This window comes from Mustela putorius, unplaced genomic scaffold (genome assembly GCF_011764305.1).
Source record: "Mustela putorius furo isolate JIRA1106 unplaced genomic scaffold, ASM1176430v1.1 tig00001069_pilon_pilon_pilon, whole genome shotgun sequence".
NCBI lineage: Eukaryota > Metazoa > Chordata > Mammalia > Carnivora > Mustelidae > Mustela > Mustela putorius.
The window spans coordinates 4,817,932-4,890,020 of NW_025421558.1; the positions used below are offsets into that span (position 1 = coordinate 4,817,932).

The window sequence follows — 72,089 nt, forward strand, 5'->3', positions numbered from 1 at the left end:
TCATTTATTTGGGTCCTCCATTTCTTGATAAGCCTTACTAAAGGTTTATCAGGTTTATTATTTTGGTTCTGTGTTTCATTTATTTCCATTCTGATTTTATGATTTTCTTCTTTCTACTAACTTTGGGATTTGTTCTTTTTTTTCTGGTTCCTTTATGTGTAAAATTAGATTTTTTTCTTGTTTGTTGGGTTAGGTCTGTATTACTATAAGCTTTGTTTTTATAACTGTTTTTCTTTTTCTGTGTCCCATTAATTTTGAAGTGTTTTCATTTGCCTTAAGGTATTTTTTTTAAATTTCCTCTTTGATTTTTTTTCATTGATCCTTTGGTTATTTAGTAGTATGTTCTTTAGTCTCTACATGTTTGTGTTTTTTTTTAATTTTCTTTTCGTTTAGTGATTAGAAAAGATACTTGAAATGATGTAAACCTTTTTAAATTAACTGAGACTTATTTTATGGCCTAATGTGATCTATTCTGGAGAATGTTCCATGTGTACTTGAGAATAATGTTTAGTCTGCTGTTTTTGTATTGAATGTTTTATATATATACATATATATATATAATATTATTATATTATACACACTCACACACACGCACACACAAAGTCTATATGATGTAATATATTGTTCAAAGCCACTGTTCACTTACTAATTTTCTGTCTAGATGATCTATCCATCAATGTAAGTGAGGTGTTAAAGTCCTGTCACATTATTGCTTTGCTGTCAATTTCTCTCTGCATGTGTTAATATTTGTTTTATGTATTTAGATACTCTTATGTTTAGTTAATATATAATTATAAGTGCTTTATCTTCTTATTATATTTGTCCTTTAATCATTATATGATGCCCTTCTTTTATTTATTTATTAATTATTTTTATTAACATATAATGTATTATTTGTCCCACGGGTACAGGTCTATGAATTGTCAGGCTTACACACTTCACAGCACTCACCATAGCACATACCCTTCCCCATGTCTATAACCCAACTACCCTCTCCCTACCCCCCCAACAACCCTCAGTTTATTTGTGAGATTAAGAGTCTCTTATGGTTTGGCTCCTTCCTGATCCCATCTTGTTTCATTTTTTTCCTTCCCTAACCCCCAAACCCCCCACTCTGCCTCTCAAATTCCTCATAACAGGGATATTATATGATAATTGTGTTTCTCTGATTGACTTATTTTGCTCAGCATGATACCCTCTAGTTTCATCCATATTGTTGCAAATGGCAAGATTTCATTTCTTTTGATGGCTGCATAGTATTCCATTGTGTGTGTGTGTGTGTGTGTGTGTGTGTGTGTGTGTGATACACACACACACACACACATATATATATGTGTGTGTGTGTGTATATATATCTTATCTTCATAAAGAAGATGAAGAATCTTCTTTATCCATTCATCTGTTGATGGACATCTAGGTTCTTTCCATAGTTTGGCTATTGTGGACCTTGCTGTTATAAACATTTGGGTGCACATGCCCCTTTGGATCACTACATTTGTATCTTTAGAGTAAACCCCAGTAATGTGATTGCTGGGTCATAGGGTAGCTCTATTTTCAACTTTTTGAGGAACCTCCATGCTGTTTTCCAGAGTGAGTTCACCAGCTTGCATTCCCACCCAAGTGTAGGAGGGTTTTGCTTTCTCTTCATCCTCTCCAACAATATGATGCCCTTTGTCTCATGTCACAAACTTTGTTTTAAAGTCCATGTAGTCTGATAAAATATTGTTACTTCATCTTTACTTTCATCTCCATTTGCATGGAATCTGTTTTTCCACCCAGTCATTTTCAGTGTGTATGTGTCTTTAGAACTGAAGTGAGTTTCTTAAAGGCAGCATATATGTGTGTCTTTATTTTTTTTAATCTATTCTGTTACCTTGTGTCTTTTGATAGAGCATTTAGTCCATTTACATTTGAAGTAATTATTGATAGGTATGTATTTATTGCCATTTTTTAATTGTTTCTGATTGTTTTGCAGTTGTATTTATTTTTCTCTTGCTCTCTTCCTCTTCAATTTTTAGTGTTCTGTCTGAATTATTTTCTTTATGTTTGCATATATATAGGTTTTTGGTTGCTGTGAGGTTAATATAAAACCTATTTTTTTAAGGTTTATTTATTTTAAAGAGAGATTGTGTGTGAGTAGGGGGAGAAGAGACTTTCAAGCAGACACCTGCTGAGCATAGAGCCCAGAGTGGGGCTCTGTCCCAGGACCCATGAGATCATGGCCTGAGCCAAAATCACAAGACAGACAGTCAACCAACTGAGCCACTCAGGTACCCCATAATAATCTATTTTTAATTGATGATCATTTAGGTATAAGAACAATCTAAAAGTGCTACATTTTTACCAACATACACAAATATTTTGTTTTTAATGTATTTTGGATCTTTTTATTTAGTGTATCATTTAATTATTCTAGATTTAATTGGTTTTACTACTTTGGTCTTTTAACCTTAATACTAGCTTTATAAGTGATTAATCCACTGGTGCAGTTTCTTTTACTTACAATTTTAAGACTCACCTATGTTACTTATTTTACCAGTGGTTTTCAAAAAGCCTAAATCAATACTTCATTTATTTTTTTATTGCTAAATAGTATTTAATTTTATGAATATACTGCAGTTTACACTTTAACCTGTTGATGGACATTTGGTTTGTTTCTAGTTTTTAGCTATTGAAAATAAAACTGCTATGAATATTAATATGTTTTTGTAGGAATAAAGCTTTTATTTCTCTTTAAATACCTAGAAACAGAATGGCCTATTCATATGCTGTTTATGTTTAAATTTCTTTTAATCTTCCAAACTGTTTTTCAAAGAGGCTGTACCATTTTATATTTAACCAGATGTGCAAAGAGTGTCAGTTCTTCCACATTATTGTCAGTACTTGGTGTTATGACCAATGCTTTTAGACATTCCCATAAATAATGGGTTTTTATTTATTTTATTTATTTTATTTTTGTGGTTTTAATTTAGTTTTCTTTGTCCAACAAATATATAGCATTTGGTGAGGTATCAATTTAAATTGTCCATTTTAGAAATTAGTTTATTATAGAATTTTGAAAAAGTTTTATATATTCGGAGTATCCATTTTCAGACATAAGACTTTCAAATTTATAAGATTTCTGTTACTCTGTCCACATCAGATGGTCCCTGCTAAAATAATACTGCAACTAAAGAATGAACTCATGAAGAAAACCATATATATATATATATATACACACACAATATATATATATATATATATATGTATGTTTATATAGAGAGAGATTTTTTCTTTTAAAGACACAAGAAAATGTAAATATAAATGACTATTATGAAATAGTGGCTTGGGGGAAATTGAAAGTATTATACTAAAACACAAAATGGTAGAAATATAGAATGATGAAACTCTGAGTATTTAAAACAAATATTTGAATGACAGATTCAGGAGCTCTAAGAGCAAATATATTTCCTAGATTTAATATACTGTTCTGTGAAACTATCTTTTCCTGCTGCCTTCTTTTATAGTAATTTTTTAAGGCAAAAACATTACCTTACATACCTTCTAAAGTGATTTGTATATTCCAGCTTTTCTTCTTGGATCAATTTTGGTTATTTATATTTTGCTAGGAAATCAACTGTTGCATGATATCTTTTTTAAAAATCTCTAAACATTTAGAATCATAATAGATTTTTAAAATACGTGATGAAATAGTATAGAACTTATTCTCACAAAAGTTATTTTACTTTGGTTTGCAGTGGTTGTCAACCATGAATAACTCATAAATACAATACTATTTTTAAAGGCATTTCAGAAATCTTGAAAGTGATTTGTGCAAGCATAATCCACTTAATTGAAAAATCGATCATTGATCAGCAATCTTTTATTTTCTGAAATTATAATCCCCTGGAACAGCAGACAATTAGAGTATCTGACTGAAAATATAACTTTCTTTAGAACAAGTATAGAATTGATTTTGACACTTTTGTTTGGAAGAGAGAAGTAAGAACTATCCAGGAAACAAAACAAAACAAAAAAAAAAGGGTTTTATACACAAACAATTTTTAACCCAGATTTAACTTATGGGTTAAAGTAATACTCTAAATCAAAATGGTGTTTAAAAACATCACCATTTTTTCTTATCTGTGGTCAAAATCAGTGGGAGTCCTAGTTTGAGATCATGGTTTTGTTTTGTTTTTAATAAAGTGTGACATGCAAGTTTCAGGAGATCATTAAAATCGGTCCAGGCATTTTACTCTTGCTTATTTTTTTTATATAAAGTAAGATTTTGAAACATTCAAATATCATCCATGAAAGTTTTAGGGTTTTTTAAAATCCCAAGTACACTAATAGTACTTGACCAACTCCTATTGGGTAAGTAGCAGCATAGGGAAGGGACTTTGTGAAGGTCTGTTACTAGAGGCAGGGGAGGCTATCTTGAGGTAACTGTTTGAAGGGAAGAGTTTGGAGAGGGCTGCTTTGCATTTTAAAAACAGAGCTGCCCTATGACCCTGCAATTGCACTACCCCAAAGATTTACCCCAAAGATACAGATGTAATGAAAAGAAGGGCAATCTGTACCCCATTGTTCATAGCAGCAATGACCACAGTTGCCAAACTGTGGAAAGAACCAAAATGCCCTTCAATGGACGAATGGATAAAGAAGGTATGGTCCATATATACTGTGGAGTATTTTCCCCCCATCAGAAAGGATGAATACCCAACTTTTGTATCAACATGGATGGGACTGGAAGAGATTATGCTGAGTGAAATAAGTCAAACAAAGAGTCAAGTATCATATGGTTTCACTTAGTTGTGGAGCATAAGGAATAACACGGAGGACGTTGGGAGATGGAGAAGAGAAGTGAGTGGGGGAAATCTGAGGGGGAGATGAACCATGAGAGACTGTGGACTCTGAGAAACAAACTGAGGGTTTTGGGAGGGGGGTAGGTGTTGGGTGAACCTGGTCGTGGGTATTAAGGAGGGCACATATTCATAGAGCACTGGGTGTGGTATATAAACAATGAATTTTGGAACACTGAAAAAAAGTACATTAAAAAAATTATTTTCCCTATGGCAAAATGATGAGCAGACCTGTTAAGCTTGAGTAGTAATTGATTTGACCATTCTTCCTTTGCGTTCTGGGCAGAATGAGTCAGAGTTAGAGATCAAAATATTGTTAATAAACCTGAATCGAAGATTGAAGCTTGACATAACATCAGAGTTGAACTTCATAATATTTCTCATTAAAATAAATAAACTTACCTGAAACTTTTTTAAAGACTGAGTATTTCAGGGTAGGCAATAGAAAAGAGGGGAAAAAGAGGAGAAAATGTGTCAACACTGAGGATGAACAGTTTCCAACAATCAGATAAATCACTTCACCTTGGGGACAAAAAAGAAAAGGGGTAGAGCCCAAACTCCTTCAGTATACTCTTTTCCATGGAGTGGAAGCTAATTCTATGAAAATGTGAGGATTTGGAGTACTCCCTGCGAAGGCACATATCTAAGCATGAATCTATTACTTCCCTTGAGGGAGGGTAGATTCTCTTCCCTTTTTTGTTAGTTGAAACATTTGGTAGGGTAGCATAATTTTGGATGGAGAGATTTTTCTACAGGATGTTTGTAGGCCTTACATACTTAGAATGTTGCAATATATATGAAAATTTACATGCTTCCTAGGGTACTAGAATATCTTACCTGATGGACAATAGACAATATTCCATCTTTTTTTTTTTTTTTTTTTTTCAGTAGGAAGCAACAAACACATTAACTATATGCCAGGGAGTATTCTGTGTGTGTGTGTGTGTGTGTGTTTATAAAACAAAACATGATCAAAGGCCATTTAAAACACTCTACTCCTGTAGTTATCCCTGTGAATACATACAAACTTTTTAATAGCTGTGTTAATCATACCTCACACTTCTGTCTCACTCATGGTACCCAGAATGGAATGCCCTATTCAGTCTTCTGTCTGTGGAATCTTTTGGTATTGTCTAAGAGTCCTCCCTAGAACATTCCAGGATTTCTCTCTTGGGCTTTCTTAGCATTTTCTTTCTGCTAATATTTTTTTTAAATATTACTAATTGTTGTGTTTAAAAGACAAATTTATAGTTTTTTTTTAAGACTTAATTTATTTATTTGACAGATAGATCACAAGTAGGCGGAGAGAGAGGAAAGCAGGCTCCCTGCTGAGCAGAGAGCCCAATGTGGGGCTTGATCCCAGGACCCTGGGATCATGACTTGAGCTGAAGGCAGAGGCTTAACCCACTGAGCCCCCCAGGTGCTCCCAAATTCATAGTTGTTTCTTTTTTTTTTTAATAAAATCTATAGTAAATATAGAAGATGTAGAGGAGATATTAGCAACATCAATAAATCATTTATATTTACTGAGCCTCAGGTGTATGCCAGACACGTGCTAAAGGAAAACGATGAATATGACCAAAAAGGTCAATACATTCACCAAGTTACCATTCCTGTATTTTATTTGAAATTTTTCAATTAAAATTAATGACTAGGATTAATTATAGGATTTTGATATGATTTTTATTTAAATTACTTATAATGCACCTTTCCCCTCAACCACATCAAGAATTTCACTAAAAAATGCCTATGTATTTTTATTCTTATAAACAACCTAGTTGATTTAAATGCCAATCCCTCTTGTTAGTTTTAGTTTTTGTATTTAAACTTGGTTTGCTATATTAATATTGTAACCTTCCTAGTGTTATCTGCAATAGGATCCTAGTATTCATTCTCTCATTATTTCTTAATATCAAAGGCTCATTTTGTGATGGCACTAATGTGCCTGGATAAAAATATTTACTTCCCAGGACTCTCTTACATCTAGGTGTGGCTGTGTATCATAGTTCTGCCTAATGACATTAAGCAGAATTTCTCTGAGAACTTCTAGAAGAGATTTTGATTTCCTTTTAGAGGTTCTGCTCCCTTTTCTTCCTGTTTGAGTGTGGAGAGGAAGCTGGAAGTTGGTTAGCTCTCTTGAAATCGAGAGGCAACAAACATAAAAACAGACTGACACTGTTATGACAGAACTAAAACATCAAAAAACTTTGGTCACTAATAGCATACTTGAGTTACTGTGACCTGGGCTTTTTATTCCATAAGATAATAAAGTTCAAGCAATTATTTTGGGGTTACTTACCAGCAGTCAAACATCTAAATTGATATAACACCATACAGATTTGTTCAGTGTTAAGGCAGGAACAAGCAATCTTCACTTGGTATTAATACTATAGATACTTAAAATTAACTGGAATTGTGTGACTTAAATCAAGAATATAATAAGTTACGGGTTGAAATATATAAATATAGTACAGTCTAAAGTAAGAGTCATCCCCTTTTAGAAGTTATTAATTTGGTGGCTAAAGTAATAGCTTGAGCACAAATGGGACTTTCGAGATGAATATCACACATTCTTGGACGCAAAGGTAGGGGCGAGTTGGTCCTCAGGAAGGGAATAGACCTAAGAATTTGAAAGCCATTTCCCCATTACTCATTTTTCATTTCATCTTAGAGCATGAATCTTCTCTATTGTTCTCTCCCTGCAACTAATGAAAACTTCTTCATGGTCAACATAGCCTTAAACAGCCATTCCGTAGCTCTTGGAGTACAGAATTTACCATCTAGCTCCTCGTGAAGTCTGATTCATCTTCTATCTTACATTACATGATTCCACATTTCTGGGAAGTGATTATTTGGGTCAGGTGTCTACTTTAGTTCAAATAGTTATTGTTGGACCAAATTTCAGGGAAGGAAAACTCAAAAGATCAACTGGGGAGAAAACCCAGAAAAACAAAATCATTCACATATCAACAGAAAATGGCACCACATTATTTTACCTAAGCTTATAAATGTTGGAGAATCACTCTGTTCTTATCCTCAGATTTCTAAAATGGGACTTAAGACAATGCAAAATAATGCTACTAGCTCTCCTCTCCCATCTCTCACTCCTGCTTTATTTTCTAAGAAGGGGCTTACGTAATTGAAAACAATAGAGAACAACTAAGCATGTGTATCTCCTGTCCTTCTTGGCTCTTCTTTTCTTGTTCCATCATGCTGATGATGTTTTTCATCAGACCATCTGTGGCCTGCTCTGCTTCTGTTTCTGTGCACAAATACACTCGAGCCACAGTTGAATTCTAACTTCTGAAGGCATTTCTGTGGTGTCTTTTCTCACTAGCCCTCCTGTCAGGTTTTAGTAGATGTAACACAATAAAGCAGAAATTCCCTTTGCTGTTTTCTATTAGGTGTGTTTGTTTGGCTCTGTGAAGTTATGTGCAGCTGTGAGCGTTAAATGCAATAAAATGAGAGCGACTCTTTAAGTTTATTTCTTTCACGTATAGAAGTTAAGAGATAAGCAGTTTGATTCTTCTCTGGTGACCCTGTAACATTAGGGTCTCAGAGACGCCATCACTTTGCAGTTCATTTCTCTGCAACCCCCAGATGTCGCACTCATCCACATAGGCCAAAACGGGAGCTACAGTTCCTGCCATCATGTCTTGTATTTCAAGGATGTAAGCAAAGAAGGGTTTAAAAAAAAAAAAAGATTATAAATAATTTATTGAATTTGTTACAGAACACTTCTGTCTTATTGGTTAGCACACTGTTACCTAGAGACTCTACTTAGAAAATATGAAATGGAAACTTTATTCTTGATGACCATGTAACCAACTAAAATCTAGATATTTTATTCTAGGGGAAAAGGGGAAAATACTAGGAGATTGTGCCCAACATAGGTCATGAATAAAAATACTTAATCAGGCAATGTGTTTATCAGTCTTCTTTTAATAGTTCACTATTGTTAAAATATTTGTCCCTTCCACAATATTTATTAAGCATCTGCTATGTGCGGGATATCATGCTTGGCTCTAGGAATACAGAATTGAATTACTTACCACTACCACCCTTGATGATTTTATATTCTAGTGCTAATTATGCTATTATTCACTGTATAATTACATAGGTCAGTCTTTAGGGATTATTTACCTTCTATTTTTTTAATTAAACAAATTAGACATTAAATTATTCATACTATTGGAATACCTATTTTCTTTGATTTTCTCTCTTCTGCATTCTACATCCATTGGTAGAAATTTGAAAAGAAAAATAAATGTTTAGTCCCCTTATTTAAAGAAATGTTGATTCCTCTACCTCTCTGGCTGAAAAGTGCATACAAGAACGCTGCCAAGAAGCCTGTAGGGATTAAATTCATTATCTTGATGAATTTATTAAGCTTCAGATATGGCCCTTTGCTGGCTCAGCACATTGATTTTATCAGCATACCAGGAGTATATTAATATCTCAGAGGTAGAAACACTTTAAGCAAGCTCCTAAGACACTTATAAATTCAGAGTTGTGAATGATTAATTCACTGAGAAATGGAAATGCCATAGGAACAACATTTGCACCCCTCATAATCACCCATTTTTTTCTCACCCTAGGTAGGCTTATATAAGCTGTCATGTCATACTCTGAATGTCAACTTCTCTTTCCATAAGATGTAATTATCACAGGTACCATATAAAGTTCAGGTTTATATGACCAGGAATTGTATTTGATCTGACACACCAAAGTGGGTAATGAGTGCTGCTAATGACAAGCCACAATTAATCTGTGCACAATTACAAAAGCTGGACAGATTTCTCCTTTACCTAATGCATAAAAGGAAAAACAAAATAAAAACATTGCACCTGTATTAGGGTGCATTAATTAATACAAAACCAGGTGTGTGTGTGTGTGTGCATGTGTGTGTGACAGAGAGAGAAAGGATTCATGGAGTCCTGTCGCCAAAATGACGACCTGCCTCCATCTTCCCCCAAAGACTGACAGCTATCCCAGACCAAAAGCAGCTCTTAGGAAACTTTTAGCAAGTCACTGCAGCAACAAAAAAAGACCTGAGAATGACTGCTAAGAAGGTAATCCTACTAGAAGGAAGACCATTTCACTTACCTGCAGTCATCCTGTTCTCCAAGGCAGCACTGCACTGTGCTAAAAGGGAACTTCTCAGCTAAAAAGAGCTCCCTCGATTAGAAACAGAAGATAGGGTTGGGTGGCAGTTTCCTCAGACTTGCAGGGCACCACATGAAGGTCTCACCTCGGTTTCATTCCAGCAAAGCTGAGCACTACGGAGAGATCTAGGAATAAGATGAAAAGCAGGGGCTAACAACAGCGGTCACATAGTGGGAGCTATGGAGGTTCATGGATCTGCTCTGCAGCCAGCCCTGCAGATTTTGCCACTTTAATGGCTAGCAAATGTCTTGGACCCCCTACAGATTTCAACAATTTTTGCCCCAAGGGCATTCACATTTGTGGGAACCGGCCACCCAGATCCTTCCATTCCCTCTCTCTCTTTTCCCTCACAAGAGCCCAGGTCCTAGCCCAGGCGCCTGTGCAGGTGCTCAGGTACACACTGCCAGCCTAGGTCCCTACAAAGGGACCCCTAAAGCCATGTGCAGATGAGGCTGGCCATTCCAGCTGTGCACATACAGAGCATCAGCCAGCACTGAGCATTCTGCTTTGCTCAGCTTACTAACTTAAATGTTAATTTCATCCAAGGACACACTCATAAATATATTCTATGCTAACATTAGAATATTTGACCAAATTATTTGGACACCTGGTGGCACAAGTCAAATTTGATGCATAAAATTCACCATCACAAGTAGCTGTGAAGGGATAGTGTAAAATAAAAACAACACAAGGGCCATCAGTGTGACTGGTCTGAGTCTCCCACTTTCGTTTACTGCTTATTCCCTGACAGTAGGATTTAAGTCTTGTTCCCTCTTCCATCACTAGCACCTACATTGGTCCTGGCACATGAAGTGTTCAAAGGTTATATTAAAAAAGATGTTATAAAATGACTTGGCATCTTGATTAAGATAGGAAAAAGTATGGCTTCTCTGAAATAAGGTCATATAATCATAGTGCATAGACTTAGATGTGAAGATAAGAGCCAAAGATGAAAAAAGGTAAGATATGGAAACATGTTAGCAGAATTAAAAATCGTCTCAAATAGTTAGAAGGCTAATAAAAAATTATATTAAAAAAAAAAGTCTAAAAAAATTATATATAGGTAAACTAAAAATCTTAAAATACTGAAAATATGTTTGAATTTTCCTCTGAGAGATACATAATCAATAGGAAAAACATATGTGGAATTGTCAGTAATAATAGCAAAACGCAGGGTTAATCCTAGGTATTTACCCTTAATAAGGCTAAGATTTAATAAAAAGTGAGAATGTGTGTGAGAATGATTTGGTAATAATGAGTGTTGACAGTTTCAAACTTCCTTAGTTAAAGATTCTGAATTCGTGAACAAGGAAAAGTTCTAAATCCTCACTTAATATGGTAGAGGGCTGTCTTACTCCATTCAGTGTGCCGTAATACAATATCATAGAGACTGCAGCATACAAACAGCCTGTATTAATTTCTCGTGGTTCCAGAGGCTGGGAAGTCCAAGATCAAGACAACTGGTAGACTGGTGTCAGGTGAGAATTTACTTCTTGGTCCATGGACAGCCATCTTCTTACTGTGCACTCAGATGACAAGGCTGAAAAAGCTCTCTGAGGCCTCTTTTATAAAAGCACTAATTCATTAATGGAGACTCCACACTTATGACCTAATCACCTCCAAGAAGGTCCCACATTCTAATACTATCACATTGGGGATTAGTATTTCAAGGTATGAATTTTGGGGGGACATAACATGCAGTCCATAGTAAGAGTCAAGACATATGATTCAAGTATTGACCTCCGTAAATTTAGGGTAGCATTTACATACAGTCTTCCTCTCACACTGGGAAGCCATTGTTCTGAGGGCAATTCCAATGTGAGTCACAGGAGGTCTCCTATAAAAGTGATCTGCTTTCCTGGGATAACCTGCAGTTGCTGTTAAGTGCGCCATCATATTTCTGAGTGTTATGAAAGGAAATTTGTTTTGAAGGTAGAAGCGTGTAATTTTTGCTAGAGGAGACACAGACTGTAATCCATTTGATTATTTAATCTTGGGCAAATTACTCAATTTCTCAGCTCTTCAGTTTTCTTTTCTATAGAACACAAAACAATAAATTACCTCATGAAATTGCATTGTAGAGCAAAGTAGACAATGTTTTTAAAGCTCTTGACATAAAACCTAGTACATTCAAAATATTAACAATACCAATGAAGATGGTGATGATGAAAGAAAGCATTTTTCTGCTAAGACTGCCTCTGTGCTTGTCCCTCAAGATATTTTTCTGCCCATTTTGAGGCTGTTGGTATTTTTTTAATTTTTAAAATGTTGGCAGTGGCTAGTCGCCTGGCTGCCCAATGCCTTCCTGTGGTCTATATCTGATTTCAAAGGGAGCGATGCATATTAATTTTTTTTGCTGGTAAGTGTCTTCATTTTCTCTTCCTTTCTGGGGGTGTCTGTGTTTTCTTTCCTTCATGCTCCCTCTCCCTCTCTGTGGGCCAGTGAGATGCTTATTGTTTTAGTTAAAGAGCATGCTTTCCCTTTGTTTATCCTAAAATGACTGACAGATTTTCTCCTTTGTCGTGACTCCTTACCATCTAGTCATGATAGTTAGGATTTTGTTGATTTGTTCTTGTTTCTTCTGTTTAATTGTGATAGATTTGTAAACTTGATTTCATAGACTATTATAGGGCGTGTGAATCCAGACAAAAGTGAGGTACATGCAGTAAAATGTCAGGATATCTCACAGATTATGAGGTAGGCACTGAGATAACAAGTAATTAATTGTAACATTAATTCCATTGTAATCCTGTGATGACAGATGATAGTACTCAAAACAAGCTGTCTGCAGATGTCTCCACCATTCACTTTTCTTACCCAATAAATGAGGGTAACATTTTCCCAAGTAACCTTGGGGACTTGATGTGAGCATCTAATAAGGAAATAAAAAACTCTTTGAAAAGAATAAAGCACTTTTGTTGAGTTTGGGGAATTGTTAATTATTGATGTTGTTAAACCTAATTAGGAACTAACCTTAAATAATTTATCTAATTCTATACATTATGTTCCTTGAAATCTCTGCCATTCTCTCAACAACTAGTATAATTTGTTTTATAACTGAAGCAAAATTTTTTTCACACTATAATTTAAAATTCTTGCTATGAATAACATTTTCTTTGAATACAAATTGGCCTTTGAAGTCAAGACTCAATATGAGTGATTGCTGCTTGGCATTGTTTTAAATATTCATTTGAAAATCACATGTAGTAGTCAAACTTGCCCATGTTTTTACTCTTTGATTAATGAATTTTAAGTGATAAATCTTAATTTATTTTACCTGTTAACGCATGAACCTATAAAGATATGTAGTATATTTCTTATGTATAATTTCACAACTCCTCTAATAGTCACAATTTTCTGAAGATTCCAAAAGTGATAAGGTCTGCTTATACTATTTCTAAGGATGAGATATGATTATTTACTTTAAATTTATTTAGACTTTTTTAAAAAAGTAATCACTTTCTTAAGAGTCATATTTTCTTAATTTAATTCAAGTTATGTACAAGGAAATCCATTTCTCCATCACTCACCACATTCACAATTCCAGTGAATTTTGGTAATTTCAAAAAATCCAAGTCTTCCTGTTTTGAAAATTGCATCTCTGCATTTCTAACAAGCTCCCAGATGATGTCAGTAGCTTCTGATCCACCAGGAATACCAGACCTAAGAAATAACACCTATGAAATTAGAACCTAAAACTTCATACTCTCATTTCAAATATCCTTGCTGAATTACTACAATACTCTTCTACTTCAGACTGGGGTGGGGGGGTCTGGGAGGATTAGGGTAAATCCCAGTAAGTTAATGATAGCCTAATTGGCAAAAGAAGAACTCTGTCCATTAATTGAAAAACAATAATAATAACAAGTTAGTGACTATTTTTGACTAAACTGATTCGGATTTAATTAACTAGAAACTCAAAAGGAACTGTGTTTCAGTACTTTGTCTTTAGGACACATTAAAACAAACAAAATCAACTTTTAGGTGATGTCTGAGATAGTCCCTACTCCGTCCAATCTCTCTCTTTTGGTCCAACGTATACTCCATGTAACAATGAGATCTGGCTTCGGTGATGATGATTCTGGAACATCAATTAGTTCTTCAAATGTCAAAAATATAATTGAGGGAATCCATAATAAATAGGATTGTGTAATCACTTTTTATAGAGTATATCTTTCAAGGTCAAGGGATGGATATGTATATATATAATCATGTACATGTATATGTTAGATATTGATATAAATAGATTATATTATATGACACTTATAATGTTTTATAGTACCATTCCAAGTGTTAGATATGCATTAAATTACTTAATCTTTTAACCTATGAGTTAGGACTGTGATGAATGTACTCGAGGATGAGTACACAGAGGCCTCACTTAACAGGAACTCTGATTTCTAAGGTGTAGGCTTTGTCTGGCAGTGGTATGTGTGAGCCTCATGCTAAAGCTGAATCTGGTAATATTTTTAAAAACTATGTACTGGAACTGATGGCTGTTGCCATTTGTGGAGAAATGCCCACAGTAACAACAAGAAAAATAGTAGAGAAAATGCTGTCCTCCCCTACTTCTACCTCTCAGTCACACTGTAAGGCAAAACCCTGGTGGTTCTCTGAAAACAAAAGTGCAACCTGTAGCAGCCCAGCTCCAGAATGAGAGAACTGAGTAAAAGTGAATAATTTTGGAATTAGGAGATAGTGGCTAAGTAACTGGCACCTTAGGGTAATGACTACAAGAATATTAAAGAATGAGAGTGACCTGGGTAGCTCAGGCCATTAAATGTCTATCTGTAGCTCAGGTCATGATCTCAGGGTCCAGGGATTGAGTCCCACCTCAGCTCTCTGATCATTGGGGAATTCTGCTTCTCCCTGCCTCTGCTTCAACCCCTGCCTCCCCACTTGTGCTCTCTGCTCTCTCTTGTGCTCTCTCTCTCAAATTAATAAAATCTTAAGGATTATTAAAGAATGTATAACTTTCAAGATAAATTTATGTAAGCTTATATAGCAGAATAAGAATAATAAAAATTATAATAAAAATACTTTTTCAGAGAAACAAGAATAAAGAGAAGTAAAATGCAGGAGAAGCAAATCGGTTTTAATCCCTCTTCTATTTGTTTTCTAACACATCAATTGCATGTTAATATTACTTGGACTATATTCATTTGACAGAATAAAATGGTTAGGATGGATGACAACCTAAACTACACATTGCATGGATATGCATTTAAACTATATATTGTATACTTTCAATATAAGGACATATAAAGATTGAAAGCAAAATTATGGCCAAAAAAACCCCCAAAAGGTCTCACTAATATTAACCCAAAAACCTTTATGGCAATATTACTATAAGTGAAAATATGTTTTAAGTCAATAAGCACTAGCGATAAGACAGGGTGTATGTCATAATATTGCATGACCAATGCAATGGGAAGATTAAAAAAACTTCTAAATATCCCTCTATCCATCTATACATATATGCCTATATAACAAAACTCTTAAACATATAAAACACATTTCATTTATTCTTCTCCTAATGAAACAAGATGGGATTGGGAGGGAGACAAACCATAAGTGACTCTTAATCTCACAAAACAAACTGAGGGTTGCTGGGGGGAGGGGGTTTGGGAGAAGGGGGTGGGATTATGGACATTGGGGAGGGTATGTGCTTTGGTGAGTGCTGTGAAGTGTGTAAACCTGGTGATTCACAGACCTGTACCCCTGGGGATAAAAATATATGTTTATAAAAAATAAAAAATTAAAAAAATATATAAAACACAAATAAAAAATTTAGGAAAATTTACATAGTGGAAGATCTTAATATATCCATTTTAATTATGGATACCTCAAGCAGATGGAAAATCAAAAACCTAGAGAAAATTTTAAGGCAATTAGTACATTTCATTATAGAAAGTGCTACAGAGAAGAAAAAGCTCTACAGAAGAGTTGCAGAATAGTTTTTTAAAAGATTTTACTTATTTTAGAGAGAGAAGGTATGTACTGGGGAAGGGGCAGAGGGGGAGGAAGAGAGCAAATCGCAAGCAGACTGTGCACTGAGCATGGATCCCAGTGGGGACCCCTATCTCATGACTCATGAGATCATGGCTTGAGCCAAAACCAAGAGTCAGAGATTTAACTGACTGAGCTACCCGGCACCCCATGTTGCAGAATATTGTTAAATAAAGTTGGAGGGATTATCAAATTGATAACAAGTCAGGTCATAAAATAGTCACAACAGTTTTTAAATGAGTTAAATTATATAGATTATTTTCTGAATAGAGTAAAAGTTACAATAAATAATAAAAGATAACAAGGAAATCCTCAAATGTTTGGAAATTGAACAATATATATCTAGACACTATATAAATCAAAGAACAATTCTAATGGAAATGTATTTTGATAATGAAATATCAAAAAATTCGTGGGTTTCAAATAAAGTCGGGTTTAGAGAGAAATTTGTAGTTATAAAAAAAAGGGTTGAAGACTGAAAATCTATAATCAGAAGAAGCTGGACAACTTTATGAGAAAAGGGAAGTAAGAAACCATAATATAGAAAACAAACTTGTGGGGCACCTGGGTGGGTCAGTGGGTTAAGCCGCTGCCTTCGGCTCAGGTCATGATCTCAGGGTCCTGGGATAGAGTCCCGCATCGGGCTCTCTGCTCAGCAGGGAGCCTGCTTCCTCCTCTCTCTCTCTCTCTCTCTGCCTGCCTCTCTGCCTACTTGTGATCTCTCTCTGTCAGATAAATAAATAAAATCTTAAAAAAAAAAAAGAAAGAAAACAAACTTGTAATAGATAATATCAACAAATACAAAAGTTATTTGACTAAACTTGTAACCCAACAGAAAAAAGTGGAAGACCATGGTTGGAAGAAAATGATGACTTGAATACTGATTCTAAAATCATTAAAAAGATAATGGGAGGGGGAAAAAAAAGATAATGGGAGAATATTACTTTAATGTAAAACTTCAACATAGCAAAATTTAAATTTCGATGCAATTGTTGAATGACTAGAAAAATACATTGTCAAAAATGATCAAGAAAGATTAGAAAATCTAAATAAATATTATAGCAATGGAATCTGTAACTAAGAACTTACCACAACATTATCTCCAGGCCTAGATAGCTTTATCAGTAAATTCCTTAAGCTTTTATAGAGTAAATCAGTCTTATCAGAGTACTTTAGAAAATGGGAAAAAGACCTCCAAGCTCCTTTCATAAAACTTATAAAGATATTACAAGAAAGGAAAACTATTCCGTGAATTCTAAACAAAGCGCTACCAAATCAAATTCAAGAAATACATTAAAAGGATAATATATCCCAGCCACGTTGTTAATTCCTGAAAAAAAAAATTTTTTTTTTAAACCTTCATTAACCAGTTAGTATGAGGAACAGGATTCTTGAAAGATGGCGGAGTGGGAGGTACCAGGAAACCGTCTCCCAACCTCTACAACAATTGCACTGACAGAATCTGTATGTTGTAACAATTTTGGAAGTCTGGCGCCTACTGAAGCTTATGACTTAACAGAAAAAGACTTGGAGGCAAATCGTGACTGATGTCCCGCAATTTCAGCTCTTAGCTCTGTAGCAGCTACCTACCCCAGCCCCCACATAGACAGCTCTGCACATGTTCCTGGAAGAGCTTAAACATAGCTTTTAGGAACAAGAGTAGGCAAAAAGGTCTTTCCTCAGAATTTTGAAGATCTGTTTTCTGATCGCTGATTGCTCCTTCTGATCACAGCCTTCTTTGTGGATATAACTTCTCATTCCTTTAGAATGATCTGTGAGTGAGTGGAATTGGTGAATAATATGGTAAATGTATAAGAAACTACCAAACTAGTTTCCACCTCATTAGAGTACTTTACACAATCCCCACCAACGTGTGAGGATTCCCAGTTGCAGTACATTTTTGCCAAATACTTGGCATTATTGTACTTTTATTTTAGTGTAAAGTAGTGATTAATTGCGGTCTTTGTATTTCTTCTGCTACTAATGATAGTGTGATATTTACATATGCTTATTGAACATACATCATAAATATATTTCCTTTTTGATATAGGAGTTCAAATCATTTGTACATTTTATGGGGTTGTTGTTTTTTTCCTGTTTTTGGACTTCTCTTGATTATGAATTGCATTTTTTCTGTTTCTTTCCATGTCTCATTTCATGTGTACCAGACATTAATTATGACATAATTTAAAGGTACTGTGTCCATTGTTTTCCTCTGAAAGTTTCTGAGTTGTTGTATTAGGCAGTTCAATAATGGCTGATGGGCTTACATTGTGTAATGTTGGTTTTACCCTTTGTCAGGATAAATTTGCAGCAAGTCCAAGTCACTGTAATCAGATTCAAACTCCAGACTTGGTCTTTCCTTAGATCATCTGAGTTTGCCTTGAGAACTTGTTGGTGGTGGTGGTGGGGGGGGGATGTTTAGAGTAGCTTGTACTCCTGAGAGCATCCTTATTCCTAAAGGTAAGCCTTTCTTGTGTCTCAGTTTTTTCCTAGTGTTAAGGAATTCTTTCTGTCTTAATGGGGGCAGGTCTCTGCTGTTACAAATTCTGTCCTATAATGCAACTGCTTTCTACTAAGCCTTGCATAGTCTCACTCTGTGTATGCAAACCTAGACTTCAGCTATGGGGGTAGAGGGACCCTCCTGTCCAGTTCTTTGCTTCACTAATCCCAGCTCCGTCAGTAGCTACAAAGTCTGATTTTTCATCCTTCACAGCAGAACTACTGTCCTGCTAGGGTTCCATCTTGCTATAGACATTTAGAAATACTGTGCAGACAGAAACAAAGATGATCATAAGGCTTACCTCAAGAGTTCCCATTCTCTCAGGGACTGCTTTCTTGGGCTTCCCTGTATAATTCCTGGTGCATTCATTATCCCTACATTTTCCTCATGTTATGATGTCTGAAAAATTTCAGGGCCCCAATTCAGGAGATAGGCAAACTTCTTAAGAAATTACATTCTTGGAGTAGAGCTGTCTTCCAGCATCCTAAATGTAGCCTCTCTAATATGCTATCCTCTTCCAGTTTCTCACATTTATGAATGCTAACTATATTCCAGTGGATTATCTCAGTTTGTTGAGACATGATGTAATATTATAAAAATATACAAAAATTTGAAAATCATGTTCTTTAGATAGTAGATTTATTTGATTTTCCAAGACTAATTCCTAAATGCCCAAGTCCTAGTGCAGTAGAATATGATGAAAATGCTGAGAGTCAGTTCCACAAAATGTAAAATACTTAAATAAATTGGAACACAAATTAATTTTACAGTCCTTTACACAACAACATCCACCATTATGTCCTTCTTATGATTTGCAGATGAAAACTAGGTTTCCATTTTACTCTGTGATAAGTGGCTGCCTTTATCTGAGAATGCAAATCAATGTGTTCATATGTGTAAGAAAATACTGATGCAACTTTTGACAGAAACCGAAAGCCTAATTTACACTTCAGAAATATTGCACCCTTAGGCAATCGTTTTAGGAGTTAGCAGCTATAGAATCTATAGAGTTTGTAAAACTGCTGGTTATAAATATAACTTTATTTTGAAAAATAAGTGATAAAAAGAGATTTCTGTACCCAGAACTATATTTCTTACACTCTCTGTCAAACAAGTAATCTTCCTGGTGCTGAGTCAGCAGGACATTTATTTTGGTAAGTTATACAAAGTACATTAATTTTCACCAAATCCTTAAACCTAATTCGGGTATTTATATAAGATATATATATATATATATATAATAATATATAATATATATATATATAATATATATATATATTATCCTATTACATGGTGGTGTAAATTTCCTCTAATGATATTACGCCTCAGAATTCACTTTGGTGGATCAGTTGTAAAAAATCAGTTGTATCTTTTTATCATCCTGCCTTATGTGAAGTATATTGTCCTCAAGGGACTGCAGGATTTTACAGTATCCAAACCATCATTTTCTTGTTCACTGAAAATACACAGAATAGCATTTCCTGCAGCCATAAGTAGGCCCAAACTTCCCTGTTGGGTCCCAGAGGATGCAAGCCAGTTTGGATGAATTAACTGTGAGTTGAGAGAGCACCATGGGTAATGACCAGAAAAGATCTCACAAGCAAGGAAAATGTGCATTGCCAAGATTAGAAACACTTTCACCTCCTGGGCTTGGCTTGCAAAGTCAGCTTGAATCTCTGGGGACTCAAAAGGAGGTTTTGTTTGTTTGCTTCTCTTGAGAAAATTGGTTTCTCATTTATAAGAGAATGGGTACCAAAAGGGTTATAAAATAGGCCAATGTACTTTGGAATTGCTTTAACAGCTCAAATTTTGGGGGACTTGAATACAGCTGTTAATCAAACCCCAAATCTATGTATATACTCCTATGTCTAATAAACTCCATATACAAAAATGCTGGTTAAGAGAGGTTTCCTCCTCTATATTCTTAACTACCCTCTTGTGAAGACTTGATCTACAATCAACAACATTATGAGCTTGTTTTCTCTTAGTTGTATTCATTCTTCCCAAGAACAACAAAATTAATATAAAAGCAGGTGAGAATGCAATACTAAGGAAAAAATGTTCCTTCAATAGCTTGATTCTTTGCTCATCTTACAGTCTCATCTAGACTTAGTCTGATCAACCAAAATTTATATTGCACTCGCCTAATCTCCCAGCCTCCTTTACCTACTCTTTTTCCCACCTAACACTTATTGTATTAAAGCTAAAAACTTATTTATTATATTTACTGTTTTAGTCTTACAATATAAGCTTCACCAGGAGGAACTTTTGTCTGTCCATTAATTATTGAGAGAGTTCTGCATGGCCCATTTTCAGTTTTTTCTTTGCTGTTTTGTTTGGTTGAGTGAATGAGTGGAAGAAGGGGCACAGGAGAAGGGATAGAGACCTATTAAGCAGGCTCCACCCTGAGATTATGACCTGAGGCAAAATCAAGAGTTGGCCACCCAACCAACAGAGCCACCCAGGTGCTCCAGGTCATTTTCATTTCTACACTTCTTATAAGCCGAGGCACTGTAGCCTTTTGATCTGGAATATTTTTTTTTTCAGGGATTCTTGTATAGCAAACAGTCCTGGAAGATATCATAGATAGCATCTTCCTTGAAAATGGAAGGCAAGTTTTTGTTTATTTGTTTCCCAATATAATAAGTATAGTATCTCCCAGCAGGTCAAAAGTTGGGCATGTTTGCTAGCATCCTGTTGTAAAAGATTGGAGTTGACTGAATTTGGGCTTTCGCAGGAGTAATGCAAACCCACTGTGTGCACGGATTGCTCTGAAGCCATTCCCTGCCTCTCTGTATGTCTTTAGGACTAAGGGAGCTGGTGCCAACACACATTTATATTGCCTGCTATTCTAGAAATAATAAATTCCTTTGTCTTTGGTCCAGGAGTTCTTCTTTGTCTACATCTATGAAATCATTACAGATTAACTGATTAGCTTCCAAGTAGGGAAAAAATCTCAGACCCTTCACAGTTGGCCTTAATGTAACCCAAACACCTATAAAAGTGTATACTTCACTGAGGGTACTAAAATAAATGTATGTGTGTTAATGGATGTGTGGGTGAATAGAAAGAACTACAACACTTATCTGGATATATAATAGTATTTATGAAATGATAGACCTTGAAAGTCATAATTTTTGAGCCAAAATTTATATGTCAACATGATTGAAGTATTGTAGAATAGAATGGTTTAGAGTTTGGGTTGTTATATCAAACAAACATTGCAGTTCTAGAGGCACTTCTTAGTCTCTGTGTGAACGTGGGGGGAAAAAATCCTAATTACTCAATCCTAATTTCCCATTTGAAAATTAGAAGAAAAAATAATATAGTGCCTATACTGTTGTTGAGTTAGATGAGGTAATACAATAATACGATAAGTCTCTTGAAATTTATTACATGGCTATTTTGCCCAGACTCTTTCTGAGTCATCCTTATTCTATGAATAATGTTATTTGCAGAGAGATCACAAGTAGGCAGAGAGGCAGGAAGAGAAAGAGAGGGAGAAGCATGCTCCTTGCTGAGCAGAGAGCCCAATTTGGGGCTCGATCCTAGGACCCCGAGACTGTGACCTGAGCTGAAGGCAGAGGCTTAACCCACTGAGCCACCCAGATGCCCCTCTAACACACTTCAGATTCATAAAACTTCTTGCATCTGCAGCTCACTCTTTCCTCTTTCTGAAAACAAAACAAAACAAAACTTCAGTCCTTAATATAGGAAGTATTGCTTCTGCTTTATTCTTTATCCTTTTCCCTTCTCTTCCTTCTCTTCCTTTCTCTCCATCCTCTCTGTCCTTCATATACAAGATCATATCCTAGAAATTCAGTTACACATATCACTGACTCTTTAAAAGCAGCATCCTCAGTAGCTCTCCTTTAATGTACATAGCATTTTGTGTTTCTGTGCTTCATCCCCATTATTTTTACATGTCCCATCTTGCAGTGCCTTCCTCATCTGTGTCTAACAACTGTTAAACACTGTAAATTCTCACTTTTTATTGTTGTACCTTCCTGTTCTAGAAATTTCCTTTTCAAAAAAAATGTTTCCCATTCTCTAACAGATTTTTGACACTTTTATTTCTGTTAACACATTCAAAATAGTTATTTTAAAATCTCTGTGTAATAATCCTTTATTTCAAGACCTTAATGATTTGTCTTTTCTGTTTGCTTGGATTTTGGCTTCATCTCCTATCCTTCAGTGCCTGATTATTTTTGTTTGAGTGATAAACATTGCATTTTCTTAGATATAGTTGGGGGGAGGGAGACTAGAGGCTATGTATAATGTTATCTTCCTTCAGAGAAAATTTACATTTGCTTCTGGCAGATGGCTAGAGGCACTAGCCATTTGGATCACATAAATATAATCTCAGGGAATAAGGTAATGTAAATTTTTGTGTTCAGTCCTTAAGGGTAGTTCTATTTGTATCTCTTTCTTAATCCTATAATGTATCCATTTGGTGTTTCTGTCCAGAGTGCTTGTGATTTCCCATGACATTCTCCCAATGAATAACCTTCAACTCTACTTTTTGTCCTTAGACATTCAAGACTATTAGCATTCTTCCCCTTCCTTGGTTCACAGATGCTTTCCTGGAATGCACCGATACCTTAGAGACAATATGGTCCCGTATGTACCAAAAGCAACATTTCTATGTGTCCTTCATTGTGTGTCATTTCTATATGGCATTCATTTCTATGCGTCCTTTCATTGCCTTGTTAGTTTTCCAGTGCCTTCAAACAGATCTTTACATTCTCAGCTTCTATATGTGTTTTCAGTAGATGAGTTGCAATTAGTGGAATTCCAGCAGACTCAATTTTTCCATTTTTAGAACTTGTTCTCTATACGGAGCTAAGCAGACCAGCAACTAATTAAGATCAGGGATTTTTTAAAAATACAAATTACATATTTACACATACATGCATTTACACATACGTATTTACAAATATGTATATATATTTGTGTATGAGTTACTGTATTACCTGGAATAATATTTAAAATGCATTCCATTATATAAGATAGATAGAAGTATAAAAAATTTTTGAAAAAAACTTCTGGAATAATTAGATTTTCTATTCACACCTATAACCAATCTTGAGAATACAGATTGGTTGAGAAGCTTGAGAATACAATCTTGAGAATCAATCTTGAGAATACAGAGAAACTGTTGGAAGTAGAAAAATGTCAAGTTAAGGAGTAAGGGGTAGAAGGATCAACTTCCAGAGCTTTTAGGAAGGAACAAAATGGTGCACTGAAGGTAGTCCTAAAATTTTAGGTAACTCTGGGTTATCCCGATGAAACAAATACGTGCTGGTTTTACGATAATTTCTTCATCTAGCAGATCATAGAGAATGAAGTAAAGGGGGTTGAGAGGGAGAGAATCAATCATGAAATGTGAGAGCCTGATGGATGAGGGGTCTGCTGAACAAAGTGCAGAGGAACAAGGATGACAAACCAGGACCACTTGTTTGATCTGCCTAAGGCTGGCAGCTTTGCTCTTACCTGAATTATTATACTCAGAGGGCATAATCGGCTCTCTTTCCACTACATTTGACTGTGGATACAAACTGATAGAATAGTGTAACAGATAAATCTTCATCTCCTCTAAAGCCTCAGTGTCTTGCCAGAGCACTTCCTTTTTTGTTTCAGAAACATTTTTTTTGTCCATTTTATTAGAGTTAAGAGTACTTAACAGTCTTTAAATCATAATTTGCTTTCCACGCCACTGACTGTAACTTCTGCCCTAAATACAAGCAAAACTAAAAATCCAACTCACTAAATCATTTAAAGACTACAGTAGATAGTTTTTATATAGCAAATGATGTCAAAATTGCTGTCTAAAATATGGACTGACTTTTAAAGTATTAGTGGAGAGCAGTCTTTCTCAGTGAACTAAGGAGGAAGTCATATTTTCAATTTTCAGTAATGTTTTAAAAACGTATTCCTTGACAAAAATTCTCTTTTAAGAACTTGGCCAAATTACTTCAAGGATGTTTTATGTATTATCTTATACATGTGAAAGGTAATTCCCTTCCCTTCAACTGTTTGATACTTTAAGTATAATGCTGCCCTCCACTGCATTATTGAGATACAACTGATACGTAACATTGTGTAAATATAAGGTGTACAATGTGCTAATTTGATACACTTATACGTTGTAAAATTAGCAGGTCCATCATCTCCTATAAAGGTCATTGTGTGTGTGGTGAGAATATTTGAGATCTTACTTAGCAGCTTTCAAATATATAGTTCAATACTATTGACTATAGTTACTATGCTGTGAATTAGATGCCCAGAAATTTTTCATCTTCTAATAGTAAATTTGTACCCTTTGACCAGCACCTCCCCATTTCCCCCACACTCTAGCCTCTGGCAACCTTTAATCTCTCTCTGTTTCTAGGAGTTCAGCTCTTTTAGATTCCACATAAAAGAGATCTAACAGTATTTGTCTTTTTCTGACTTATTTCATTTAGCATAATGCCTTCAAGAGCAGTCCTCAGAAATACTCATCAGAAATACTGACCTGTTGTTTTTTGTAGTGTCCTTATTTTGTTTTGGTATCAAGGTAATGCTGGCCTTATAAAATAAGCATGAATATATTCCCTTCTCTCCAATTTTTTTGAAGAGTTAGAAGAATTGGTATTATTTTTTCTTTAAATGATTGGTAGAATTCACCCACGAAACCATGATCCTAGGCTTTTCTTTGTTGGAAGGTTTTTGACTACTGATTCAATCTCATTACTCATTACTGATCTGTTCAGATTTTCTACATGATTCAGTCTTAGTAAGGTATCTATTTCTAGCAGTTTATTTCTTGATTGGCTGGTACTTAATTGTTCATAGTAGCCTTTTATCATATTTTATTATAATATGATATAATATATATATTATATTATATTATGATATTTTATGATATTTGATTTTTGTGACATTAGTTGTAATGTATCCTCTTTGATTTCTGATTTGAGTCTTTTTTTTCTTAGTGTCACTGGAGATTTGTCAGCTTTAAAACAAAAAAATACACCAACTTAGTTCCATTGATCTTTTGTCTTTTTTGTCTGTTTCATTTAATTCCATTCCAGTCCATGTTTTTTTCTTCCTTCTGCTAGCATTGGGCTTTGTTTTTCTATAAAGTTCCTTGAGCTATAAAGTTAGTGATTAAGATTTTTGTTTTTTCTTAATGCAGGCTTTTATTACTATACACTTTCTTCTTAAAACCGCTTGGTCAACATCCCATAGGTTTTAATATGTTGTGCTTCCAGACCGATTTGCTAACAGCCTCCCTTTTCCTTTCCCAAGGGCTATGCTAAAGTTTGTGGGTCTTCCTGGCCCACAGGTTCAAGCCAGTTTTCTCAACGTGCTGTCCAACTGTCTACCAAACCTCCCTCTCATTGCAGTCGGGATTGTGTGCAGGGAGTCTGCTATGGGTTAGAAGAGTTGTGGATTAGGCATCTCAAGCACTGGATAGGCCAGTTTAGGAAGTCAGGGGCATCCCAGTGGCTTGTGTGTAAGTTTCCTAATGGAGTTCATGACACACTTAGTAAGATCTGCATGCCTTTGACACATTTCTGAGTCATGGCTGCTCTTCTCCCAGCCACTCTCATCCCATTTCTCAAACTCCATCACTTTCATGTAGCTTTTAGTTCAGTACTCTGAATGGGGGGAGTGGGGGAGAGAAAAAGGGGCCTTTTTGACAGCAGGCCTAACATCTGGGAAAACCTAGTGCTCCCATATACACCTTCATGTTCCTTCACTCCTGATGGCTCCTGTGCTGCCTTTTGGGAGGGGTGACATAGTTAAAGTCAAACTGTTCCTCTTACCTTCTCAAATGCACCCAGTCTCAATTTTTTTTTTTTTCCTTCAGTGGGGGTACTGGAATTTCACTGGATGCTGGGTTTCCAAAAAGGTTCTCTTGTATGTTGGTGGTTGTCTAAGTCAGTGTTCTCCAGGGGCTTCCAGACTGCAGCTAAGAGAGGCTGGAACTGTTCCACAGGCTACTTCAGGGTCTGTAGCTGGTACCAAAACCTGTCTGCCTATTGTTCAGTGCATGCGTGGGCAAGACTCTAAGTCCCGAGTCTGTGGTGTTGGATCCCACAGATTCCACGAAGGCACTTCTGTCCATGGAAGGATCCCAAATTTAATTGTCGTTGTCAAGTGGAGGATATGTTGGAAGACGACCTACTCAGCCATCTTGCTTGATATATTGCTTTTTTTTAAAATTTTATCAATTCCTTTTCTTTTCATGACTTATGAAACTGAATGAATTTTATTTAAGAAACTTTCAGAAACTCACAGAATACTTTTTAATCAAGAAAAATATTTTAGATATGAATATTTATATACATACTGTTCAACAACTCAAGCTCGGCATCTAGAGTGCCTCACATTAAGTACACCTTCTGTTTAATTCATGCAGTATAAGTGCACACTCGCTGAATTGCTTAAGCTAATTAAGCCCAAGGCATAGATTCAATTTCCATATAGGCCAGCGCTCAAAAGGAGTGCAATCTTCTTCTAATGTTTCCTGTATCCCTTTTCTTTCTTTTTTCTTTTTTTAAATGTATAAGCATATCCTTTTACTTTTTCTTCCCTCTTTTGCTTCCTCTTTGCCTCCTACATAGATTTCATAAGTTTCCTATACTTTATAAGACATTTTTTTTGATTCCCCAAATATTCACCTACATATAACAAAAATAAGTTCATCCACTTTAATTTTTTTGTTCTCAATATGCTTCATTACCTTCTACCCTCCTCACTGTGGATTATATATATAACATGTATATAATATATATAGTATATATAAAACATGCACAAGTTATATGTATATATGTATACATACATAGGCACATAATTAGCACATCCTGTTTTATCTGAATAATTACATATTTGTCTGACATTCAGGGTAGGTTATAAAAACATACAAATAGAGACAGGAATTTAAAGTCATTTAGAATAGGTTGACCATTAAGAAGAAACATGAGTAAGTTTTCAGATCTGTTTTATTGAGTCCTAAATCAGGAAATACCAAATATTTTTCTATTTTGTCTTTTTATAGAAAAGTCTTTGCTAATTTATATACATTAAGTAATTTTATATATCCAATAACAAATGACCTTTATTGACAAGTATACAATGAAAACATCAGGGAAAGTCTTGAAAAATTTGAATCGAAGCCACTGTTACTTCAGGAAGGGATTTGAGATGTTTGTTTTAACTATAAAGTCTGGAGCTATATAAGTCAGGAGCTATATACGTAGTTACTGAGTATGGCTGCCTGTGAAGTACAGCTTCTTATTGAATCCATATTTAAGTTTTCTATCCATGAATATGCAATAAAGAAGAAGAGTCTCAAGATACCTTTCTTAGGCTATATTTTTCTATTGGACAAATTCAGCATGTTTCAAAAGATATGCATATTTGGCTTACACTATTTTGTGAACATATTGGTGGATTATGAAATAGATAAGCTTCACAGACTGTTTCCTTCCCAGTCTTAGTGAAGTGGTGACAGTTTTTAAATAAGCTAATAATATGCACTTCTATTTTTATCCTTCTGAACACATGACCTTTGTTTCAGTTGACCTATACTACCTCTTCCTGGAGTGTGGATTAAATTTTGTTACAGAAGTCATGAAGAGAGAGAAAAGTAGTATTTATCTGTTGACATTCAAAAATAAAATTTGGAATAAAAGCTAAGCTATTGGTTTGAGAAAGTGCATTTTAGTGTTCTAAATGGAGTTTTCTCCACTTAGTGATCAAGAGAAGTTTCAAATTAGGCAGTCTTTTAATACCTATTTAAGGGTACCTATTTTTCCACTTAAGTCTTACACAGAAAGTTTACAGTTAAGGGAAGGAAAAATGGAGTTAGAGAAAAAGAGAACTTGAGCAAAAGGAGCCCTTCTTTTCTGGCTCCAGAGAATTGTGAAAAGAAAACGTTACCAGTAATGATCTTGTTTCCTTTGAGGACAGAATGCCCTGGTCCCAACCCAGGATACAGCCACATAAACTAGTCTTTAGTATACTTCTCCCCTTTCTTTCCTGAAAATTTGGTGGAAGGGAGAGGGGAGATGGGTAATTCAGAGGAAAACATGAAAATTCCTCCTTCAATTAACTATGCCTTAGGAATTCTTATGTATCCCATGAAGAGGTTGTAACCTTAGGGCAGCAGGTCGTCATTTGTCTCATAGCTTTCTAAAATAAATAATCAGCATCCCCGCCTCCCCCGCCACACACACACACCAAATTCCTCAATAATGCACTAAGTAGGTCTCTGGAATGATACATGAAAATTTCTGTGATGAAATGAAAACAAAGGAGGGTTGGAGTTTACTCAAATATATTGAGAAAAGTGCACCTTGGAACTCATAGCCAAGGCAAAATAAAATGGGAAATTATAATTGAAAAGGAAGAAAAATTAAAATGTGAAGCCAAAGGCCTAGGTGATAGGAATACAAATAACACATAACTAGTTCAGCATCACTATTTAGCATTTAACTTATAAAAGCAGAGCTCATAAAAACAATCAATATCCCAGAGTCACTAGAATTGAATTATGCCTTAATCAACAGCTCTCCCTCTCTCATCCAATTTGATTAAAGCTCTGCAACTGTATTGGCTGTTTTAGAATTAGAGATTATATGCCTCATACTTAAAATGCATTGATTTAAAGAAAGCCCAGCTACATAGCTTCAGTGCCTAATAGCTTCACCTATAACAATCTCCAGATCTCAACCACATGGAAGAGTCATAGAATTAGTGACAGATAATTCCGAAACTTTCCCTTCAGAAGAACCATTCAAACACAATATAGTTTTATGCAATCAATACAACAAAAATTGTTGAAATATGGTTAATATCTTTAGAATCTAAGTCTGAGTCAGAACCCTGGAGGATTCCTAGGACCCCATAGGGGAGATGAGGACTTTAGTGGCTTAAAAGTACCCAACAAAATGTCTGGAAATATAGTTTCAGAATGAAGCATTACCTATTCTGAATTCAAAATATATAAAAATAAGTTTAACATAACTTCAAGTGTATCACATTGAATTTCATGCACATTTTTTAGTCATGAAAACAACATAAATATGTTTCAATGGAGATTTCTAATTTCTATTGACTCATCCAAGTGCAGTGCAAAAATGTAATGTTTGTATTCTAATATATCCCTAAGGATGAACATATGCAAATGTGACCAACACATTCCTTGCCCATGTGAAACTCCTAGCCTGGTAGACTTGCTTAGAATACCTAAAAAGGAGGTAATAATATAATTCTGTAGTCTATTTTCCTATCTGCGATGGACCCTCACCTCTCCTTGCATGTGCTTATTACAAGATCAGCATTTACATTATGAAGCTGAAAGAATGCCTATCACTGTAGTGTCACTGAGATGTCATCTGATTGTTCTTAGCCCCCATAGATGTTAAGTAAATGAAACCTCCCATACACAGAAGAATACATGGCAGAAAACAAGAACTTTGAAAGGCCCTCTGAAAATTTCTATGGGACTTAAACTGTCGACTTCCTGGGTTGTGCTTCAGGAGTTGTGGGTACTGACACTAGGTGTTAAATTTATCTCCTTTAATTTTGTATGTATATCCTTATGGCATGATTTACAAAAATTCATAAACTGGTCTGCATTACTGAAGATTGTGGAGAAAATATATAACAGTTATTATTAGGACAAATTCTTACTCTATCACTTAACCATTTAACACCCAATTTTTAATGGTCCTTCGTTTTTCAACCTGTTTCAATTTTGTCAACTCCCCCATGTCCCTTTTCTCACCATTTAGCTCTTTACAAGTTACCTTACTGTGGATACTGGACAGAACATACCTAGTATCATTTGCGTCAGTATTGTGATTGTGTGTGTCTGTGTGTGTGCACATGCGTGTGAGCACACACGCCCCCATGTCTGTTCACACATGGCAGAGGGGAGGCATGTTTGACGTCCCAATACTCAGTGGTTACAATATAACTCAAGTTCCAATTTTTTTTTGGAATCAGATTGGTAAGCTGTATTTCTCTAGGAACTTGTACATTTTCAAATTTGTTGACATAAATATTTTCTTAAAATTTTAAGTTATATATTCTTCTTCTACCCACTTAAGCCCCATCTTGCATAACCACTTCCTCATATCAGGGAGATCATATGATAGTTGTCTTTCTCTGCTTGACTTACTTCGCTAAGCATGATACGCTCTAGTTCCATCCATGTTGTCGCAAATGGCAAGATTTCATTTCTTTTGATGGATGCATAGTATTCCATTGTGTATATATACCACATCTTCTTGATCCATTCATCTGTTGATGGACATCTAAGTTCTTTCCATAGTTTGGCTATTGTGGACATTGCTGCTATAAACATTCGGGTGCACGTGCCCCTTTGGATCACTACGTTTGTATCTCTAGGGTAAATACCCAGTAGTGCAATTGCTGGGTCATAGGGCAGATGGATTGGGAGGGAGAGAAACCATAAGTGACTCTTAATCTCACAAAACAAACTGAGGGTTGCTGGGGAGAGGGGTGTTGGGAGAAGGGGGTGGGATTATGGACATTGGGGAGGGTATGTGCTTTGGTGAGGGCTGTGAAGTATGTAAACCTGGTGATTCACAGACCTGTACCCCTGGGGATAAAAATATATGTTTATAAAAAATAAAAAATTTAAAAAAAAGTTTAAGTTATATATATTATAAAGTACAGAAAGTACTTTACATATAAGGTATACACATATACACATAAGGTGTGCATGATGAATTTTTATTTATGTATATATCCATTTAATTACTACCTAGATCAAGATAAAAAAACAAATGCTTTTTCTGAAATTAAAAGAAAAAACAAATGCAGTGCGCCAGTGGATTTTCTCTGGCCCCTTCAGAATTGATACCCGTCAAAGGTGATCCCAGTACTAATTTCTATCTTTATAGATTAGTTTTGACTAATTTTGGAATTCATATAAATGAAATAATAAGGATTTTTAAACCAAGCTTATTTCACTCAACATTATATCTAGAAGAATTATGCATCATGTGTCTAGCCATGTTTTGGGGTTTTTTAAATTGTTGTATATAATATTGTTGTCTGAATAAAACTCTCATTATTTTCAAACTTTTTTATGATTTCCATTTGGTTGCATATTTGAACCTTGAATTATAATTTTTTATGAATTATATATTATTTTATATAATTATATTATATTAGATAATTATTTCATGAATTATATATTATAACAGTATCAGGTATTTCTAACTATGTTTTTGTTATGGATTTGCAGTTTAGTAATATTTTGGCAGAGAAAATAATCTGATCCTATCAATTATTTGAAATTTGTTTCTTACCAAGGATATAGTCAATTTTTAAAATGTGCTATTTATGCTTGAAAGGAATGTGTGACTTAGAGTTTTATAGTTATTCTTTGACTATCAACTTATGATTGCTAAATACTGGTGATATTGTCTATTTTCTTATAGGTTTGTCTGGTTTTTTAATCAAGAAATAATTGGAATATAATGTTTTATAAGCTTAAGGTATCTAACATTCATATGATACATTTATATACTGTGATATCATCACCACTTTAGCATTAGCTAATTCTCTATCATGTCACATAATTTTTCACTTCTTTTTTGTGAAGAGAACAGTTAAGATCTAGTGTCTTGGGAACTTTCAGCTTTATATTATAGTATTGTTGTCTATCATTTCTTTTGTGTATTAGATTTCCAGGGCTTCTATATCTGCTAGTAGGAAGTCTATACCCTTAAACAATATCTCCTTAATTCCCCCACCTCATAGCTCCTGGTAATGAGAGAAGGGTTTTAAACTCCCCAAATATATTAAGCATTTTACTATATTTTTATATATGGTTCCCTGGTTTTTGCTTTATATATTTATGCTAATGCATTAGATAAATATTTTAATTATTATACCATCTATTGAATTTCAGATGTTAAAATTACAAAATTACTTATATATCCCCAATAACATAATATGCCTCAAAGTTAACTTTTGTGGCATGCCACAAAAAATTCCTTTGGATTTTTATAAATTCCTTTGGATTATTATTTGTATTTTTCTGGTCTTTTACTTTAATTCCTTTTGTATCCTTTCTGTATGTTGTGTAACTTAGAGCAAAATAGGTTTATTTTTTAAAACCCAGTTACAAATCTTTGGACACTGATGGACACCTGGTTGGTGCAGTTGGTTGAGTGCCCGACTCTTGGTTTCAGCTCAGGTTATGATCTCAAGGTTGTGGGACTGAGCCCTGTGTCAGGCTCCAGAGTGTGGACTCTGCTGAGAATTCTCTCTCCCTCTGTCCCTCCCCACCCCCATCCCCACACGTATTCATTCACTCACTCTCAAGATAAATAAATCTAAAAATCTTTGGGTGCTGCTTTTATGTATTTATTTTTGAAAGGTTAACTATATTATTAGAACTCAAGGAACATGACTCCATAAAGTGATAAAGTGTAAATATGGAAAAAATGTTAAGTTTATCAAACTATATATAACATTTAGATTGAGGCATAATAAAGGTAAATACTCAGCACTGAGTCTTCTATTTGAATAACATGGCACTAGTTTTATGCTATGATTAACTACATTGGAAAAAAACAAATAGTCCTCATCTTTTCATAGTTATTTATACCTCTAAACACACATATCAAATTATTAGTATTTCCAGAAATCACAACATCCACATTTTATAATGTATAGGAATCTTTTATCTTTTGAAATGTTAGCCATGATCCTGAGAACACTAATTCCTGATTCAATGATCTCTTAAAAGAACCAAGATTACCTAGAGATCCCCAGGAAACTATAAATTTTCAATAACGAAACAAGCAATCCAAGTGGTCTGATGTTACAGAAAGAGTGTGTGTCAAGATTTTAAGAGGTATTGTCCATGCAACATCAGTGGCTACAAGCATTAGCAGAGCCTCACCAAATTTGAATGTGGATTGATTATCCACCAGACCATAGAGGACTATTGTGCCAATGAAAAACACTGCAATTTTGATACTTTGATAAATTTTCACCAGTGATCCCGGTTTTTCTTTCTTTTTCTTTTTCTTTTCTTTTCTTTTTTTTTTTTTTTCCCAGTTGTTGACAGAAAGATGAACCAAGGCTGACTACTAATAACATACCATTACGGCAACCACTTGGCATAGAATTGGACTATGGAGTATATCTAATATATCCCATTAATGTAAACCAGTAAAAATGCTCCTATACTTTTGTTCAACCGTCCTGAAGGTTTGCTACTAATTAGATTCTATAGAGCCAAGCTACATCCTCAGAATCAAGCCTTTTATGTTCCCTTTACTGATTTAGCTAAATCAGAACCTTCATTTTCATCAAAGGTTTATCATAGAGCCATGTTACTGTCTGCTTCTAACATTTTCTCTATAAATCTGACAAGACAGCAAAGAATAATGTTGAAACACACTGAGTGTTTGGACCAGAAGAGATAGACTCTAAAATCTGAGATAGTTCTCAGTGGTCTATAGAAGTTACAAAAGTCCACAGATGAAAGAAGTTTCATATTTCAGGGTTCATTTTTATTTTTTTGGCAAAAACAAGATGCAGACCATGAGAGATGAGAGGTGTTGAACTGTAATGCTCAGAAAATGCATTTGTCATAATGTGTTTTCCATCCATGTGGCACATATTGTGCTGCTGCGTTTCTGAGTTTTATTATTTAATTGAGCCACATTAGTGATATTGTATAAGACACCTAAAGATTCCAGTGATTTAACCAAGACATAAGGTTCAGCCAGTGGAGTTTCCTAGTCCTATATCAGAAAATTAAATAAAATGAAATTTGATTTGTAAGTCCTTTACTTTAAAATTTTGCTTTGACCCTAAACTTAATTACACAAGCACACTGTATATTACTCACCTAATTTCTAGTATTTTTTATCCTAATATAGACGTTATTTGAATTCTTTAAAACTTGGTTAAACAATTGATCTTTAGTTTATAAAACTATCCATGATGATTTTACACAGAATATCATGGGAACTTATATTCATTGTTATGAATTTTTATTCTTTAATACGTAATTTGCAAATAAAGGAATGGGTTACTAATAGAAGCAGTATGGGTCAAAAAGATGAAAGGGAAATTATTGAAATAAAAACAGTACAATTGTTGATTTATGAAAAATATTTTAACGTATTGAGGTTATCAATATTTTTCGTTTACACTGGGAAGCAAATGATACAAACCCAGCAACTCTCAACATCAAAACTTAACAACTAGTGTATTTGGCCACTGCACACAGGGCTTACTTGAGCCTTCTGGTCCTGAAATCTGTACCATTTCCATTTTACTGTGGACTACTGTTCAGACCATCTGATTTTATAACTTGACAAGTATGACAAAATGGAGCTATTAATAGTTTTGAATGCCTACTCACTTGGTATCCCATGGTCAAGTGTTCTTTTCTCTACTGTGTTCTTGTAACACAAGATCTGTTTATGGAAGGTTATAAAACACCTTGCTACAGAGGGCATGGCCTTATCTGAAGTCCCAGGGTCCTGCATTGTGACTATGCCCTCCAGAACTTTCTCTGAGTTCTAGATTGCATCTCTTTCTACCACCAACACTTCTGACGTTCTAGGTTCTGTGAATCCTATGTCCCAAGAAGAAGGGCTGATTGGATTGTGGCCATGTCTACTATAGTGCCGTTCTCTTGGCTCCACTTAAGCTGAAAGCCTCCTGTGCCAATATTCCTGGAATACATTGCCTCCTGCATGCAAAAAAAGCTACCAGGCACAATGCTGTTTTCTTACTACTGCAAAATGTAGTCATTTATCTTTTACTTTGATGAGAGTATCCTGACCACTGCACCCATAAAAATTGATAGCAGTTCTCACTGATGGCCAGTCTATGAATCTTCACAGGTTTTCTCTTCCACTTTGTCTTACAAAGTCTTCCATTGTACTAGTCACCTTGTTTCTCTTTTCAATCTGCATACTATTGTCAGTGTACACATAAGTGTGATTTCTCTGATCCCATACACAGTTGATTGAGAAGATCTAGGTCTCTTCAGATTATTTAACACAGGATGAAAGTATAAACAGCCCTGAGACAAAAGTATAAGAGAATAATTTCCATACCATGTAAATGCAAACTGTTTCTTTTCTTTTTTTTTTAATTTTTTTATTTTTTATAAACAAGTATTTTTATCCCCAGGGGTACAGGTCTGTGAATCAGCACTCACCAAAGCACATACCCTCCCCAATGTCCATAACCCCACCCGCCCCTTCTCACAACCCCCCTCCCCCCAGCAACCCTCAGTTTGTTTTGTAAGATTAAGAGTCACTTATGGTTTGTCTCCCTCCCAATCCCATCTTGTTTCATTGATGCAAACTGTTTCTGATGCCATTTTGATTGTAGTGAGAAATACATTTGCTAAATTAATAGCCACATACCATGGGCTGCTGTACCTGGTCTAACAATTACAGTACATGCAGCGGAACAGTTGTGATCAGAGATTCTACCTTATTACATCAGTGGTACTCTGTGTCCATTCTCTAGGATCCATTTGGTTTCTGTGAGAGCCAGGATGGCACATAAAATGGATAAATTCTAGGCTCCACCAACTATGATTGCTTTAGGTCTTCTTATGGTATCATTAGTCTCTGTCATTCTGGCCTATGTTGATGTCTGTGCATGTTGAGTAAGGGCATTTAGAAGTTTTATTTTGACATTCCTTATAATAATAGATCTTACTCCATAAACCTGGTATCTGATGATCTAAAATTAGAGTTACTCCACCTGCCAAGTCAGTGAATTTCAACAGTGCTCTCAGATACTCAGGAAACACACACACACACACACTCCCTGGATGGGTTCTTGAACAAAGTGCACTCACTGTAACTAGACTTTAAATAAGTTTCCATTTTAAAATTTATTGTAAGACTCTAATAGGCTCCAATTATAATGGGGTCATCATGACCCTGTGGGTCTCCAGGTGTGGGTTCCAATTCAGCTTCAATATTCAGTAGTCCTCAGTATATCTTCTCATTTCCCACTTCCCCAGGTACAGTCACTTGAGTGACTGGCTATAGGTGTCTATGAGGAAAGACTGGAGAATCTTCAGAGTGTATATTCCCTTTGGTACTATAGGGTTTTTCTCCCTAGATTTCCATGGGTCTGAAAATCAGTTCAGGTCTTAGAATTACACAAGGGATAATAAACTTTTTTTTTATTAAATTGATTTACTTATTTTCAGAAAAACAATATTCATTATTTTTTCACCACACCCAGTGCTCCATGCAATCCGTGCCCTCTATAATACCCACCACCTGGTACCCCAACCTCCCACCCTGCCGCCACTTCAAACCCCTCAGATTCATCAACTTTTTATCCCCCTGAAATGAGTACCTTCTTGTAGTCTGTCTCTTTATTCTTGTTTTTTTTTAATATAACAGATATTAAATAACATCCTTGTTCTCTTACCTTTATGGACACTGTACTACATTAATGATCTCAACTCCCCAGAGGTCAAATGCTATTGCCTGCTCTCTTGACCTTGTTGGTTATTATGATAATTGAAGATTCCTGGTTCTAGTTGTTAACGCAGGACCAAGTGGCCCCTCCTATTTTAGGAACTTATCATCTTCATGTATGTTAATAAGAAGGCTATGTGACATCATTCTACAGCTGGCCCTGACTTACAGAGGAGAATCACCACAGAATTTCTTTTGATCCTGGAATTACTTTCTCCAGTGCTTTCATGATGTTTGGGGCCAGTAATAAATATCTTGAGCTGCCTTATGGAAGACAACTCACCAGATCTTCTAGTTTTACATCATGTATATCTTGCAACATGTTCATTTTCCTTAGCTTCTTTATTTCTTCCTTTGCCATCTATCAGAACAAAACTTAGGTATTTCTACTACATGGAGTATTGGCTGTGGTTTTATCTCCCAGGCTTATAAGAACTATATACACAGTGAATTTGCCCTATCATCTCAGCTCATGGCCAGTGTGTTAAATCCTGTATCTCAAGAAAGTATCACTCACTTTATGTTTAAAGTTTTTATTACCTGGTCTTACACTTTGACCCCATTAATCAAGAATCCTAAAAGTCCAATCCTACAAATATTCTTCCTAGCTCCAGCTGATACTTGTAAACCTGCTTTAAAAACAAGCAAACATTACACAGCACTACCCATGATAAGTACAGTTGTCATCTTGTTACAAGGATATTTCAGTATTATTTATTATATTTCCTGACTGTACTTCTCATCCCCATGACTTATTTATAACTCTAAGTTTGTACCTCTTAATCCCCTTAGTTTATTTTATTGTCCCTCTACCAACCTCGCCTCTGGTAACTATTAGTTATTTTTCTCATAAATACAGAGAGATACTAGCCATTTTGACTGTTGTGAGGGGATATTTTATTGTGGTTTTGATTTGCATTTCCCTGATGATTCTTGATTTGGAGCATCTTCTCATGTGTTGGCCATTTGGATACCTTCTTTGAATGAATGTCTATTCAGATCTTCTGCACATTTTTAATTCAATTATTATATTTTGATGCTGAGTTGTTAGGAGTTCTTTGTATTTTTTACATATTTACCATATTAACCCCTTTTCAGATATATCATTTGGAAATGCCTTCTCTCATTTAGTAAGTTGCCTTTTCATTTTGTCAATAGTTTCCTTTACTGTGCCAAACTTTTTAGTTTAATTGTATTCCCAATTGTTTATTTTTGCCTTTGTTTCACATAGCTGGGGAGGCAGTTCTGGAAAAATATTGCTAAGGCTGATGCCCAAGAGTATCCTGCCTGTGTTGTAAGAATTGTATGGTTTCCTTTCTTACATTCAAGCCTTTAATTCATTTTCAGTTCTTTTTCACGTATGGTATAAGAAAGTGGTCCAGTTTCATTCTTTTGCAGGTAGCTGTCCAGTTTTCTTGTTATCATTAATTGAAATGGTTGTCTTTTTATTATTTTATATTCCTGCCTGCATTGTCATATATTAATTGATCACATAAGTGTGGGTTCAAATCTGGGCCCTCTGTTGTGTTCCATTGATCTAGGTGTTTGTTTTGTGCCAGTACTGTATTGTTTTGATTACTACAGCTTTGAAATATAGTTTAAAATTGGGGATTGTGCTACCTCCAGCTTTGTTCTTCCTTCTCAAGTTTGCCTTAGCTATTTGGGGTATCTTGTGGTTTCACAGAAATATTAGGATTATTTTAGTTCTGTGGAAATTAATAATGGCAGTTTTGTAGAGATTGCATTGAATCTGTAGATTGCTTTTGGTAGTATGGGTATTTTAACATTATTCTTCTAATCCACATGCATGGGGGCACCTGGGTGGCTCAGTGGTTGAGCCTCTGCCTTCTGCTCAGGTCGTGATCCCGGGTCCTGGGATCGAGCCCCGCATTGGGCTCTCTGCTCAGCAGGGAGCCTGCTTCCCTCTCTCTCTCTCTCTGCCTGCCTCTTAGCCTACTTGGGATCTATCTCTCTGTCAAATAAATAAATAAAATCTTAAAAAAAAATTGTAATCCACATGCATGGTAGGTATTTCCGTTTATTTGTTATGTCTTCAGTTTCTTCAATTAGTGCCTCAATGTTTTTCAGAGCACAGGACCTTCACCACTTTGGTTAAATTTATTCCTATGTATTATTTTTTTCCTTTTGAGTAATTGTAAATGGGATTGTTTTCTTAATTTTTCTTTTTGGTAGTTTGTTATTAGTACATAGAAATACAATAGATTTCTACCTATTTTGTATCCTGCAACTTTATTGAGTTTATCAGTTCTCATAGTTTTTTGGTGGGATCTTTGAGATTTTCTGTATATAGTATAATGTCATCCACAAATAGTGAACAGTTTATTTCTTCCTTACCATTTGGGTGCCTTTTATTTCTTTTGCTTGTCTGATTACTGTGGCTGGAACTTCCAGTATGGTGGTGAATAAAAGCGTCACAAGTAGATATCTGTGTCTTGTGCCATATCTTAGAGAAAAAACTTTGAGGATTCACCATTGAGTATGATGTTAGCTGTGGTTTTTTCATATGATCTTTATTATGTTGAGGTATGTTTACTTTATACTTCTTAGGAAGTTTTATCATGAATGGAGGTTGAACTTTGTCAAATGCTTTCTCTGCATCTATTTATATGATCACAGGATTTTTATCCTTCATTTTGTCAATGTAGTATATTACATTGATTGATTTGTGGATATTGGACCATCCTTGCATTTCTAAAATAAATCTCACTGATCATGGTAAACTAGGCCTTTAAAAACCATATTGTTGAATATGGTTTGCTAATACTTTCTGAGGATTTTTGCATTTATATTCATCAGAGATATTGTTCTTTAGTTTTCTTTTTTCATAGTGTCTTTGGCTTAGGAATCAAAGTAATGATAACCTTGTAGAATGACTTTGGAAGTGTTTCTTTCTCTTCTGTTTTTAGGAATAGTTTGAGAAGGATAGCTATTTACTGTTCTTTAAATGTTTAGTAGGATTCTCCTGTGATGTCATCTAGTCCTGGGTTTTTTTTTTAATTTTTTATTTTTTATAAACATATATTTTTATCCCCAGGGGTACAGGTCTGTTAATCACCAGGTTTACACACTTCACAGCCCTCACCAAAGCACATACCCTCCCCAATGTCCATAATCCCACCCCCTTCTCCCAACCTCCCTACCCCCAGCAACCCTCAGTTTGTTTTGTGAGATTAAGAGTCACTTATGGTTTGTCTCCCTCCCAAATCCATCTTGTTTCATTGATTCTTCTTATACCCACTTAAGCCCCCATGTTGCATCACCACTTCCTCATATCAGGGAGATCATATGATAGTTGTCTTTCTCCGCTTGACTTATTTCACTAAGCATGATACGCTCTAGCTCCATCCATGTTGTCGCAAATGGCAAGATTTCATTTCTTTTGATGGCTGCATAGTATTCCATTGTGTATATATACCACATCTTCTTGATCCATTCATCTGTTGATGGACATCTAGGTTCTTTCCATAGTTTGGCTATTGTGGACATTGCTGCTATAAACATTCGGGTGCATGTGCCCCTTTGGATCACTATGTTTGTATCTTTAGGGTAAATACCCAGTAGTGCTATTGCTGGGCCATAGGGCAGTTCTATTTTCAACATTTTGAGGAACCTCCATGCTGCTTTCCAGAGTGGCTGCACCAGCTTGCATTCCCACCAACAGTGTAGGAGGGTTCCCCTTTCTCCGCATCCTCTCCAGCATCTGTCATTTCCTGACTTGTTAATTTTAGCCATTCTGACTGGTATGAGCTGATACCTCATTGTGGTTTTGATTTGTATTTCCCTGATGCCGAGTGATATGGAGCACTTTTTCATGTGTCTGTTGGCCATCTGGATGTCTTCTTTGCAGAAATGTCTGTTCATGTCCTCTGCCCATTTCTTGATTGGATTTTTTGTTCTTTAGGTGTTGAGTTTGCTAAGTTATTTATAGATTTTGGACACTAGTCCTTTATCTGATATGTCGTTTGTAAATATCTTCTCCCATTCTGTCAGTTGTCTTTTGATTTTATTAACTGTTTCCTTTGCTGTGCAAAAGCTTTTGATGTTGATGAAATCCCAATAGTTCATTTTTGCCCTTGCTTCCCTTGCCTTTGGCGATGTTCCTAGGAAGATGTTGCTGCGGCTGAGGTTGAAGAGGTTGCTTCCTGTGTTCTCCTCAAGGATTTTGATGGATTCCTTTTGCACATTGAGGTCCTTCATCCATTTTGAGTCTATTTTCGTGTCTAATGAAAGAGGAGAGATAACAACTAACACCAAAGAAATACAAACTATTATAAGAACATACTATGAGCAACTCTACGGCAATAAATTTGACAATCTGGAAGAAATGGATGCATTCCTAGAAACATATAAACTACCACAACTGAACCAGGAAGAAATAGAAAGCCTGAACAGACCCATAACCAGTAAGGAGATTGAAACAGTCATTAAAAATCTCCAAACAAACAAAAGCCCAGGGCCAGATGGCTTCCCGGGGGAATTCTACCAAACATTTAAAGAAGAACTAATTCCTATTCTCCTGAAACTGTTCCAAAAAATAGAAATGGAAGGAAAACTTGCAAACTCATTTTATGAGGCCAGCATCACCTTGATCCCAAAACCAGACAAGGATCCCACCAAAAAAGAGAGCTATAGACCAATATCCTTGATGAACACAGATGTGAAAATTCTCACCAAAATACTAGCCAATAGAATTCAACAGTACGTTAAAAGGATTATTCACCACGACCAAGTGGGATTTATTCCAGGGCTGCAAGGTTGGTTCAATATCCGCAAATCAGTCATTGTGATACAACACATCAATAAAAGAAAGAACAAGAACCATATGATACTCTTAATAGATGCTGAAAAAGCATTTGATAAAGTACAGAATCCCTTCCTGATCAAAACTCTTCAAAGTGTAAGGAACAAATAATTCTAAAATTTACATGGAACCAGAAAAGACCTCGAATAGCCAAAGGGATATTGAAAAAGAAAGCCAAAGTTGGTGGCATCACAATTCCGGACTTCAAGCTCTATTACAATGCTGTATCATCAAGACAGCATGGTACTGGCACAAAAACAGACACATAGATCAATGGAACAGAATATAGAGCCCAGAAATAGACCCTCAACTCTATGGTCAGCTCATCTTCGACAAAGCAGGAAAGAATGTCCAATGGAAAAAAGCCTCTTCAATAAATGGTGCTGGGAAAATTGGACAGCCATATGTAGTCCTGGGTTTTGTTGTGAGTTTATGATTGCCAATTTAATTTCACTGCAAGTAATATGTTCAGGTTTTCTATTTCTCCTTGATTCAGTTTTGGGAAATTGTATGTTTCTAGAAATCTATCAATTTCTTCCAGGTTGCCCAGTTTGTTGGCATTTAATTTTTCAAAGTAGTCTTTATATTTTTATGGTGTTGGTTGTAATTTCTCTTTCATTGCACATTTTGAGTCCCCTCTATTTTTTTTAAATTAATGAATCTGGTGAAAAGTTTGTCAATTTTATATTTTCAGGGCATCAGTTCTTAGTTTCATTGGTCTTTTCTATGATTATTTTTCACCTCCATTTCACTTATTTTCTGTCTAAGCTCTATTATTTCCTTCCTTTTTTCTAAATTTGGGGTTTGTTCTTTTTCGTCTTCCTTTAGGTGTAATGCAACTAGTTCTTGAAATTCTTTACATATGTAGCCTCTTTCCTCAATTATCAGAACCAGTATATGCAGAGCTGAGTTATCCTAGGATTTAACACTATTTTTTGGTCTGGCAGCTTGGAAAGGTGATGGGGCATGGACCTAAATATGGCACATACCACCTCCTGAGAGAGAGAATTGTGCGGTCTATTCCATTTCAAAAAATTGACTCTTCCAAGGGAAGTGTTGGCTATCAGCACAAGCATAGGAGGTCTTGGTGAAGATATGTGGTTGTAACATCAACATCACTAGGAGCATCCATCCATATAAACTTTTCTGAGTTTTCAGGATCATAGCTTTTCCTACCAATGCCCTCTTCTTTGCATAATAAACCTGCCTTGACTGAGCATTCAAATGTTTTTTAGAGCTCTATGACTTCTAGCAATTATGTTTATTTATTTATTTTTTTATTTATTTTCAGCATAACAGTAATCATTATTTTTGCACCACACCCAGTGCTCCATGCAATCCATGCCCTCTATAATACCCACCATCTGGTTCCCCCAACCTCCCAACCCCCTGCCACTTCAAACCCCTCAGATTGTTTTTAAGAGTCCATAGTCTCTCATGGTTCACCTCCCCTTCCAATTTCCCCCAACTCCCTTCTCCTCTCTAATTCTCCATGTCCTCCATGCTATTTGTTATGCTCCACAAATAAGTGAAACCATATGATAATTGACTCTCTCTGCTTGACTTATTTCACTCAGCATAATCTCTTCCAGTCCCGTCCATGTTGCTACAAAAGTTGGGTATTCATCCTTTCTGATGGAGGCATAATACTCCATAGTGTATATGGACAACATCTTCCTTATCCATTCGTCCATTGAAAAGCATCTTGGTTCTTTCCACAGTTTGGCGACCATGGCCATTGCTGCTATAAACATTGGGGTACAGATGGCCCTTCTTTTCACTACATCTGTATCTTTGGGTAAATACCCAGTAGTGCAATTGCAAGGTCATAGGGAAGTTCTATTTTTAATTTCTTGAGGAATCTCCACACTGTTCTCCAAAGAGGCTGCACCAACTGGCATTCCCACCAACAGTGTAAGAGGGTTTGTTCCCCTTTCTCCACATCCCGTCCAACACATGTTGTTTCCTGTCTTGCTAATTTTGGCCATTCTAACTGTGAAAAGTTGTATCTCAATGTGGTTTTAATTTGAATCTCCCTGATGACTAGTGATGATGAACATTTTTTCATGTGTCTGATAGCAATTAAGTTTTTAATCTGCCATTCAGTTGCCTGCATCCTTCCACTATAGCTGATGAGGGCTTCTTTATATGTTGCTTCAGAAGCTCTCTAGTTCTTATTTACCCATTATCAACATTGATTATCATGTTTCTCCTATAGAGCATCAATACAATTTAACAATAATCTTCTATTTCCTCCCTTCACATAAGCATTATTTTCTGCATCTTATTCAAAATGGCTGCATCTATCACACCTATCACATTACCCACTTCTGAACAGAAGTCAGGCATTTGATATCTACCCAACTGTAATTTGTTGATGATTGTCCTTTTCTAAGTCAGCCATCCATATCATATCCAAATATCAACATTAAATCAGAGTTGGGAGTGATAGTCCATGGTGCGCTTGCAATGAAACAAGAAACCAAGTCCTTTCAAAATTGACTTGTGGGTTATATGTCAGCTCTTCAGAAGAGACTGTTATTGAACCAGAATATGGTAACTGAGGCAAAAAATATACAGTCTACTGAAAGCATCTCAGCATTCTCCTTGAAGTATATTACAAGTTATATCTGAATGTTTCAAGTAAATTAGAGTTCACAGTGTGAGTCTAGGATAGTTTTCTGTGGAGACAGGTATATCTGAGTTTTTATAGATTTCCTATGCTGTCACAGGTCTTCAGTTCATATTTAGAATGCAGTCAGGAGTACCTGAGGTCAGGGTGAGGGTTCAGAAGACCTTGCTGGTCAGAATCAGTATCATGCTATGTGTATTTAAGAAATCTTCCCAGCAGTGATCTCCCTAAAGAAGAAGAAAACAAGGTCATAGCTGGGGAGCTTTCTCACATATAGTTAAGTGCCTGATGGTATTAAAATTCAGATGTGTATGGCTCCAAAATTGATGTCCTTAACTTGTACTATGTTATGGTATAAAAAAGTAAGATTTTTTTCTACTTAGAAAGTGCCAAAAATGTAACCCCCAAAACAAGTGATGAACTCACAATCCCAGATATAGAAATTTATGAGTTGTGAGAATATCAACAGTCGTAGACAATTCAAATTCCTGAGAACTTGGGATATTTTTTCTGAAGTACAGAGCTATGAAATGAAAGAGCTTTATGACCATCAGAGTTGATCTGTCCTTCTCTAGATGCTAATGGCTTTAATCACTCACAGTGGTGATTCTTACCATTTAATAAAATTCAGGGCAGTTGGAGTATGTCTGGCTATGGGTTAGAACAAAAATCTATTAAGCTGAATACCAAAATTGAGCCATTTTTCCTCACATAAAGAATGAGGCTTATAGACATCCAAATACAGTACAAAGTAAAGGTTATGTTGAAAAACTCAGATTAGATGGGTATGATGAAGAAAGGAGGTTCAGCTTAATTACTTTGTCAAGGGTAGAAATTGCAACTCAATCTCAGGGATCCATAAGGGAAGAGTAAATTAGACAAAAGGAATGATATAAATAGATTTCTGTATGTGAAGAAAATAATTAACGAGAGCAATTATAGGATACAATCCTAAATTATTAAGGGTTTAACACAATAAAGGCTCCATTATCTCTCATATCACAGTCCATGAAGTTGTCAGGCATTTGGTCTTCTGCGTGGTGACTGATGTGTCAGACTGCCTCGGTCTAGGGGTTCTGGCATGACCCAAGGCTGTCTCTAAAATCTCTGTTTTACCTGTCCAATGAATAAGCAAGGAGAAAAAGTTATTTAGACAATCTCACAGACTCTTACGCTCCAGAATATTCCTCAGAAGAGCAAAAAAAAAAAAAAAAAAAAAAAAACTCTACCCAGGATAATGTAAGCCTAGTAATATTGCAAATGAACTACCTCCTCTCCCAAAGTTTCCATACAGTATAACTTTTTAAATTTTTCCCCACAGGTCTTTTATTGATTTTGATAATAAGAAAATATGAGTATAGGTGAATTCAGAACAGAATAAGAATAAGTGATTAATCTTTATGTCCTGGAGCCAAAATGTGCCTAGTTCATTTGTGTCCTTAAAGAGAACTCTGATTTTATAGAATGGAGTGGTATCATCTAAGGTAGAATTCTGCAGTTCTCAGTACCCAAGGATCTCAATAGGAAGAAAAAAATGCCAGTTGAGATTATTGAAAAATGAAATGATGCATCAAAAATATTTAGCACAATATCTAGCCTATACTAAAAAAAAGTACTCAAAAATGTACTTTTCTTCTACTATTAGCTATCAATACTTTACATAAGAAAATATATAGCAAGTACTACTGTTTTAATTAACGTGTATTGTTTATATTAGTTTTCTATTGGCTGTCAGTTTCTTTTTGGCTTCTGGCTGCATTACCCTGATCACTCTCTCTCTCTTTACGTTACCTTGTTTTCTGTGTGACCGTCAAATATCCCCCATCTACCTCTTAAAAGGACACTGGTGATAACATAGAAAGCCCATACAGATAACCCACTATCATCTCCTCATCACAAGATCCTTAAACACCTCCACAAAGACAGTCTTTTCAAACTCTACAGTATTTATAGGTTTTACAGGTTAGGAGCTGATATCTTTGGGGAATATTTTTCAGCCTACCTACCACAATGGTATAATGTAAAATTAAAATAATAGAATGGGTAGATAACAAAAGATTCTGATTCTGCCATTTAATATCATTTAAAACTTACATAATAAAATTGTTTGAAGTGTGATGAATGCTTACTCTGTACCCGGTTTCCAGGCAAGAAAGGGTTTTATGCAGCTTGTCTCATTTATATTCAAAACAACCATGTAAGATAGATATGGTTATTCTCACTGTACTGGTGAAGACACTAAATTGTATTCAACTGACAGGTAGTCAGTACTCACATAGCCATTAATATTGTCAGAATTGAAATTTGGGTCTATTGCACTCCAGAGTCCACCATTGTAGGTGTTGCACATGGCTACATTGCTTCTCTACACCGAATTGTGCTAATTACTAGTTTTAGTGCAGGAATTGATAAAACAGTGTTAACACTTGTCTAACATACTCCAAAGGGTATTGTAAAATCCAACTGACATAAATATATGTAAACTTTGTAAATTGTGACCCTGTAGGTCAAATGTAAAATATTATATATTTTAGAAGAGCAGTTTCCAGTCCTTTGTCATTAGAATTATCACAGTGTAATCATTTGAAATGCACCAGCTCTTTCTTCCATTAAACCAGAGTTCTCTATTATTGACGCTTGTGCAGGGGTGTTTGTTTTCAGAGACTTCTCTTCAAGTCCAACTGTGACCACAAAATCTGAATCATTTTAGAATAGACTTACTTTGTAACACCTTTGACTAAAACTCTTGAATAGCAGAGGTTACTTCTAGGATAAAGGTGCAACTTCTTTAACTGCTGACACCCCACTTAATTTTACCATTTTACCTTGACCACTTGCCACCCCTTCTTTCATTCTAGCAACAAAAAAACTTCTCATTTTTCTCTTCTACAAATTGAGATGTGTAGATGTCTGTTCGTATAGAACAGAACTTGATTTTTTTTTTTTTGAAAGTCAAATAACAGGCCAAAGTAACGAAAGGAAGAAAACTAAGCTTAGTTCTTGGCATTTGTATATATATAATTACTTGGCTCAATTTTCAACTTGTCAGCATGTTGTTACATAATCCAAATGGAGTTTTAGACCTTGTAGTCATTTTAATATCACAATGATTTTACTAGACATAATTTGAGATTCTGGAATAAAGTGAAAAAAAAATGAAATGACATCTTCTAAATGCAGGAACAGTAAATGTGCAGCATACATAGCTCAATCCATGGACCACCTTGTATGAAAGGCTACATTTCAATAGAATCCTAGCCCTCTTTGCTTTCTTGTTGATCCTAGACAAATTGATAGGTTGCTAAATAAAATCACCACAAAAGTATCAAAGTTTCTGTGTTATGAAACATATGCTTTATCAAATAATATTATCTTGAGTAGTTAAAGTCAAGTCTTAACATAGAGAGCTAAAAATAATTTCAGATTTGATGATATTGCAACTAACAAAATACATAATTTTTAAAAATTAGAAAGTCAAAAACATTCCAGAAAACTAGGAAAATGCTTGTAACAAATAGGATAAAGGTGAGTAACTATTATATACATATCACATTTTTTAATATAAAGTATCTGTAAAGGGTGCCTGGATGGTTCAGTCGTTGGGCATCTGCCTTCGGCTCAGGTCGTGATCTCAGAATCCTGGTATTGAGCCTCGCATCTGGCTCCATGCTCTGTGCAAAGCCTGCTTCTCCCTCTCCCACCCCCCCTGTTTGTGTTCCCTCTCTTGTTGTGTCTCTGTCAAATAAATAAATAAAATCTTTTTTAAAAAGTACCTGTAAGTGAAAAAGTTTTAAAACTCAAGTTACAGAAAAGAAATGCAAATAATCAAATTTGAAAAAGTTCTACCATATTAATAATCAAATAAATGTATTAGAGTTTCTTTTATCTAATTTTACCAATTATGAGGAAAAAACTTGTTTAATATACACATGGTATTTATGCAACCACAATAAAACATTAATTCATTGCTAATTTCAATAAAATTTTTTTGAGATTTTATTTATTTATTTGACAGAGAGAACACAAGCAGGGGGAGTGGGATAGGGAGAGGCAGGCTTCCCACTGAACAGGGAGTCCAATGTGGAACTCAATCCTAGGATTCAGGGATCATGACCTGAGCCAAAGGCAGATGCTTAATGACTGAGCCACCCAGATGCCCCATTTAAAAAATTTATTTTAATGATAATTTATTAGTTTTCTTAATATAAAATGTATGTCTATTGATGATAATCTTGAATATACATATAATCCAAAAACTAACAGAAAATCTAATTCATACTGCAAATATCCAAATATTCTCAATTAATTTGAGGGATACATATCCTTTCTGATACTCCCCACAAAACATGCATGTTTGTTTGTAAATACCTATATTTATACATAAAGAAATATATGTATGATATATATACACTTATATGTAGTATGTGTATATATATACTCATTTATACATAGATGCATGTATTTATATACATAAACAGCATATACCTATAGGCTATATAAATGATAAAGTGTATATACATATATATATATATATATATGAAGATTATATATTTAAATGTTATATTGGACATTCTTTACCTGATTTTTTTTGTATTTAACTATATTAACATGTATTTTGTCTTTGTCATTAAATATTATTCTGGGGCACCTGTGTGGCTCAGTGGGTTGAGCCTCTGCCTTCAGCTCATGTCATGATCTCAGGTTCCTGGGATGTGGTCCCACATCAGGCTTTCTGCTCAGCAGGGAGCCTGCTTCCTCCTCTCTCTCCCTGCCTACCTCTCTGCCTACTTGTGATCTTTCTCTCCGTCAAATAAATAAATAAATAAAAATCTTTAAAAAATAACCTGTACCCCTGGGGATAAAAATATATTATATGTTTATAAAAAATTAAAAATTAAAAAATATGTATATATATTTTAAATATTATTCTGCCCCACCAATTTAATGACTTTATACTATTGCATATTAAGGATACATAGAATTCATGTAATTACTATTTGATATAGAAAATGATACAACATTTTAATTTGTAATTATTTTATAGCTAAGTAAGGTTAAGCATGCTTCAAAATGATTATTAGCAATGGTACTTGCTTTCATGAATGTCTTTTTCGTGTCCCCTTTTCTATCCATAATTGTTGATTTGTAAGAACTCTATAGTGGGAAAAAAATTTTCTTTTCCAATAAAATACTTGCTAATGTTATTCCAAATTTGTTATTTTTTTGTTTTGTGATTTCTCTTTTCATGTTGCTGTTATTTTACTTACAGCAAAATCAGTGAAATCACAAGCTTTGTTTCTCGTTCTGTGGTTTTAGAAGATTCTTTTATATAAAAGACTATGCAAATTTACTGCTTTTGTTTTCTTATAAGACATTTTGATTTCATTTACTATGTTTAAATAATGTAATTAGTTTAGCATTATCAGTATAAGGGATGAAACAGCTGTTTTTTTCTATTCTTGTTTGATCAAAATGTTATATCAAATTTGCATACTTTTTATAATACAACTTGGCAATATTAAAAATAAACAGTTTTATAACCTTTGTTATAATAATGTATCTCAAGGAAAAATTCTAAGCAAAATTCAAGCTTGAGAGCAATATAATGACAGTTGCTTAAATTACTAAGGTCTATTATATGTCAACAACTGTATTAAGGATATGATCTTATGATCTTATGTAATTGCTAGCTGAGGAAGCAAGCTGTGTTTTACCCATTTTGCAGATGAGGAAACTGAGGATGCAGAGGTTAAGCAGCTTTAATGATAGTGTGTATAGTATTTATACTATGATTACAACTATTATTTCCAGGCATATCAGGTCATTGTAGGCTTAAAACCAAGCCAGGAAGAAGACAGAGAGGGAGAATAGAGAGAAACAGAACAATGGGAGGATAGGAAAGAGGCGAGAGTGGGAGGAAGGAGGGAGTGTATGAGGAAGAAAAGAAGGAAAGAGAGAGGAAAGAAAGGGAAGCAAGCAAATACTACAGGAAAAAATACCCAATCCAGGAATTATACAATTGGTATAATGCAGCAACAATGGTGGGCAAAAATTACAATCTTTCTAAAAATTATACTACAGGGGTGTGTTATTACCACCTGTATAGTGTTAGGAAATGTTATTGTCTCCTCATAGTAATAAGTAAATGAAAAGGCCCTCTATAATCTCTTTATTTCCAAGTTAGCTAAGAGAGACAGCTTTTTAAAAGCCTTTCTTTTTAAAAAGCATTCTTTTAACCTTCCTTTGTACTTTGCCCCAGCTCTGTTGTGATTCTTCCAGACAGTCTGAAGGGCAGCTGGAGCAAGAGTGGTTTCTAGACAGTACAATGAGTTCAGTTGGGCCTGGCACATTCAGTGTATTTTTTTTCTTTTTTTCTTAACACCTGGATGCCAATTTTGTACATACTTTCCTGATGTGCCTTACATAATAGCCGGGCTAAGGGAAAGAACACCACTGCTGCCACCCGTCTGTGTGTTCTGGCAATGGGCAGTGGCTCATGGTCCTCGATCAGAGGACATGCTGGGCTGCCACACAAGCAGGGGGCTAAGGAGATGGGGATGTCTGAGGCTTACAGATGCCACTCATAGCTTGCCTCCAACTGAAAAGATGATGATACTTTGAGATTAAGGCTGTGTATGCAGCACACAGTAGAGAATGAACCAATTATGGGGTGCTTCAGTTCATTATAATTGAACTAAGTTTGGTTCAGAGCAAAAATTACCTTGGTAATTGTATCTCCTTTCTTTTCCTCAGCTGCTCCCCCATCTTGGGTCCAATAAAATCCCATGCTAGTTCCATAATGACACAGATCTCACTGTACTCTCCTTACTGATTCTTTGCCAAACACTCCCTTTCCCCAGGCTTGCTTGCCTCCAGGAGAACCTTGACCACTGACTTTGATTACATATTTTTCAGCTCTCAGAAACTAAAACAGTCTAGTGCATAATACATCCTCAATAAATACACAGTAGTTAAAATAATTTAAACATGACTTCTTGGAGTGTTTTTAATTTTATTGGGGCTAATAGGAGATGACAGCCTAAATAAGGTTATAAACAAATATACTTGAATGGAAGTAACCGCTTTATCTGAAAGCTAGTGGCCCCATAGAAAGTAGATAGCACATGATTGAATATATAAGATCTAATTAGAGATTTTTTCCTTCAATTCTTTCAGCTTGTGAAACCCTCTTTAAATTCATTTATTTTCTGATATTGTTTTTATTTTGTGAGAATTACACAATATTAACCCCTCTTCACCACCAAAGCCAATTATGGAAGAAAAGACCAAAAATAAGGCTATTTAGAGGAAAAAGGTGATTTCTGCTAGCTTCCTCAATTGTGTTCTTCTTTCTCATTAGGATTTACTAAACTTTGTGATGATCAACACATAATTATGTTTTTCAATTTCAGTATAACTTTTTTGTTTCCCAAATTATATCTTAGCTAATATATATATATATACATATATATATATATATGTATATATCTTAGTGATATTAGTGATCTAATCTTAGTGATGTTAGTTGTTTTTTTTAATTTATTTTTTATTTTCAGCATAACAGTATTCATTATTTTTGCACCACACCCAGTGCTCCATGCAATCTGTGCCCTCTATAATAGCCACCACCTGGTACCCCGAGCTCCCACCCCCCAGCCCCTTCAAAACCCTTAGATTGTTTTTTCAGAGTCTATAGTCTCTCATGGTTCACCTCCCCTTCCAATTTCCCCCAACTCCCTTCTCTCCTCTAACTCCCCATGTCCTCCATGCTATTTGTTATGCTCCACAAATAAGTGAAACCATATGATAATTGACTCTCTCTGATTGACTTATTTCACTCAGCATAATCTCTTCCAGTTCTGTCCATGTTGCTACAAAAATTGGGTATTCATCCTTTCTGATGGAGGCATAATACTCCATAGTGTGTATGGACCACATCTTCCTTATCCATTCGTCCATTGAAGGGCATCTTGGTTCTTTCCAGTTTGGGGACCATGGCCATTGCTGCTATAAACATTGGGGTACAGATGGCCCTTCTTTTCACGACATCTGTATCTTTGGGCTAAATAACCAGGAGTGCAATGGCAGGGTATAGGGAAGTTCTATTTTTAATTTCTTGAGGAATCTCCACACTGTTCTCCAAAGAGGCTGCATCAACTTGCATTCCCACCAACAGTGTAAGAGGGTTCCCCTTTCTCCACATTCCCTCTAACACATGTTGTTTCCTTTCTTGCTAATTTTGGCCATTCTAACTGGTGTAAGGTGATATCTCAGTGTAGTTTTAATTTGAATCTCCCTGATGGCTAGTGATTACGAACATTTTTTCATGTGTCTGATAGCCATTTGTATGTCTTCATTGGAGAAGTGTCTGTCCATATCTTCTGCCCATTTTTTGATATGATTATCTGTTTTGTGTGTGTTGAGTTTGAGGAGTTCTTTATAGATCCTGGATATCAACCTTTTGTCTGTATTGTCATTTGCAAATATCTTCTCCCATTCCGTGGGTTGCCTCTTTGTTTTCCTGACTTTTTCCTTGGCTGTGCAGAAGCTTTTGATTTTGATGAAGTCCCAAAAGTTCATCTTCGCTTTTGTTTCCTTTGCCTTTGGAGACATATCTTGAAAGAAGTTGCTGTGGCTGATATCGAAGAGATGTTCTCCTCTAGGATTCTGATGTATTCCTATCTCACATTGAGGTCTTTTATCCATTTTGAGTTTATCTTTGTGTACGGTGTAAGAGAATGGTTGAGTTTCATTCTTCTACATATAGCTGCCCAGTTTTCCCAGCACCATTTATGGAAGAGACTGTCTTTTTTCCAGTGTATATTTTTTCCTGTTTTGTCGAAGATTATTTGACCATAGAGTTGAGGGTCCATATCTGGGCTCTCTACTCTGTTCCACTGGTCTATGTGTCTGTTTTTATGCCAGTACCATGCTGTCTTTGTGATCACAGTTTTTTAGTAAAGCTTGAAATCAGGTAACGTGATGCTCCCCGTTTTATTTTTGTTTTTCAACATTTCCTTAGCAATTTGGGGCCTCTTCTGATTCCATAATAACCTTCTAACCTGAACTTTTTGATACATACACCTGTGTTTTCCTTTTGCATTTCTATTTTTAAATTTTTTTAATTTTATTTTAGTTTAGTCTAGCTTATTCCTTTTTTAATTTTTCTTTTCTTTTTTTTTAATTTTTTATTTTTTATAAACATATATTTTTATCCCCAGGGGTACAGGTCTGTGAATTACCAGGTTTACACACTTCACAGCACTCACCAAAGCACATACCCTCCCCAATGTCCATAATCCCATCCCGTTCTCCCAAACCCCCTCCCCCCAGCAACCCTCAGTTTGCCTTCTGAGATTAAGAGTCACTTATGGTTTGTCTCCCTCCCAATCCCATCTTGTTTCATTGATTCTTCTCCTACCCACTTAAGCCCCCATGTTGCATCACCACTTCCTCATATCAGGGAGATCATATGATAGTTGTCTTTCTCTGCTTGACTTATTTCGCTAAGCATGATACGCTCTAGTTCCATCCATGTTGTCGCAAATGGCAAGATTTCATTTCTTTTGATGGCTGCATAGTATTCCATTGTGTATATATACCACATCTTCTTGATCCATTCATCTGTTGATGGACATCTAGGTTCTTTCCATAGTTTGGCTATTGTGGACATTGCTGCTATAAACATTCGGGTGCATGTGTCCCTTTGGATCACTACATTTGTATCTTTAGGGTAAATAGTGCAATTGCTGGGTCATAGGGCAGTTCTATTTTCAACATTTTGAGGAACCTCCACGCTGTTTTCCAGAGTGGCTGCACCAGCTTGCATTCCCACCAACAGTGTAGGAGGGTTCCCCTTTCTCCGCATCCTCGCCAGCATCTGTCATTTCCTGACTTGTTGATTTTAGCCATTCTGATTGGTGTGAGGTGATATCTCATTGGGGTTTTGATTTGTATTTCCCTGATGCCGAGTGATATGGAGCACTTTATCATGTGTCTGTTGGCCATCTGGATGTCTTCTTTGCAGAAATGTCTGTTCATGTCCTCTGCCCATTTCTTGATTGGATTATTTGTTCTTTGGGTGTTGAGTTTGCTAAGTTCTTTATAGATTCTGGACACTAGTCCTTTATCTGATATGTCGTTTGCAAATATCTTCTCCCATTCTGTCAGTTGTCTTTTGATTTTGCTAACTGTTTCCTTTGCTGTGCAAAAGCTTTTGATCTTGATGAAATAATTTTTATTTTCTAATATTCATATAGAGTTAAACTTCAAGGTAATCCCCTTTCCCCAATCAATGCTACCCCGATAGGAAAACCAATTCCTAATCCTTCCTTATCTTAGGAAAGTTGAATCCTTTAACAAAGATATCAAGATACATTCAGGAAGAATCAAAACAACCTTCCTCACCCACACTGAGAATTTACAACCACTCTCCCATCTTTTTCTTCCACCAGTATTTCTGTGTTTTTGTGTTTATCCTGATAGTATATAATCTTACACTCAGGGTTCTTTTTGACGAGGTTCTTTCTTTATTTGCATATATGTATGTATATATGCAAATATATATATATATATTTTCTCTTGTCATATACTTTTTTTTTAAAGATTTTATTTATTTATCAGAGAGAGAGAGAGGGAAGAGAGCGAGCACAGGCAGACAGAACGACAGGCAGAGGCAGAGGGAGAAGCAGGCTCCCTGCTGAGCAAGGAGCCCGATGTGGGACTCGATCCCAGGACTCTGGGATCATGACCTGAGCCGAAGGCAGCTGCTTAACCAACTGAGCCACCCAGGCGTCCCTCTTGTCATATACTTTTATCAGTTTTTTTGTTTGTATGTTTTTGTTTGTATACTTCATAAATCTTACCTTGGGGCCCATTTGGGCTGAACTTTCTCTTTTATCTCACCTTTCTTTCCTGTCTCTCTCCCTGTCTCTTTTTTTTCTTTTCCTTTTCTTTTTCCTCTCATTTGGGTGGGGAACCCTGATTGCTCAGAAGCATTCCAGGGTGCACTTTGACTGCACCACAGTCAATACACCCAGCTACAACTGTTCAGCCATCTCTCACCAAAATAGACTAGGAGGAGGAATGCCCAACAGAAGAAAAATACAGAAGATGGACCTTCTGTAACAGAGCTAACGGCTATCAACATAGACAATATGTCAGAAAGAGAATTCAGGCTAACAATTATCCAAGAAATAGCTAGGTTGGAGAAAGCCATGGGTGACCAAACAGAATTGATTAGGGCTGAACTGAAAATGACCAGAGATCATGTTTTCAATATTAGGGAAGAGCTGAAAGCTACCAGAGATGAGCTTCACAATGCTCTCAATGAGTTCCAATCTAATCTAAATTCTCTCAACGCTAGAGTAACTGAGACAGAAGATAGAATTAGTGATCTGGAGGACAAACAGATAGAGAGAAAGGATCAGTAGGAAGCCTGGAACAAACAGCTTAGAAACCACAAAAACAGAATCAGGGAAATAAATGATGCCATGAAACGTACCAACATCAGAATTATTGGAATCACTGTAGGGGAGGAGAAAGAAAGAAGTCTAGAAGATATAGTGGAACAAGTTCTTCATGAAAATTTTCCAAATCTTGTGAATGGAACCAGCATTCATGTACTAGAAGCCGAAAGGTTTCCCCCCAAGATTACAGATTCTCGAAAGTCCTCAAGACACCTAATAGTAAGAATGAAGAATTATAATTGTAAGCAGAATCTCTTGAAAGCAGCTAGGACAAAGAAGATCCTTATGTACAGAGGAAAGCCCATCAGAATAATGTCAGACCTGTCCACAGAGACCTGGCAAGCCAGAAAGGGCTGGCAAGATATATTCAGGGCACTGAATGAGAAGAACATGCAGCCAAGAATACTTTATCCAGCAAGACTGACATTCAAAATGGATGGAGAGATAAAGAGTTTCCAAGACTGGCAAGGCTTAAAAGACTATGCAACCACCAAGCCAATACTGCAGGAAATATTAAGGGGGCTTCTTTAAAGGAGGAAAAAGCCCAAGAATAACATTGACCAGAAATATAGAGGCAATCTACAGAAAGAAAAACTTCAAAGGTAACGCGATGTCAATAAAAACGTATCGATCAATAATCACTCTCAATGTGAATGGCCTAAATGTGCCCATAAAAATGGCACAGGGTTGCAGACTGGATAAAACGACAGGACCCATCCATATATTGTCTACAAGAGACTCATTTTGAAACTAAAGGTACACCCAGACTGAAAGTGAAGGGATGGAGAAACATCTTTCATGCCAATAGGCCTCAAAAGAAGGCTGGGGTAGCGATCTCCTATCAGACAAATTAGATTTTAAACTAAAGAGTGTAGTCAGAGATACAGAAGGACACTACATCATTCTTAAAGGGACTATCCACCAAGATGATCTAACAATTGTAAATATCTATGCCCCCAATATGGGAGCAGCCAATTACATAAGAAAACTGTTAATCAAGATAAAGAGTCATATTGATATGAATACACTAATCGTTGGAGATCTTAACACACCTCTCTCAGAAATAGATCATCGAAGCAGAAAATCAATAAACAAACAAGAGCATTGAATGACACATTGGACCAGATGGACCTCATAGATATATACAGAACATTCCACCCTAAAACAATAGAATACTCATTCTTCTCAAGTGCACATGAATCCTTCTCCAGAATAGACCACATACTGGGTCACAAATCAGGACTCAACCGATACCAAAAAGACTGAGATTATTCCCTGCACATTCTCAGATCACAATGCTTTGAAACTGGAGCTCAATTACAAGGAAAAGTTCAGAAGGAACTCAAACACCTGGAAGCTAAAGACCACCTTGTTTAAGAATGCTTGGATCAACCAGGAGATCAAGGAAGAACTGAAAAATTCATGGAAACCAATGACAATGAAGACATTTCGATACAAAACCAATGAGATACAACAAAGGCAGTCCTAAGGGGGAAATACATAGCCATCCAAGCCTTCCTCAAAAAAATTGAAAAATCCAGAACACAGCATCTGTCTCTATACCTTAAAAAAAAAAAAAAGTTATTGTTGTTTTTTTGTTTTTTTAAAGATTTTATTTATTTATTTGACAGAGAGAGATCACAAGTAAGCAGAGAGGCAGACAGAGAAAGAGGAGGAAGCAGGCTCCCTGCTGAGCAGAGAGCTCAATGCAGGACTCGATCCCAGGACCCTGAGATCATGACCTGAGCCGAAGGCAGTGGCTTAACCCACTGAGCCACCCAGGCGCCCCAGTGATGTTAGTTTTAAGAATATCCTATATAATATTGTGGCTAAATCACCAGATATATTTTTGCTTGTTTGTTTGTTTTGATTGCTAATGCTGCAACTGAATGTTGGCTTTGATGCACATGTTTACCAAGTTAGGTGGTACTCAGTGCTCTGCCAAGGAAAAATCCTTCCCCACCACAGTATTTTCTCTAAAGGCCAGAGTAGTCATGGATAGATTAAATCAATAGAAACCCCCCACCAAAAATTATTAAATCATAAAAATACATTCTAAGTAGGGAAATTAAAGTGGCTTCAAGTCACATAGTTTTTGTATAAGAAATACTTTGAGTCTACGTTCTCTCGTTTCTGTGTTTGAGAACATACTGAGCATCATGTGTGGAGAAACTCTTAGATACTGAAGATACAGAGATGAGAGACATGTTCTCTCATTTGAGGGAATTTATAGGCCAGTAAGAAAGACAGACTAAGCAATACAAGATCATATGCTAAATATTGGAATACAAGCCAAATATCTACTGTGTTGTTGGAGGACATATTTGGAAATTTTTGCCAAGACTGAGGGAGAAGTGACTAAATCTTGAAAGAGTTAAAGGATTTAATTAGGTATAAAAGAGGGACGGAATAATTGTAAAGAGAGGAAGCAGAATGGGCAGCTAACAGGCCTGAGAGAACAGAGCACATCTGAAGAAACTCTAGTGAGGATTCTGTAGGATAGAGAGGAGCCAAATCAAGAAGGATCTTGTACTTAAGCTAGAACTTGAACTTGTAGGCACAAAGATTCACCAAAGATCAAGTAGGAATGACTTTTTTTATAGTGATTATGACATATAAGGCAAGAAGTCATGAGACATAATGATAACCTGGGGTAAGGCAGCAGAAAAACCTAATACTGTGCCTCGCATATAATCATCGAATATAAACTGCCCTACGAATGAATATTGGACAGCTGAAGATAGAAAAAGAGAGAAGAATTAAAAAGAAATGTAGAAATTGGAAATATAGATTTGATAACCATTAAGTCTTTGGATATGGGGGCTGACTTCCAAGTTTGTAAGGTGAATATATGATTTTCAAAATAAAAAGGACTGTAAGAATTGGAGACTTGAGAGATACCTGCATTTAGGAGGGAGGTATTTTGAAGCCTGGATATTAACACACTGTTGAGGCTGAGATGTTAGTACAAGGAAAGAATCCAGTAGAGAACATTTCGGTTAAAACAATATTTAAGTGAATGGAGGAGGGCATGTCTATAAAAATTCCCCTTTTCTCATTAAAAAGAACAATCAGAGAACTATGACAATAATGTCAAGAAAACAAGGAGAGAATCCCATAAGGAAGGGGATAATTTAAAATGTGTCATATGCCTGAGAATATTAGGTTGAGATTAGTTCAGCAATTCCCTATCATGGGTCTTAAAAAGGAATAGAGGTCCCTTATTCATAGGACTTGGAGGAAGAAAGCAAGAATGAGTATTTGCTCAGAGCTGTGGGTATGAGAGGGTTAGTAAAGGACAAAGAATCTAGTTCAGAATTCCAATTTCTGTTTGAGGTAGGAGATAAAATGGTGTGGGAAGGGGAGGGAGAGACAGAAGTTAGGAACGGGCATAGGGTAAAGTTGGATATTATAGACAGAGGTGACCTGGCACACACAAAGGAAGCTCTGGTTGCTCCGAAAGGCTCAGACCATTCTAGAGACAAATAAGTGACAAAAGGTCACTCAAAAGGATCAAAAGTGCTATATGCTCTCTGAATGGCAAATGTTTTTTTTCCTGAGTACTGATTTTTAAAAAATGATCTGAGGAGTATCCAGGTCTGTCCCAGAAGTCTGGAACAAACTTGGTTCTCTAGGCTGAAATCCACTGATCACAATCTGAATAAGTAGCTCAGAGAGATAAGGACCTGTTTTCAAATACACATAAAGTATCACGTGCATTTGCTTAGAAAACAGCATTCCCTGGGATTATTAAAGTAATGCAGTGTAAGATCAGTTGGTTGCTTCTCCCTTTTCCAAGAGGTCAGAGTGCAATTTGGTCGTACTTCTCCCAGTAGTCCTTTGCATTATCTACTATATTGCCTTCAGATTAAGTATTTACTAAATAAATGAAATGTTGCAGTTATCAACTTGCTGTGAAATAAAATCTTGTCTACAATAAAACAAAAATTTGGTTGACTAAAATTTAATTTACATTGTCTTAGCTGCTTCCATAAGTTGGCACTGCCTACTAAGACCTGAGTATGAATAAAAATTTAGAGACCAAAAAAAGTAAGCATGTGTGAAAAGTCAATATAATAACTGTAATTTTGGAAAGTCCCATATTTATTCACTACTCTTTTCCAAATCCAGAAACTGGATGATCAAATTTTGAGCCATTCAATGTCAAAATGTTTTAAGGAGCAGTCTAGCTAGCTCCTCATGTACTCTGATGACCTAAGAGTGAAATTGGACAAAATTAGAAATATTTTAGAAGTTTTCTAAGTGTGTAAGGATAAATGTGTCTTTTATTTGCATTGAAAAATGGGGTAGGAAAAACTATATTGTGTTTGAGCAAAATCTCTTGCTCCAGTAGTAGAATGAGGTTTGTAGACCTTAGAGTCTCAATGACTTGTGTATTCTCCGTTCTAATCTGTCTTGCCTAATCAGCTAGAACCCCTGTACACATCTGAAGGCTAGCAATTTGTTATATTTAATTGTCATGGGACAATAAGGAATGGTCTTAGAACAAGTTGTAGATTATCTCAAATTTGGAAATAATACATATGATAAAAAATTTTAAGCTGTATGATAATTCATGAACTCTTTCGAATGAAGGATTTTGATACAATATTTTTAACATACCAGAAAGAAGAATATTTGAGGAATTAAAAAAAAAAAACAAGGAATGAAATCTTCACATTTTCTTTTGCCCACTTTTACATTTTTCCAGATATACTATAGAACTATGCAGGAAATTAAATTTTACAGAAAATTTACGGTGCTATGAAAGGTTCTAAAAGTGATTTTTTATATAATGAAATTTAGATATGCCTATTTTTTGTATATATATCTTTATCTCTACACACACACACAAAGCACATAAATGTCTTTTAAGTATTTTAACTCTGAATGGCATTTAGGATTTAACTCTGAATGGCATTTAGTACAACTTGCATCACACAAAGGTGGGACTAAAATGTCACATTTTTCCTTTATAAAATATTTCACAAGCAGAAAGAAGTGCATTTAACTTAGTGTACTAAAATCAACTCTGTCTTTGTTAAAATTTCTAAGATCATTCATCTCAGAGTCTGGTTTTAAGTATGGAACCTGGGTTATGTGAGAGTTGGTAAGCAATTAGGTGAAAAAATTGCTTATTTGTACACACATAGATGCACAGTCACATTTCATCTCCTCACAGGGAAAGGCTGTGTGATGTCCTAGAATCCCAGTCTGACACAAGGTAGATTGAAAGGTGACTTAATAAGTTTTAGAAAGGCTTAAAGGCAACAAAAAGGCATGTGTGAATGCTCTGGACCTTGTTACAGTGAGAGCCTTTTCCTTCCCTAGACTTCAAGTGGCAAGGGAGGAAAAGATTGCTGGGTTTGTAGTTTTAACTGAGGCAGAGAGCTACCCAATAAACAGTGCAGCATTATAGAGAGAATGCAGCCACTGCTAACTTGAAGCCCCACAAACATACTCATAGGAAAAGTATTCTATGTTTACTGTCCCTACCTCAACTCTCCCATCTATTATACCTTGCATTGACTTAAACCAACTGGAGACTGGCTAGCAAGTCAGCAGTGATAAAATTTGTGAGGATGAACTTCTGCGCCATAGAATGAGCATGACTAAATGAGGTCAAGTGAATCTCAAGTGGCAGACGAGAATACCCAGCCCTGAAATTAACAGAGATCATGTCCATCTTTAGTTATAGTTTTCATCTCCCTTTCCAAACCAATGCCCAAACCATCTCAGTACTCTAAATATTTGTTGAATATATAAATGTCTGGAAAGCTGTTTTCCTCCTAAGCCATAATTGTTTGAGTATACATGGAAAAAAAGCTCCAGTTGTTAAATGAGTTATCCACAAACCAGCATCACTTACTAGGTCTTTATACTCCATTTTTCTTTCTTGTGTTTCTGCAATATTACCTTAAAACAACTTGCTGGCTATTACTCATTTTATTCCATTTAGAATGGTATCATAATAAGGTTAATCCTTTTTATCTTTTTGAAAGTTTTCCAAATGCCCATTTTTGGAAGATTTACTTATTGTTTTAGTATGCTTCTGTTTTGTTTCAGGAAGGTTCATATTTTCTTAATTTGGTGAAATTACTTTCCACCTGTTTCATCATGAGATTTAAAATGTTATTCTTTGTTATCTTAAATCTATTCATTCTATAGATGCTTGATCCTTTATGCACATAAGTTATATTATTACATTCTATTACTCAAGTTTCCTTCTCTCCTAAAGATATATGTGATACAGTATTGTACAAGATACAATAATTGAAGTGCTTCTATTACCATTTGTGTCCATCATTGATTGAAACAAGAGACTGAACACCTGATAATGTATTATGAGTGTTACCTGCTGTTTTTAGAAAACAATGAGATGAAAAAAGAAAATAAGATAAGTGGTTAATTTGAGTCTTTCTTAACAAACTGAAGACATACTAGAACAATATGAGAACTTATTGCGAGAAAATGATTATTAATGAAAATTAAAGGTATAGCTTCCACACTTAACCTTCTGAACCCTGGAGTCAATTTAATTTTCTGGCTGAATTCAAAGTGGTTTGAAAACTTGCCTAATCTGGCCGTGATCGTATAGTGGTTAGTACTCTGCGTTGTGAAAACTTGCCTAATCTTACAGAATGTTATAATTTAATGGAATATTTGTGCTCTAAAGGAAGGTTGTTCTTAACCTGAGGTCTGTGGATCCCTTGTGGTCTCTAGGATGAGCTTTAGTGGGTTTGAGAATCCAGTTGAAATTGTACGAATATTTTGCATACATTTATACACATATATACATATTCTTAAACAAGTACCTATCCCAGCCAAGGTTAAGAACTTTTTTCACAGGTTTCACAGTGAGATAATTCAGTCCAAACTGTATATTTCATCTATGAGAATATGGAGGTATCTATATCAGCAAAATTACATAGTCAATATCTGGCACAACCATGACAGGAAACTGATTTTCTTATTTCCTATCTGAATGTTTTTTGTTAACTCTGCAACTGTGATCTAGGTTTATTAAAAGATAAAACCATGTGAGAATCCATTCAGTTTATTTACTTTTTCACTCACTGATTTTGTAAAAAACAAAACAAAACAACAACAAAAACCCAAACTTTAAAGATTTACTATGTACACATCTGAGTCAAACATACAGTCTAGTGAATTCAAAAAGTCTCTGATCTCAATAAAATCCTGTGAGACAGTATACAATAAATAAGTACATACGTGATGTAAAGGTTTTGATAGTTCCAATAGGAAAATACATAAATACTAATATTCAAGAAAAGCAGGGTAGTGTATTTTGAGGTGTTGGTCAGAAAGGGCCTTTCTGAGAAAGAGACATGTAAGCCCCATTGCGAGGTATGAGAAGGAACAGGCAGGTTACAAGTGAGAGAAGAATTTTCTAAAAATGAGAAAGAAGGTAGCAGTCTAAGGACAGAGGTTTTTCTGGAAGTTTCTGAGGAACTGAACGGGAGCCTTAGCTCAGTGAATGTGATAGGAAGGGAGAGAGTGAAACACCTCCTGGAAGCAGACAGTCAGGTGCCCCATTGTGGGAACCTTCACAGGGCCCTGGGGAATACTTCCTATTTTCTAGAACATTGTCACTGATGTTACAGTTGCGACCCATGCAACTGTTCTCATAGCAACCCTTTTGAAGTAGGTGTGGCTGTGCTGATTGTAGAAGTGTCTAAACCGAAGCCTGTTGAAAGTCATACCTTTAGTAAGTGATGGGGACATTCAAAACTAGGTCTTTTTAAATCCAATGATGCCTTCACACGTGACGTCCCTACACTGTGCTAAAGTACAGTGGTCTTATTTGCTTATATTTTGCTCAATAAATTGACCTTATCTGATATAAGAGAAGCCATTTTATTTTTCTATTTATACATGAATACCCTGTGCCCTACACAGTGTAGGAGTGGGTTTCTAAAATATGTGTCAGAGGATAATTATACATACATGTGTTGGGGGGGAGTGTATTATGATGTGATCGAGGATCAAGAGTAGTTTTTTCTATTTCTCACTTTTTCATTCCCTTTGTCTTTTCTCTGACTATGCAAATGCACTGGCCTCTTGAATATTCACTAATAAATTCATCTTAAGTGAAACTTGCCATATCCCAGTGACCTGAAAAAGTTTAATTGCTCCCCGTAGAGTCTGAATTTTCAAGCCGCAATTTTCTAGATAGATTTAACCAAATATATATTAAAAGACTTCACAGTCAGGATAAGAACATAAATTTGTATTTGCAGTATACTCTAAAGATAGAACATTCCTTGTTAAATTTATATTTTTGTCCTCATTGGTGAAATCTTGTAGAAAGAGAATAAAATGTGCAGAAGTTATTAAAGTATTTCAGCATCAGGATCACAGCCAAATCGAGGACCATACTTTATAGTTGAGGAAGCTAACCTTGTGTCTTTAGTGTCTCATGGAACTTTTGATTCAATGCAAAAGACAATGGATAAAATCCAAAAAATTGCATCAAGGATTTTACTGGTTTTCCCTACATAATATAGAACAATTATTTAAAAGAAAGTGGTGGGAGTGCCTGGGTGGCTCAGTTGGTTAAGGGTCTGTCTTTGGCTGGGGTCATGATCCCAGGGTCCTAGGATTCAGTTTCCCGCTCAGCAGGAAGTTTGCGTCTCCCTACTGCTCCCCTTGCTTGTGTGCTCTCCCTCTCTGTGTCAAATAAATAAATTAATTAAATAAAATAAAGATATTGTATCTATTTTTGCTTAAGTCTTAAGACTTTGCTGCTGGATAGTCTCTGAAACTTGAAATTATTATGAAGAACATGACAGCTCCTAACAGAAATGCCTAAATTAGGCAGTATAATAGAGAATGAGATGAATTTACAGATTTACAGGATTTACAGGAGAAAGACTTCAGTTTGGGTCTTACGTCTGCTTCTAAACTTCTGGGTGATCTTGAGGATCTCTGTCTGTGGCTATAATGCCCTCCTCTGTAGAAGGAGTGAGTTGGTCTAGGTCAATGATCTTATCTTTTAGAGAAACAGAACCCTTATGTATGTCAAGAGATTTATTGCAGGGAATTAATTTAGAAGATGGGGAGGCTGGCTAGACAGACCACTAAGAAAGTCTGAAATGCCTGGCAGGAGCCAAAGTTGCAACCCCCAGGCAGAATTCCTTTTTCTTCAGAACTCCAGTTCTGTTCTCAAGGTCTTTGAACATGTTAAATTGGGCCATCTCAATCCTCCTGGATAAGCTCATTTACTTCAAGTTAACTGATTACTGACATTAATTACACTACAGAATATCTTCATATCAACACCTGGGTTATAGATTGAATAACTGGGAACGATAGCCTAGTCAAGGAACACATAAAACTGGCCACTACCTGATATAAAAACTTGCAGATTTTGTAGTTTAGTAAAACTTAATGTTAAAAAGGAAAGGTGATATTGGTAGGTTGATTTAAGTTTATACTTGCCATATAAATCTACTTTATTTGATAAAATAGAAGCTATTTAGTTATTGAATACATACTTACCAACAACTATTAATAGCAAATAGTTCTTTAAATGGAATATATTTAGCTTTCTGAAAAGGGGAAAAAAAAACAAACAAACTCTATTTTGGCATATTTTACTTCTTTGCCATGGAACAACCCTAGTTTGTACATGTTGTGGCCACTGAGTGATACCATCTCTGTTCCACTTCCAACTCTAATAGTCTCTGAATCTATGAAACTGTCAAATGACAAATAGTTGCTACACAGAGGAGGTTCTAATAGTAAGTGTAGACCTTTTGACTATAAAACACACTGCCTTGGTAACATCATTGCAGTGTGGTTATTAACATATATTACAGAGTCCTTAATTTCAGTTATGCTGAGCAATTAAACACCTCTCTGTGCTGGCTTCCCCTGCAAAATGCAATGCTCACTTCAAAGGATTATTCCAAGGATTAAGAATGTCAGGTGTTTCACATTCATACATACCTCATAGAAGGTGCTCAATAAATATTGGCTGTGATTTGCAGCTGCTATTGCTGCTATTGCATGCCTCTCAACTAGTTTTAGATGATCATTGGCTAGCCTGTTGGATAGCAAGTATAGCCACACAGACCAAAAAAAAGGTTCTATCTTAGGACACCAAGTTTCTGCTATATTTTGGACACCTCGCTAGTATTTTTAAAGAAGTTTATCCTATCCCCACCCTTTGCATAAAGCTTTATTACCTCCATTTTATAGATTAGGACACCAAGGGGCACACGTTTTAAATAACTACTTTAAAACTGAAGCAAACTTTGTAAAAGACATCATTATTTTGACCCAAGTATTCTAAATTCAGTCTTATTTTTGAAGAAGAAGGAATTTTATTTTTATAGCTGATATATTCAGTATACAAAGGTTTGCTGAACAATCTTTTAAGTTAAAGGAAGAAAAATAAAAGCAGCAGTTGGAATGCCATACCAAAGGACTTATGCCAGCTAGCTCCTGATATCTAACTCTAAATATTTCCTCTACCTATTGTTGAATCTGGAAAGATTTGTCCAATTTAGCGGTACTGACCAGATACTTAAAAACTCTCCTTGCTTCCCTCCCCATCTTTCTTCCTCCATTTTAAACGTAGTCATGGGTTTCAGTGAGGTTATAGCTTTTATTGGATGAATTCAGCTGAGGAGGACTGCTAACAGGAAGGGAAGGCATTCCCAGCATCCAGTCAAAACCAAAGTTTAACTACCTTTCCGTCCTACTTTTTGTTTGTTTGTTTGTTTCTTATGTCCTTCTCACCCCTTTGTTCGTCTTATCTCCAGTAGTTCATGCAACGTGGTTGATGTGAGAGATCTATCGCAACAATGAGAATTCAGAGATGGAAAATAACTTTTTGATTTACTAGTCATTCTTTCCTTAAACACTAAAACTAAAATGTAATAAACCAGTTAGTTGCTTTGGACAGCAGTTACTTCAAATAATGTATGACTCTGCAATAATATAAATAATGCTTAGTAAACTCTCAATTTCTCTAATTTTGAAGTATATCTTTTAAGAACTCCATGGTCTTTTGCAATGGGCAAATGTACAAGAAAGCATTTTGAGGGGCACCTGGATGGCTCAGTCAGTCTTTGGACATCTGCCTTTGGCTCAGGTCCCGATCTTGGGATTCTGGAATCAAGCACCACATTGGGCTCCCTGCTCAGTTGGAAGTCTGATTCTCCTTCTCCCTCTATCCCTCCCCCCGCTCATGCTCTCTCTCTCTAATAAATAAAATCTTTAAAAGAAAAATTTGATCTCTGTGAAACATTTACCCAGTCCAGTGTCTCACTCAGCCACATAGATAAGAATCAAGTATAGAAAAGTTAACTGAATACATTTACCTGAGGCAGATCTCATGTATTTGCATTTTCAAGTTGACAAGTTAATATAAGCCATTGATCTTGATGATCTTGATAGTCAAATTTAAAAAAAAAAAAAAAACTATTCAAATGATAAAATGTTTTTAAGTCTTTTTCTTTTTCTTTTTTTTTTTTAACGCAAAGGAATAGAAAGTCATTTTACCTAAGGAGACGATCTTTTACTGGTTCTCTAAGTTATGTCATGGGCAGTTTTAAAATAAGATTTTTCTATTTTAGTAAAAATTAATTTAAAAAGTGGTGCAAATTTTTAAAAAAATGGTTCCTTTGAGATTCGCACTAAGTACATTAGATGTGTAGGACAGAGACATGGACGGGACCTTGAGGATTTAACTTCCATTTAGCAGGTTATCATGGTGTCAGGCTGGTCACATCAAAACTACCTAACTGAGCTTGTTAAAAATAGATTTCTGAGCCCTATGCCTGTCCTGCTGAGTCAGAAACTCCCTGGGATGGCTGTATGAAACAAATCCTGATGGTAGTTCCTACACCCAGCCAGGTTGGGCAACCATACATCGTCTACTTCATATTAAATGTAGGACATAGAAATCATCTCACAAACAGGAGACATGATTCTGTTTTCAGAAATAATACCTTCATCATATTTTTTCCTTTTTTTTAAGATTTTTATTTATTTATTTGACAGAGAGAAAGAGAGACAGAGAGAGAAGGAACACAAGCAAGGGGAGTGGGGAGGGAGAAGCAGGCTTCCCCCTGAGCAGGGAACCGGAGGAGGGGCTCATCCCAGCACTCTGAGATCAGGACCTAGTTGAAGGCAGACAGTTAATGACTGAGCTGCCCAGGTGCCCCAATACCTTCATTGTATTTTTCAATAGCTCTTCTAATATTTTACAGCTTACAGATTTCATTATTATTACAGTTTCTTTAACAACAAAAATGATTTTGTAGTTTTCTTGTAACACACACACTACACACACACACATAGAATGCAAGAGGGATGGCAGAAAGGGCGGGCTTCTCTGAACCCATTTATTTCACATCACGTTTTCTGAGACACAGGTCTGTGCCCAGTGCCATGACTTTCACAAGTATCAATTATTTCCACTTTTTTTTTTTAAGATTTTATTTACTTCTCAGAGACTAGAGAGTACAAGCAGGCAGAGTGGCAGGCAGAGGCAGAGAGAGAAGCAGGCTCCCCATGAGCAAGGAGCCTGATCTAGGACTTGAACCCAGGGCCCCGGGATGGTGACCTGAGTCGAAGGCAGCTGTTTAACCAACTGAGCCACCCAGGTGTTCCTCAATTATTTCCACTTCTTTTCCTAACAGCTCCTCACTGGAATGCTTCTCTTCCCACTCCTTTTTCCTACTGCTCCAATCCTCTTCGTTTTAGCTCTGGAGAAAGCATTGTTTCCTTTTGCTTGCATATAGCCCTCTCTCCATTAGAACACATACGATACTGGACTTGTTTCTCATTTTATCATGCATCAGTGTTTTATCTATTTCTGTATAGGTACAATCCCTACAGAGTCTGTATTTTCTTTTCTATACATGTTTCTATGCATTTGTTTTATTGAGCTAAAATGTACAAATAAGAGAGTGCACCGATTTTGAGTGCATACTTAGGTTAATTTTGATAAATATATCTACCCAAGGTAACACTACCAAAAAAATAGACCTCTATCAGCACAGACAACAGCTTTATGCCTTCGGTTGGCAGTGCCTCCACCCAGAGGCAATGACTTTTTCTCTCAAAATAGGCTGCATTTATCAGTTCATATAAATGAAACCTAACAATAACATTTTTATATCTCCAGTTTCTTTCATTCAATATAATATCATCTATATGCATCCATGCTTTGTGTATCTAGAACTCATTCCATTTTCTAATCAAGCAATTATATGTAAATGCCATGCTTGGTTATCTGCTCACCTTTGGTAGTTTGTGTTGTTTCTAATTTCGCTTATGAAAAAAAAGTACTACAGTCCTCTGAGTACAAATCTTTGTATGAGGGGCCCCTGGGTGGCTCAGTCGGTGAAGAGTCTGTCTTCAGCTCAGGTCATGATCTCCTGGGATCGAGCCATGTGTCAGGCTCCCTGTTCAGTGGGGAGTCTGCTTTCTCTCTTGCCCTCTGCTCTCCTCCTCCCCCAACTCATTTTCTCTTTGTCTTGCTCTCTCTCAAATAAATCTTTTTTTTAAAAAAGTCTTTGGGGGTGCCTGGGTGACTCAGTGGGTTAAAGCCCCTGCCTTCGGCTCAGGTCATGATACCAGCGTCCTGGGATCGAGCCCCACATCAGGCTCTCTACTCTGCGGAGAGCCTGCTTCCTCCTCTCTCTGCCTGCCTCCCTGCCTGCTTGTGATCTCTCTCTCTGTCAAATAAATAAAATTTTTAAAAAATAATAAATAAATAAATAAATAAATAAATAAAGTCTTTGTATGAACATACATTTTCTTTTCTTTTCTTTTTTTTTAAGACTTTATTTATTTGATAGAAAGAGAGATCACAAGTAGGCAGAGAGGCAGGTGGGGGGGGGAGCAGACTCCCCGCTGAGCAGAGAGCCCAAAGCAGGGGTCAATTCCAGGACCCTGAGATCATGAACTAGCCGAAAACAGAGGCTTAACCCACTGAGCCACCAGGCACCCCTGAACATGCATTTTCATTTCTATAGATAAATGATTAACATGATATTTCTAGTTCAGAGAATGAGTACATATTTTAACTTCAGTGAACTTACAGAAGAGTTTTCCAAAGTGGCTGTCTCATTTTACATTCCAGAAGCAGTGTATGAAAATTCTAATTGCTCTTCATTCTTTTTTTTTTAATTTTTTATTTTTTATAAACATATAATATATTTTTATCCCCAGGGGTACAGGTCTGTGAATCACCAGGTTTACACACTTCATAGCACTCAACATAGCACATACCCTCCCCAGTGTCCATAACCCCACCCCCCTTCTTCCAAAGCCCCTCCCCCCAGCAACCCTCAGTTTGTTTTGTGAGATTAAGAGTCACTTATGGTTTGTCTCCCTCCCAATCCCATCTTGTTTCATTTATTCTTCTCCTACCCCTTTAGCCCCCCATGTTGCATCTCCACTTCCTCATATCAGGGAGATCATATGATAGTTGTCTTTCTCTGCTTGACTTATTTCGCTAAGCATGATACCCTCTAGTTCCATCCATGTCGTCGCAAATGGCAAGATTTCATTTCTTTTGATGGCTGCATAGTATTCCATTGTGTATATATACTACTTCTTCTTTATCCATTTATCTGTTGATGGACATCTAGGTTCTTTCCATAGTTTGGCTATTGTAGATATTGCTGCTATAAACATTCGGGTGCATGTGCCCCTTCGGATCACTACGTTTGTATCTTTAGGGTACAATAGTATGTTGCTGGGTCATAGGGTAGTGCAATTGCTGGGTCATAGGGAAGTTCTAGTTCCAACATTTTGAGGAACCTCCATGTTGTTTTCAAGAGTGGTTGCACAAGCTTGAATTGCCACCAACAGTGTAGGAGGGTTCCCCTTTCTCCGCATCCTCACCAGCATCTGTCTTTTCCTGACTTGTTAATTTTAGCCATTCTGACTGGTGTGCGGTGATATCTCATTGTGGTTTTGATTTGTATTTCCCTGATGCCGAGTGATGTGGAACACTTTTTCATGTGTCTGTTGGCCATCTGAATGTCTTCTTTGCAGAAATGTCTGTTCATGTCTTCTGCCCATTTCTTCATTGGATTATTTGTTCTTTGGGTGTTGAGTTTGCTAAGTTCTTTAGAGATTTTGGACACTAGCCCTTTATCTGATATGTCATTTGCAAATATCTTCTCCCATTCTGTCAGTTGTCTTTTGGTTTCATTAACTGTTTCCTTTGCTGTGCAAAAGCTTTTGATCTTGATAAAATCCCAATAGTTCATTTTAGGCCTTGCTTCCCTTGTCTTTGGCAATGTTCCTAGGAAGATGTTGCTGCGGCTGAGGTTGAAGAGTTTGCTGCCTGTGTTCTCCTCAAGGATTTTGATGGATTCCTTTCTCACATCGAGGTCCTTCATCCATTTTGAGTCTATTTTCATGTGTGGTGTAAGGAAATGGTCCAATTATATTTTTCTGCATGCAGCTGTCCAATTTTCCCAACTCCATTTATTGAAGAGGCTGTCTTTTTTCCATTGGACATTTTTTCCTGCTTTGTCAAAGATTAGTTGACCATAGAGTTGAGGGTCTATTTCTGGGCTCTCTATTCTTTTTTTTTTTTTTTTAAATATTTTATTTATTTATTTGAGAGAGAGACAGTGAGAGAGAGCATGAGCGAGGAGAAGGTCAGAGAGAGAAGCAGACTCCCCATGGAGCTGGGAGCCTGATGCGGGACTCGATCCCAGGAATCCAGGATCATGACCTGAGCCGAAGGCAGTCGTCCAACCAACTGAGCCACCCAGGCGTCCCTGGGCTCTCTATTCTGTTCCATTGATCTATGTGTCTGTTTTTGTGCCAGTACCATGCTGTCTTGATGATGACAGCTTTGTGATGCCACCAACTTTGGCTTTCTTTTTCAATATTCCTTTGGCTATTCTAGTTCTTTTCTGGTTCCATATAAATTTTAGTATTATTTGTTCCATTTCCTTGAAAAAGATGGATGGTACTTTGATAGGATTGCATTAAATGTGTAGATTGCTTTAGGTAGCATAGACATTTTCACAATATTTATTCTTCCAATCCAGGAGCATGGAACATTTTTCCATTTCTTTGTGTCTTCCTCAATTTCTTTCATGAGTACTTTATAGTTTTCTGAGTATAGATTC

The 72,089-nt window shown here is 35.9% G+C and overlaps 1 long non-coding RNA gene across 1 annotated transcript; it reads right to left on the reverse strand.

Moving 5' to 3' along the window:
- Nucleotides 1-8,338: 8,338 nt before the first annotated feature.
- Nucleotides 8,339-35,071, reverse strand: LOC101685733. The gene is made up of 4 exons (XR_200276.2): nt 34,934-35,071; nt 13,538-13,670; nt 9,948-10,132; nt 8,339-8,496 (listed from the first exon to the last, which is right to left on the reverse strand). It is a non-coding gene; the product is annotated as an uncharacterized LOC101685733 (long non-coding RNA).
- Nucleotides 35,072-72,089: the final 37,018 nt, after the last annotated feature.